Source organism: Taurulus bubalis, assembly GCF_910589615.1.
Source record: "Taurulus bubalis genome assembly, chromosome: 6".
Classification (NCBI taxonomy): domain Eukaryota; kingdom Metazoa; phylum Chordata; class Actinopteri; order Perciformes; family Cottidae; genus Taurulus; species Taurulus bubalis.
In genome coordinates, this window is record NC_136594.1 from 4668504 (window position 1) to 4740592 (window position 72089).

At 43.4% G+C, this 72089-nt stretch overlaps 5 protein-coding genes across 5 annotated transcripts in view; 4 read left to right on the top strand and 1 right to left on the bottom strand.

Annotated features, from left to right (window-relative positions):
• Positions 1-1415, top strand: part of LOC306738107 (piggyBac transposable element-derived protein 4-like) — a gene marked incomplete at both ends in the record, with an annotated part of 2504 nt that extends 1089 nt beyond the window's left edge. Inside the window, one exon of the mRNA XM_079219936.1 lies at positions 1-1415. This exon is cut by the window's left edge and continues 356 nt beyond it. Within this exon, the coding sequence (XP_079076062.1) occupies positions 1-1415 (1415 nt within the window).
• A 6563-nt stretch (positions 1416-7978) lies between these two features.
• LOC306738283 (E3 ubiquitin-protein ligase TRIM39-like) lies at positions 7979-10203 on the top strand (the record flags this gene model as incomplete). The annotated part of the gene is made up of 1 exon (XM_079220112.1): positions 7979-10203. The coding sequence occupies one exon, from the start codon at positions 7979-7981 to the stop codon at positions 9623-9625; it is 1647 nt and encodes a 548-aa protein (XP_079076238.1). The 3' UTR covers positions 9626-10203.
• Positions 10204-11776: 1573 nt separating this feature from the next.
• LOC306738282 (E3 ubiquitin-protein ligase TRIM39-like) lies at positions 11777-13986 on the top strand (the record flags this gene model as incomplete). Its single annotated transcript, XM_079220111.1, has 1 exon — positions 11777-13986. One exon carries the CDS (start codon positions 11777-11779, stop codon positions 13421-13423), a length of 1647 nt encoding a protein of 548 aa, XP_079076237.1. The 3' UTR covers positions 13424-13986.
• Positions 13987-14944: 958 nt separating this feature from the next.
• tomm20b (translocase of outer mitochondrial membrane 20b) lies at positions 14945-22740 on the bottom strand. The gene is made up of 5 exons (XM_079220135.1): positions 22523-22740; positions 16820-16866; positions 16113-16194; positions 15858-16000; positions 14945-15697 (listed from the first exon to the last, which is right to left on the bottom strand). The coding sequence occupies exons 1-5, from the start codon at positions 22644-22646 to the stop codon at positions 15653-15655; spliced, it is 441 nt and encodes a 146-aa protein (XP_079076261.1). The 5' UTR covers positions 22647-22740; the 3' UTR covers positions 14945-15652.
• LOC306738285 (E3 ubiquitin-protein ligase TRIM39-like) lies at positions 17964-21193 on the top strand (the record flags this gene model as incomplete). Its single annotated transcript, XM_079220114.1, has 2 exons — positions 17964-19241; positions 20439-21193. The coding sequence occupies 2 exons, from the start codon at positions 17964-17966 to the stop codon at positions 20802-20804; spliced, it is 1644 nt and encodes a 547-aa protein (XP_079076240.1). The 3' UTR covers positions 20805-21193.
• Positions 22741-72089: the final 49349 nt, after the last annotated feature.

Genomic DNA, 72089 nt, shown 5'->3' on the forward strand with positions numbered 1-72089 from the left:
TCCAGCTTTTCTTCTCAGCATCTGTTGTCCGAAACATCATCGACAACACGAATGCCAACGCTGCCAAAAGGAGGAAAGCTGGGAAGAAATTCAAGTGGAAAGTGCTCACCGTGAAGGACTTTTACACATTCCTATCCATTATCATTTTCACTGGCCTTGTGTCGGTACACACCAGGGCTGATTACTGGAGGAAGAAGTGGCCGTACAACTTCCACTTCCCCAGTGCCAGCATGTCACGGCAACGCTTTGAGGCCATTTTGTGGTCACTTCACCTCAGCAACCCGAAAGAGGACGAGGAAAATAACAAGAAAAATAACACTGCTGGGTTTGATAGGCTTTTCAAGATAAAGCCCCTCTACACGGAGATGGTGAACGCCTGCAAAGCCAATTTCCAGCCGTATCGGAATCTGTCCATTGATGAGCGGATGGTCGCAAGCAAAGCCCGCATCAGCTTCAAACAGTACAGCAAGGACAAGCCCACAACGTTGGGTTACAAACTGTTTGTGCTGGCTGATGCGTCGATAGGCTACACCTGGAATTTCTTTGTCTACTCTGGCAAAAGTGAGTCCGCCACAGGCCACGGTCTGAGTTACTCCTCAGTGATGGACCTTTTGCCTCTTCCTGTCCTCGGTAGGGGCTACACATTGTACACTGACGATTATTACACAAGCCCTGCTCTCTTCACCGATCTGCTCAAAAAAAACATTGGCTGTTGTGGAACCATCAAGAAAAATCGTATGGGCCATCCCAACGACCTGCCCAAGAAGGCTGAGCGGGGGGACATGCGCTGGCTCCAGAGCGGCAAACTCCTCTTCGTGAAGTGGATGGACTCGAGAGAGGTAAATATGTGCTCCACAGTGCATCAGGCCTACAGCGGGCAGACGGTGGCCAGAAAGGTGAAGGAGGCTGGGGTCTGGAAAAACAAGTCCATCCCGGTTCCGGACAGCATTGTGGACTACAATCGCTGCATGGGTGGCGTGGATTTGTCCGACGAACTGATCAAATTTTACAGCGTCCGCCAAAAGACGATGAAGTGGTACAAGACTTTTTTTTACCACTTTGTGGACATCGCCGCCGTGAACAGTTATCTCTTGCACAAGGAGCTTTTCAAGGTGAGGCAGGACCCCACCCAGACCAAGCCCTTCACCCAAAAAGCCTTCAGGGAGCAGTTGGCCAAGGAGATGCTGGAGTTTGCTGGCAGCTCAGCAGAAACCCCAGCACCACTGCACCCCTCCACCACCTGCATGCCCGTGTTCATCGGCAACGAGGATTCAAGGGTCAGAAAGTATTGCAGGAGGTGCCAAGAAGCTGGAATTCCCAGGGTGAAGACATCCGTGACTTGCAGGAAGTGTAAAGTTCCTCTCTGCATGCAACTCAGAAAAAACTGCTTCCAGCAGTGGCACGATGCACAGTGACTTCCTGATGGACGTGTGCAAATAAATGGGCAATAGTGTAAATAGTTGTGTTTTTTTTGTAAAAAAATTACAGAAACTTGTTTCTGGAAGAGGCACAATGGAGAATTGTAAATAGTTGATTGGTTTTATATGGGATTTTTTTTGTACATTTTTACAGGAATGTTTTTCCCAGAAAAGGCACAATGGAAATTTGGTTTTACAATGTAAATAGTTCATTGGTTTTTATGTTTTTACAGTTTGCATTGTGAAGGAAATGTTTTACAGTTTGTTAAAAGTAAATCTGCTCCGTTTGGATTCAACATTCAGTTGATTTATGTGGTTATTTTTCCATCCATCCATCCATTATCAGCCGCTTATCCGGGGTCGGGTCGCGGTGGCAGCAGGTTCAGCAGGCCGACCCAGGCTTCCCTCTCACCCGCAACACTTTCCAGCTCATTCTGGGGGATCCCGAGGCGTTCCAAGGCCAGCCGGGAGATATAATCCCTCCAGCGTGTCCTCGGTCTTCCCCGGGGTCTCCTACCAGTTGGACGTGCCTGGAAAACCTCTAATGGGAGGCGTCCAGGAGGCATCCTGACTAGATGCCCGAACCACCTCAGGTGACTCCTTTCGACACGAAGGAGCAGCGACTCGACTCCAAGCTCCCTCCTGATGTCCGAGCTCCTTACCCTATCTCTAAGGGTGAGCCCGGCCACCCTGCGTAGGAAGCTCATTTCAGCCGCTTGTATTCGAGATCTCGTTCTTTCGGTCACGACCCAGAGTTCGTGACCATAGGTGAGGGTTGGAACATAGACCGACCAGTAAATGGAGAGCTTCGCCTTCCGGCTCAGCTCCCTCTTCACCAGGACGGACCGGTACAGCGCCTGTTTTATTGCTGCAGCCGCACCGATCCGTCTGTCGATCTCCCGCTCCACCTTACCCTCACTCGTGAACAAGACCCCGAGATACTTGAACTCCTTCGCTTGGGGTAGGCAGTTTGTCCCCACCTGGAGGGAGCAATCCACCGGTTTCCGGCAGAGCACCATGGCCTCAGATTTGGAGGCGCTAACTCTCATCCCTGCCGCTTCACACTCGGCTGCAAAACGCCCCAGTGAATGCTGGAGGTCACAATCCGAGGAGGCAAACAGGACCACATCATCCGCGAACAGCAGAGAGGCGATCCCGAGACTCCCGAACCGGATCCTCTCCGCCCCCTGGCTGCGCCTAGATATCCTGTCCATGAAAGTCACGAACAGGACCGGTGATAAAGGGCAGCCCTGGCGGAGGCCAACACCCACCGGGAACGTGTCTGACTTACTACCGAGGATACGAACACAGCTCCTACTGCAGGCGTACAAAGACCGGATAGCCCGTGCCAACGGGTCCGGCACCCCATACTCCCGCAGCACCCCCCACAAAAACCCCCGAGGGACCCGGTCGAAAGCCTTCTCCAAGTCCACAAAGCACATGTAGACTGGTTGGGCAAACTCCCAGGACCCCTCCAGTAGTCTTGCAAGGGTAAAGAGCTGGTCCACTGTTCCACGACCGGGACGGAATCCGCACTGCTCGTCTTGAATCTGAGGTTCGACAAGCGGTCGGAGCCTCCCTTCCAGCACCCTGGCATAAGCTTTTCCCGGGAGACTGAGCAGTGTGATGCCACGATAGTTTGAGCACACTCTCCGGTCCCCCTTCTTGTAGATGGGAACCACCACCCCGGTCTGCCAGTCCATGGGCACTGTTCCCGACCCCCATGCGACACTGAAAAGGCGTGTCAACCAAGACAGCCCAACAATGTCCAGCGCTTTCAGCATCTCAGGGCGGATCTCATCCACCCCTGGCGCCTTGCCACCAAGGAGCTTTTTGACTACCTTAGCGACCTCTGCCAGGGATATGGGAGAAACCACCCCAAAGTCTTCCGGCGCTGCCCCCTCTCCGGGGGACATGTTAGCCGGGTTTAGGAGTTCCTCAAAGTGCTCTTTCCACCGCCCGACGATGTCCCCAGTCCGGGTTAGCAGTTCCCCCCCCTGCTGAGAACAGCCTGGGGTAGGCCCTGCTTTCCCTTCCTGAGCCGTCGGATGGTTTGCCAGAACTTCCTTGAGGCCAACCGAAAGTCCTTCTCCATGGCCTCCCCGAACTCCTCCCATGCCCGAGTTTTAGCATCCGCGACCATCGCAGCTGCAGCCCTTCTGGCCTGCCGGTACCCGTCAGCTGCTTCAGGAGACCCTTGGGCCAGCCAGGCCCGAAAGGCCTCCTTCTTCAGTTTGACGGCTTCCCTCACCCCCGGTGTCCACCACCGGGTTCTCGGGTTGCCGCCACGACAGGCACCGATGACCTTCTGGCCACAGCTCCGAGCAGCCGCGTCCACAATAGAGGCTTTGAACATGGTCCACTCGGGTTCCATGTCCCCAGCCTCCCTCGGGATTTGTGAGAAGTTCTTCCGGAGGTGGGAGTTGAAGACCTCCCGGACAGGGTCCTCCGCCAGACGTTCCCAGTTCACCCTCACTACACGTTTGGGCTTGCCAGGTCTTTCTAGCCGACTCCCCCGCCATCTGATCCAACTCACCACCAGGTGGTGATCAGTTGACAGCTCTGCTCCTCTCTTCACCCGAGTGTCCAAGACAGATCAGATGATACGACTACAAAGTCGATCATTGATCTCCGGCCTAAGGTGTTCTGGTACCAGGTACACTTATGAGCCACCTTATGCTCGAACATGGTGTTCGTTATGGACAAACTGTGGCTAGCACAGAAGTCCAACAACAAAACACCATTCGGGTTCAGATCGGGCAAGCCGTTCCTCCCAATCACGCCCCGCCAGGTTTCTCTGTCATTGCCCACGTGAGCGTTGAAGTCTCCCAGGAGAACTATGGAGTCGGCAGGCGGCGCCCTTTCCAGGACCCCTCCCACTGACTCCAAGAAGGCCGGATACTCCGAACTGCTGTTCGGTGCATAAGCACAGACAACAGTCAGAGCTTTACTCCCTGCAACCCGTAGGCGCAGGGAGGCGACCCTCTCGTTCTCCGGGGAAAACTCCAACATAGCGGCGCTCAGCCGGGGGCTCGTGAGTATCCCCACTCCCGCCCGGCGCCTCTCACCCTGGGCAACTCCAGAAAAGGACAAAGTCCAACCCTTCTCCAGGAGCTTGGTTCCAGAGCCCATGCTGTGCGTGGAGGTGAGCCCAACTAAATCTAGCTGGTACCGCTCCACCTCCTGCACCAGCTCCGGCTCTTTCCCCGCTAGCGAGGTGACGTTCCACCTCCCTAGAGCTAGTCTATGCTGCCGGCGATCGGCTCGCCCAGGTCTCCTGCCTGGCCCGCCGCCCGGTCTGCATAGCACCCGACCCCGATAATTCTCCCCGCGGGTGGTGGGTCCACGGGGTGACTGCTGCTCCATGTTGTTTCTTCGGGCTGAGCCCGACCGGGCCCCATGGGCGAAAGCCCGGCCACCAGACGCTCGCCGACGAGCTCCTCTCCTGGGTCTGGCTCCGGGAGGGTGCCCCGGTTTCCCTTGTCCGGGCGAGGTAACTTTTGTCCGTGGGCTGCAATTCATCAGGGTTTTTTGAATCGCTCTTAGTCTGGGCTCTCCCCCGAGACCTGTTTGCCTTGGGAGACCCTACCAGGGGCTGACGCCCCGGACAACATAGCTCCCAGGATCACTGAGCCACTCAAACTCCTCCACCACGTTAAGGTGGCGATTCATTGGAGGAGTGGTTATTTTTTTGAACGGGAAAATATATTGAGGTCTTGTTGAATTTTCAAAAAGTCCAAAACTGCTGTATTTGGATGCATTGAACACCATTAGTGATGTACAAAGTGAAATATATTACAGTAACTCACTTTAACAGCTTTAACTTCTTTAACTCCAGTAAAGCTCCAGCCATTTTTCTCAAATTTCGAATGGTTTGCATACCCATACTATAGAATATCTCCTCAACCACAAGGGCTATTTGAATAATTTCAAAAGGTATAATATACAGAAAACAGTTGAGAGGTTCATCTATTGGTTGATGATCGAACACAGGAAAAATAAAAAGTAAATAAACATCAGGAGAAAAGAAATCCAGGATGTATTTCCTCTTTATAATTCTGCATATCATCTACTATAAAATAGCACTATGTTAACAGTATCTCTGCAAAATTTGAGTTTGATTAAGTGAAGTTAAATATTTGTAGGAATTAATTTAGTGAGATTTCGTGAACCGTAGGTTTAGGTCGGCTCAAAGCAAAAATGCCCTAACTTTCTTACTGGACCTTGGACGCCTCTGGTTCCACAACAGAGGGCAGAGCGCTCAAGCAGATGCACCAATACATAACAAGCAAGCATCGATTAATCCATAAGTAAGTAATATTTCAGTTTTTGGGCAGGAAAAAAAAGCAATGCGGTTGATATCTTGCTGAGGCTTTGTCTGACAGTGGTTTGGGCGCAATTCGCGGATTCCGTAGGTCGAAAGTTTTTCAGAAAGGTGCGCAAATCCTGTGGCATCAAGCTAGGGATATAAAAAAATATATTTTCATACTCTTTTTTCATGCTCTCTCTCCTTTTTATGGTTTATGTTAATATTTATGGTCAAACGCAACTTAATCTTCATCAAGACAGAAATGCACCAAAGACAAACTGAATGCAGTGCAAAGTTTCCTGTGGGACATCGCAAGGCATTGTGGGTAGATAGCATGCCATTCATTCAGTGAGCATTTATTCTTTCTCAGAAGGCTGAGGGTGAAGCCACAAAATGTAGAGCCGTCCCAACAAAAGTGCATTTTTATCCTTGAATTATTGGCGAGCACAAACCAAACATTTTAACTCGATAACTGACACTAAACGCTCATTTCTATAGTTAAAAAGACTAGGACAGGAAGGAGCCGAGCGTACGTACGTAATACGTAAGCCTACATTTGACTGTCTTTCACAAGATAATTGTTCCCTTTGTGATGTGTTCAGATAAACCAGCAAGATGTCCTACATTTGAATCACATGCAAACTTGTACCCAACTCATGTCTTTGGCAGGCTTTGGTGTGTAGGGAGAGACAACTAGGACAAATGAGATGAGGGTCATGTGACAGATGGAGGTAAAGGTGAGGCGTTCACCCACAGAGCTGCAGGTAAGAGGCGGAGCAACACTGGAGAGGAGAGCTCCTACGTCACACTGCAGAAACCAGAGTTAAGAGTCAGAGTGGCAGAAACACTGCAGTCGAGTTTAGGGATGGGTATCGTTTGGGTTTTTTCCGATACCGGTGCTAAACCGATACTTTTAAAACGATACCGGTGCCTGAACCGATACTTTTTTATTGCCAAGGCAATTTTTTTTCTTCAAATTGAACAATATATTAACTGTTTAAAGTATACTAGAAATATAAATACATACATACAAAATATACTTGACTTCAAACTACAGCTTCAAACCTTTTAACTTCAAACTATAAACAATATATATTTAAAAAAAGAACAAACACAAGCATCATGGCCTGATTTGGACTGGTGCAACAGAACTCAGACACTGTTGGATCCTAAAACTGCTGCTTTACTGGACTACACGTCACCATTAATATCAACTTGAGAGATTTGTTCCAGCAAACCGAGGACGGACGTTCAAAAGCTCGTGCTCGTGTCTGCAGCGATCTCTGTGTGCGCGCGCTGTGTGTGTGTGTGCGCTGGAAGCCCCGCCCCCTCCAGCCCCGCTCTGCATGCAGGCAGACAGAGAGCAGAGCAGCGAGTGAGCTCTGATCCGCGTTTTTAACGAACGGGTACCGCGCTACCTTTTTAGTATCTATATACCGTGCAACTTTACAGAGTAGTGTAAAAAAAAAAGTATTTAAATCGGCTCAGGCACCGGAAGGAAGCACCGAAATCTGCGTTGCTTTTCGGTCCAGTAGGTACCGGACGTGTTGGTTCTCCGTACCCAACCCTAGTCGAGACAAGTCTCTGCTTTTCTCTCAAAGACAATTCAAAGTGACTTCATCAGGTTTTCCTCAACAACACAACAGAGTCTCTTCCAAACACTGGTGAGTACATCTGATCATATTTACACCTTTAATCACCAGGATTAACTCTAAACTTTAGCTTTACTCAGGCAGGAAGTTCCTCTCTTATCACTTCATACCTGATGAATTATTAACAATATAACTATGGCTGTCTGTTCAAAGTCCACTACACAGAAACTCACTTTAACAGCTTTAAAGTGTCTCAGGAGGACTTTAGTAACTTGAAACTGAATCTCTGTGGTTTTAAGTTTAGTCTCACTCCGACTTTCCTGCTATAGTTATTGTTTATTGATCACTTCCTCTATTTCCTCTGGTTGTTTCACAATAAAAGTTTTCTACCAGTGGGAGGCTTTTATTGTGAAGCAGCTGGAGGAAATGTGATGTTTGTCATCACGTGAGCAGAGCTTTATGTCAGTGCTGTTCTTTAATTCACATTGGACTTATTCTGTGCTGCTTTGAAGAGGAGCAAGGTTGAGTCTGTCGGCACGACTTTGATCTTGGTTGCTTAAGTAAAAGTTAAAAGATATAAAAAGAATCACCCTTTTTCGACCAATAATTAAACTCTTTTGAATGAAACGTTCTTCTTTTCTTCCCCAATGAGTGTAGACATGGCTGCTGCAAACTATCTGCCATCTGAAGATCAGTTTCTGTGCTCCGTCTGTCTGGATGTGTTCACTGATCCAGTCACCACACCATGTGGACACAACTTCTGCAAAAAGTGCATCAATGATTACTGGAATACCAGCAACCAGAACATGTGTCCAATGTGTAAAAAGGTTTTCACCTCAAGACCTGAGCTGCTCGTCAACACCTTCATCACTGAGATGGTTTCTCAGTTCAGACAGTCGGCTCAACAGAAAGCCAGCAGCAGCAGCTCAGAGCAACAAGAGTCCAAACCAGGAGAAGTTCCCTGTGACGTCTGCACTGGAACCAAACTGAAGGCCCTAAAGTCCTGCCTGGTGTGTCTGGTCTCCTACTGTGAGACTCACCTGGAGCCTCATCTGACAATGTCAGGCCTGAAGAGACATCAGCTGATGGACCCTGTGGAGAACCTGGAAGGCAGGATGTGTACGAAGCACGATAAACCTCTGGAGCTGTTCTGTCAGACCGACCAGACATGTGTCTGCATGCTCTGCACTGTGTTAGACCACAAGACGCACAATGTTGTTCCTCTGCAAGAAGGATATGAAGGAAAGAAGGTCGAGCTGAAGAAGACAGAGGCTGAAATTCAGAAGATGATCCAGAAGAGACGACTGAAGATTCAGGAGGTCAAACACATAGTGGAGCTCAGTGAGGAAGATGCAGACAGAGAGAAAGCAGAAGGTGTTCAGGTCTTCACTGATCTGAAGGAGTCTGTTGAGAGAAAACTGAACGAGCTCATCAATACGATAGAAGAGAAGCAGAGAACAACAAAGAAACAGGCTGAAGACTCCATCAAAGAGCTGGAACAGGAAATCTCTGAGCTGATGAAGAGGAGCACTGAGGTGGAGAAGCTCTCCCTCTCTGAAGACCACCTCCACCTTCTCCAGAGCTTCCAGTCCCTCAACATCCACCTCCCACCACCCACCAAGGACTGGACAAAGGTCAGTGTTCCTCCAGCGTCATATGAGGGGACTGTGAGAAGAGCTGTGTCTCAGCTGGAGGAGACACTGAGTGGAAAGATGAAGAAGCTGTTAGAAGTTGAGCTGAAGAGGGTGCAGAAGTTTGCAGTGGATGTGACTCTTGATCCTGATACAGCTCATCCTCACCTCATCCTGTCTGATGACGGCAAACAAGTACGTACTGGTAAGGTACAGCAATGTCTCCCCGACAAGCCAGAGAGCTTTTCTCTTGCTCCTTGTGTTTTAGGAACACAGAATTACTCTTCAGAACTCTTTTACTTCGAGGTTCAAGTTAAAAGAAAGTCTGAATGGTTTTTAGGAGTGGCCAGAGAGTCGATCAACAGGAAGGGACAACTCTCACTGGGTCCTCAGAATGGTTACTGGACTATATGGTTGAGAAATGGAAATGAGTACAAAGCTCTTGATGACCCTTCAGTTGTTCTCTCCCTGAAGTCTGGGCCTCAGAAGGTGGGGGTGTTTGTGGACTATGAGGAGGGTCTGGTCTCCTTCTATGACGTAGAAGCTGCAGCTCTTATCTACTCCTTTACTGGCTGCTCCTTCAAGGAGAAACTCTTCCCATTCTTCTGTCCTGGTCTTCATCATGATGATAAAAACTCTGCACCTCTGATCATCACTCCTGTCAGAGTAAACTAATCACTTTATCCCACTTCCTTCAAGGGAACATGCTCAGCCTCAACACTGTCTACTTCTCATCTTCTACATCTTATCTTCTAACTGTAGGGATACACAGACACAGATACTCATGTACACATGCAGCCTCGTTCCCTGTAGGTCTCCTCCACATCAACTACTCTCACAGTGAGGTTGTCAGCTCTGTGTTTCTGTCTGTAATTATCTGTCAGGGTTTCCAGCAGCAACTAAATAGAAATACAACAAAATATCTTGATTCATTCTTTTGTTCTATCTGATGTGCTGCCGCAGAAAACATATTGCTGATTATTTCATTGTGTCATGAAGCTTCATTTAAGAGTCAGGATTATTACATGTTTATTGTGTCTCCAGAATAAATTTGGTTTCATTGTAATACTGGACAAAAAAAGTTAATCAACAAAGTAGAATAGATGCCAACAGCATTTTATTCTTGTTTAAAAAGGGGTTTGATTGATTACTGGTAACTCTTTGTTTTGTGAAAACTGGTGAGATGCTTATGAGTCAAAGAAATCTGTAAATATATGATTGTTGATTAAAAACTGCAAAATAAAGTTGTTGTTGAACACAAGATCAAAAGGTCAAACACTGACGTTCTATTTTATTACAAATGTACTGTGATTCCTGCTTCACAATAAAAGCTTCTTGTTTAAGACTTTTACTGGAAACATTTTAATGATTGACACTAAAAAACATAACTCAACAATTTGAAACTACTAAAAAAAAATAGAGCACTTTAGCAAGTCCAAGTGTTGTGACAGCATGCAACCGTTTAACCTTAGGCATATTTAAAGGAACAGATCTACTTTAACAGTTTTACTTCTTCCTTAAATCTCTCAATAAACTACGCCGTGGACAACAGCAGCAACACAGGTGTGTGGATGCTTGAAAAGGTGAGACTTCAAAAGATAGGATGCCATTCATTCAGTGAGCATTTTAGGTGAAGCCACAAAATGTAGAGCCGTCCCAACAAAAATGCATTTTCATCCTCTAATTATTGGCCAAACATTTTAACTCAAGAACTGACACTAAAGCCTCAAAAGGTAACCAAGGCAAGAATTACTCATTCCACACATTCAACACTCATTTTTATAGTTAAAAAAAAGACTGGGACAGGAAGGAGCCGAGCATTTTTCTTACGTAAGCCTAAGTTTTACTGTCTCTCATAAGATAATTGTTCCCTTTGTGATGCGTTAAGATAAACCAGCAAGACGTCCTACATTTGAATCACATGCATTCATTCAACTTGTCCCTAACTCATGTCTTTGGCAGTTTTTGGTGTGTAGGGAGAGACAACTGGGACAAATGAGATGAGGGTCATGTGACTGATGGAGGTAAAGGTGAGGTGTTCACCCACAGAGCTGCAGGTAAGAGGCGGAGCAACACTGAAGAGGAGAGCTCCTACGTCACACTGCAGAAACGAGAGTTCAGAGTCAGAGTGGCAGAAACACTGCAGTCGAGACAAGTCTCTGCTTTTCTCTCAAAGACAATTCAAAGTGACTTCATCAGGTTTTCCTCAACAACACAACAGAGTCTCTTCCAAACACTGGTGAGTACATCTGATCATATTTACACCTTTAATCACCAGGATTAACTCTGAACTTTACCTTTACTCGGGCAGGAAGTTCCTCTCTGATCACTTCATACCTGATGAATTATTAACAATATAACTATGGCTGTCTGTCCAAAGTCCCACTACACAGAAACTCACTTTAACAGCTTTAAAGTGTCTCAGGAGGACTTTAGTAACTTGAAACTGAATCTCTGTGGTTTTAAGTTTAGTCTCACTTTGACTTTCCTGCTATTGTTACTGTTCATTGATCACTTCCTCTATTTCCTCTGGTTGTTTCAAAATAAAAGTTTTCTACCAGTGAACTAGCAAGAGGCTTTTATTGTGAAGCATTTGGAGGAAATGAGCAGAGCTTTATGTCAGTGCTGTTCTTTAATTCACATTGGACTTATTCTGTGCTGCTTTGAAGAGGAGCAAGGTTGAGTCTGTCGGCACGACTTTGATCTTGGTTGCTTACGTAAAACTTAAAAGATATGAAAAGAAACACACTGGTTTCCTTTTTCAACTAATAATTAAACTCTATTTTGAATAAAACGTTCTTCTTTTCTTCCACAATGAGTGTAGACATGGCTGCTGCAAACTATCTGCCATCTGAAGATCAGTTTCTGTGCTCCATCTGTCTGGATGTGTTCACTGATCCAGTCAGCACACCATGTGGACACAACTTCTGCAAAAACTGCATCACTGAACACTGGAATACCAGTGACAGGTGCCAGTGTCCCTTGTGTAATGAGGTGTTCACCACAAGACCAGATTTGAGGATCAACACTTTGTTCTCTCAGATGGTTTCTCAGTTCAGACAGTCGGCTCAACAGAAAGCCAGCAGCAGCAGCTCAGAGCAACAAGAGTCCAAACCAGGAGAAGTTCCCTGTGACGTCTGCACTGGAACCAAACTGAAGGCCCTGAAGTCCTGCCTGGTGTGTCTGTTCTCCTACTGTGAGACTCACCTGGAGCCTCATCTGACAGCTTCACGCCTGAAGAGACATCAGCTGATGGACCATGTGGAGAACCTGGAAGGCAGGATGTGTACGAAGCACGATAAACCTCTGGAGCTGTTCTGTCAGACCGACCAGACATGTGTCTGCATGCTCTGCACTGTGTTAGACCACAAGATGCACAATGTTGTTCCTCTGAAAGAAGAATGTGAAGGAAAGAAGGTAAAGCTGGAGAAGACAGAGGCTGAAATTCAGGAGATGATCCAGAAGAGACGACTGAAGATTCAGGAGGTCAAACACATAGTGGAGCTCAGTGAGGAAGATGCAGACAGAGAGAAAGCAGAAGGTGTTCAGGTCTTCACTGATCTGAAGGAGTCTGTTGAGAGAAAACTGAACGAGCTCATCAATACGATAGAAGAGAAGCAGAGAACAACAAAGAAACAGGCTGAAGACTCCATCAAAGAGCTGGAACAGGAAATCTCTGAGCTGATGAAGAGGAGCACTGAGGTGGAGAAGCTCTCCCTCTCTGAAGACCACCTCCACCTTCTCCAGAGCTTCCAGTCCCTAAACATCCACCTCCCACCACCCACCAAGGACTGGACAAAGGTCAGTGTTCCTCCAGCTTCATATGAGGGGACTGTGAGGAGAGCTGTGTCTCAGCTGGAGGAGACTCTCAGTGAAAAGATGAAGAAGCTGGTTGGAGCTGAACTGAAGAGGGTCCAGAAGTTTGCAGTGGATGTGACTCTTGATCCTGATACAGCTCATCCTGAACTCGTCCTGTCTGATGACGGGAAACAAGTACATATTGGTACGGTACAGCAATGTCTCCCCAACAAGCCAGAGAGGTTTTCTCTTGCTCCCTGTGTTTTAGGAACACAGAATTTCTCTTCAGAAATCTTTTACTTCGAGGTTCAAGTTAAAAGAAAGTATGAATGGTTTTTAGGAGTGGCCAGAGAGTCGATCAACAAGAAAGAAAACGTTCCACTGAGTCCTCAGAATGGTTACTGGACTTTATATTTGAGAAATGGAAATGAGTACAAATCTGCCGATTATCCTCCAGTTGTTCTCTCCCTGAAGTCTCAGCCTCAGAAGGTGGGGGTGTTTGTGGACTATGAGGAGGGTCTGGTCTCCTTCTATGACGTAGAAGCTGCAGCTCTTATCTACTCCTTTACTGGCTGCTCCTTCAAGAAGAAACTCTTCCCATACTTCTGTCCTGGTCTTCATCATGATGATAAAAACTCTGCACCTCTGATCATCTCTCCTGTCAGAGTAAACTAATCACTTCTCCCACTTCCTTCAAGGGAACATACTCAGCTCAACCCTGCATGGTCTACATCTCATCTTCTACATCTTATCTTCTAACTGTAGGGATACACAGATACAGATACTCGTACACATGCAGCCTCGTTCCCTGTAGGTCTCCTCCACATCAACTACTCTCACAGTGAGGTTGTCAGCTGTTTGTCTGTCTGAAATTACCTGTGAGGGTTTCAGCAACTGAACAGAAATACAACAAAATATCTTGATTTGTTTTTCTATCTGATGTGCAGCCACAAAAAACATATTGCTGATTATTTCATTGCGTCATGAAGATTCATTTAAGAGTAAGAATTATTAAAGGTTTATAGTGTCTACAGAATAAAGTTGGTTTCATTGTAATACTGGACATAAAAAGTTAAACAAAGTAAAATAGATGCCAATGACATTTTATACTCTGTTAAAAAAGGGGTTTGATTGAATACTGGTCACTTTGGACATTTTTGTGAAAACTGGCGAGATGCTTATGAGTCAAATAAATCTGTAAATATGATTGTTGATTAAAAACAGCATAATAAAGTAGTTTGAGGTCAAAACACTGACGTTGTATTTTATTACAAATGTACTGTGATTCCTGCTTCACAATAAAAGTTTATTCTTTTTAATTACTTAAAAACATAAATCTACGAATCAAAAAATAATTAACCAGTCAGAAACTTGAAGTTCTAAATAAATTAATAGACCGTGTTAACAGTAAGTTTGACTTTGATTAAGTGAAGTTAAATATTTTTTGTAATTTAGTGAGATTTCGTGAACCGTAGGTTTAGGTCCGCAAAAATGCCCTAACTTTCTTCCTGGACCTTGAACGCCTCTGGTTCCACAACAGAGGTGCTCTGCTCAAGCAGATGCACCAAACATACCAAGCAAGTATCGTTTCATCCATAAGTAAGTCATATTTCAGTTTTTGGGCTGGAAAAAAATGCAATGTGGTTGGTATCTTGCTGACAGTGGTTTTGGCGCAATTAGTGGATCCCGTAGGTCGTACGCTTTCCAGAAAGGTGCGCCAATCATTTGTGGCATCAAGCTTAGGATATACAAATGTATATTTTCATAACTTGGGGAACTCTCTCGAGTCATATTTATGGTTGAATTGTGTTACAATCATGTACAGTGGACTTATATGCTCTTCTAAGGCCTTGCAGTTTTATTTGCTATGTCACATCAGTGGCTTTGGTATCGATTCATGGGAGTACGAGGACTTGGAGAGTGAGGAAGACCTCCTGATGAAGAATTCTGACGAGTCGTCTGATGTGAACGCTCCAAAGTCAAAAGCCATTTAATCTTCATCAATAAGACAGAAATGCACCAAAGACAAACTGAATGCAGCGCAAAGTTTGACCGTTTATTTCCTGTGGCACATCGCAAGGCATTGTGGGTATCCAGGCAATGCAGGACAGAAACTTGAAGGGTTGAAAGTGGCAACATGTTTACTTAACGTTATTTTGCCTGAACATGTTTCAAAGAGAAAGTGAAGCAGCAGGACAAGGAGTTTAGTCGTTGCGGTGAAGATCTTTACTGGAGTTTCTAGGATGTCTCTTTTGTTCGTCAGGTACAGAAATAAAGACACATAGTGTATTCACATTTTTTTATTTTCCTAAAGAGCGTCGTCCTCTTTTAAAAACGACAAAACAAAACATTTCACCACTTTATTAAAAAGTGTTTGCAAGTCGAGAACGAACAGAAAGACGACTGATAACAAAAAAACAAACAAACAATAAATACTTTGTGGAGCTTCTGAGCGGAGAGAAGATTCCTGTTTCTGGAACTTTCCACGACTGATGAAGGAACCATGGAGACGGTTGGTACACACACGTCAGGCGGTGTAACCCTGGTGCAGGATGCTGTCGGGACGCGTGCTGCACCACCCTGAAGGAAGGAGCGGATCCACGTCAACACCCGGTCCACTCAGTGAGCACACGCCTCATGACGGAGGAGTGGGGACGGGTTCTTGCATTCCTCTGGCCGTTAGGATCCAGATACGCTTAATACCCCAAAACGGGTAATTTAAGTAAAAAAAAAAAAACACACTACTGTCATGGATAAACCTGGAATAAAAAACTAATTCCACTTCAGGAAGTGATGGACGTCGGCCGGAGTGATGGAGGCCGAGGCGTTGGAGGGGTCGTCATGGAAGGTCCACATGAGGAAGAGGGGAGGAAGAAGAGGGTGAGGGGTTGTCTCCTCCTGTCCTCATTCTATATCGTCCTCGCTCAGACTCTGTGCGCTCACAATACGCTGCAGGACAGGAGCACAAAACACACCGGCTGGTTTTTATTTCTTCCTTTTCTTGTTACATTGATAATTATTCTAAACAGTTTTTATTGTTTCTGTGTGGAGAACGGCCGGACTCATGGAGATCCAAGAGGAGAGTGAAGAGAAGCGTTGCGCGGCCTACCTGGCTGATGCTGGGCAGCTTGGTGAGCAGCATCTGGAAGACGGGCGGAGGCAGAGTCTGCTGCAGCACCTGCAGCAGCTGCTGAGGCTGACCACACACGGCGATGGCGTTGGTCAGGTGGTCCACACCTTTCTCATAGTCTCCTGAGGAGCGAAGCACACACACACACACACAAGGCGTAAAGACACAAATACTCAGGCACACGGACGACTATCAAACTGACTGTAAAGCAGCATCAGTGTGAGGAGGCGTTACCCTGAGCCAGCAGCTCCTCCCCCAGCTGGATCTCCTCCAGGAAGAACTTCTGCACCGCCTCAGCGTCCTTCAGGTCTGGGAGCTGCAGGACAAACAACGGTCAGCCACGGGACCCAAAACTCTGCGCTCTGGTTTTCACCGATTCCTTTTGGGTCTCTGTGGTCAGACCTCACAGGAGGTCATCATCCCATGAGCAGTAAGGAGCTCTGGTCTGTGAGCCAGTTGAACTCCAGCTGCATGCTGGGAGCAACCCTCCTTCAATCCCCATCATCCAATAAGGAGCCAGATACAAGCAACCAGCTGATCACTGAAGTCCTCTTTAAAATAAAAGCATATCGTGACTGACTGTTGAACTAGATTCATCATCATATTCTTTCATTTCTATGTTTACATGCTACATTTTAAAGTCCGTTGCCATCAAGCTGTCAGAATAAAACAGGAAGTGAAGATGTGCTGACTTCAGAATAAAAGCTTAGAAATGATGCTTACTGCTTCTAGAAATATTTTGTAAAAAAAATAATAAAATACATCAATGATAATACTTATAATTATAACAATAATATTTGTTTATTTCATCAAGTAAGAGTCACTGAGTAATATTTGACTATTTCAAAATGTAGTCAGTTTCCTCCCCACACAGCTCACTAATCTGCTCTGAGTTGATTGACAGGTGACATCAGGAAGTGTTCCAACAGGTTTGAGCTCACCTTTGCCATGCCCGCCCTCTCTTTGACTGCATTCTGCTTTCTCCGCCCTGCGACACAAAAACAAACACCACATACAGTCAGAGTCCAACCTATCACCGTTTTACGACATTAAAAACCAAAAGAGACAGTTGAAGAACAGACTTAGTTTCTTTGGTCATGTTTTTAACTATTCCTTTAAGTTAAAGTAACTTTTGTTTAAGTGGTTCAATCACTGACAGCTGACACGTCTCTATTGTCTCTCTGTAAACTGCAGAGATGTAATTAATCAGGTTAAATACATTAAATAACTATTTCTGTCCATAAATGAAAAATGTTTTGGCTCCATGAAAGTCTTCAGAGTTAAACCTGAACTGCAGGTAAGAGGCGGAGCAACACTGAAGAGGAGAGCTCCTACGTCACACTGCAGAAACGAGAGTTAAGAGTCAGAGTGGCAGAAACACTGCAGTCGAGACAAGTCTCTGCTTTTCTCTCAAAGACAATTCAAAGTGACTTCATCAGGTTTTCCTCAACAACACAACAGAGTCTCTTCCAAACACTGGTGAGTACATCTGATCATATTTACACCTTTAATCACCAGGATTAACACTAAACTTTAGCTTTACTCAGGCAGGAAGTTCCTCTCTTATCACTTCATACCTGATTAATTATTAACAATATAACTATGGCTGTCTGTCCAAAGTCCACTACACAGAAACTCACTTTAACAGCTTTAAAGTGTCTCAGGAGGACTTTAGTAACTTGTAACTGAATCTCTGTGGTTTTAAGTTTAGTCTCACTCCGACTTTCCTGCTATTGTTATTGTTTATTGATCACTTCCTCTATTTCCTCTAGTTGTTTCACAATAAAGGTTTTCTACCAGTGAACCAGCGGGAGGCTTTTATTGTGAAGCAGCTGGAGGAAATGTGATGTTTGTCATCACGTGAGCAGAGCTTTGTTGTCAGTGCTGTTCTTTAATTCACATTGGACTTATTCTGTGCTGCTTTGAAGAGGAACAAGGTTGAGTCTGTTGGCACGACTTTGATCTTGGTTGCTTACGTAAAACTTAAAAGATATAAAAAGAATCACACTGGTTTCCTTTTTCAACAAATAATTAAACTCTATTTTAATTCAAATGTTTTTATTTTCTTCCCCAATGAGTGTAGATATGGCTGCTGCAAACTATCTGCCATCTGAAGATCAGTTTCTGTGCTCCGTCTGTCTGGATGTGTTCACTGATCCAGTCACCACACCATGTGGACACAACTTCTGCAAAAACTGCATCAATGATTACTGGAATACCAGTGACAGGTGCCAGTGTCCCTTGTGTAAAGAGGTTTTCACCACAAGACCTGATATGAAGATCAACACTTTCATCACTGAGATGGTTTCTCAGTTCAGACAGTCGGCTCAACAGGAAGCCAGCAGCAGCAGCTCAGAGCAACAAGAGTCCAAACCAGGAGAAGTTCCCTGTGACGTCTGCACTGGAACCAAACTGAAGGCCCTGAAGTCCTGCCTGGTGTGTCTGGCCTCCTACTGTGAGACTCACCTGGAGCCTCATCTGACAGCTTCACGCCTGAAGAGACATCAGCTGATGGACCCTGTGGAGAACCTGGAAGGCAGGATGTGTACGAAGCACGATAAACCTCTGGAGCTGTTCTGTCAGACCGACCAGACATATGTCTGCATGCTCTGCACTGTGTTAGACCACAAGATGCACAATGTTGTTCCTCTGAAAGAAGGATTTGAAGGAAAGAAGGTTGAGCTGAAGAAGACAGAGGCTGAAATCCAGAAGATGATCCAGAAGAGACGACTGAAGATTCAGGAGGTCAAACACATAGTGGAGCTCAGTGAGGAAGATGCAGACAGAGAGAAAGCAGAAGGTGTTCAGGTCTTCACTGATCTGAAGGAGTCTGTTGAGAGAAAACTGATCAAGCTCATCAATACGATAGAAGAGAAGCAGAGAACAACAAAGAAACAGGCTGAAGACTCCATCAAAGAGCTGGAACAGGAAATCTCTGAGCTGATGAAGAGGAGCACTGAGGTGGAGAAGCTCTCCCTCTCTGAAGACCACCTCCACCTTCTCCAGAGCTTCCAGTCCCTAAACATCCACCTCCCACCACCCACCAAGGACTGGACAAAGGTCAGTGTTCCTCCAGCTTCATATGAGGGGACTGTGAGGAGAGCTGTGTCTCAACTGGAGGAGACTCTCAGTGGAAAGATGAAGAAGATGGTTAAAGTTGAGCTGAAGAGGGTCCAGAAGTTTGCAGTGGATGTGACTCTTGATCCTGATACAGCAAATCCTAAACTCATCCTGTCTGATGACGGGAAACAAGTACGTCATGGTGATGTGAAGAAGAATCTCCCAAACAACCCAGAGAGATTTTCTTACTATATGTTTGTCCTGGGAAAGCAGAGTTTCTCTTCACGCAGATTTTACTTTGAGGTTCAAGTTAAAAGAAAGACTGACTGGACTTTAGGAGTGGCCAGAAAGTCGATCAACAGAAAGGGATCAGTCAAACTGAGACCTCAGAATGGTTACTGGACTATAGGATTGATAAATGCAAATGAGTACAAAGCTCTTAATGATCCTTCAGTTGTTCTCTCCCTGAAGTCTCAGCCTCAGAAGGTGGGGGTGTTTGTGGACTATGAGGAGGGTCTGGTCTCCTTCTATGACGTAGAAGCTGCAGCTCTTATCTACTCCTTTACTGGCTGCTCCTTCAAGGAGAAACTCTTCCCATTCTTCTGTCCTTGTCTGAATCATCGTGGAACAGACTTCACACCTCTGATCATCTCTCCTGTCAATCAAACTGCCTGATTCTTTTTGTATGATCAGAAATTCCCTGAACAATAATGCAATACTAACAATACATATTCACATTAAAGTAGTCTTTATACATCCAGTGTATTTATACTTTTAATACTACAATACTACAATACTACAATACTGACACAGCAGTCAAAATTGGACGGCAATGAATTAGAGACATAAAAACAAACCAAACAATGACATCAATTTTGAAATAAAAAGACTTAATATCATTTATGGTAATAAATGTACATATTTAGTGATAAACTCTTTTTCATCTGAATATGATTTGTCAGTAATCATTCGTGTCACTCAAACAGCTTCAGGATTAAAACATGAGCATAAAAAGTATCTTTAAGTATGTGTCAGTCTTATAAAGGTGGATTGTTTTCTACTGTGAGGCTTCTTAAAGAGACTTGAGAGCTCTGTCTGTTACGCTCAGCGATGCAGAGAGAAGTTGAAATTGCCTTCAGAATGTAAATTACTGGACAAAGGTTGCAACTGTACTGATTTATATTTAATTTAGTTTTAAATAAGATCTTACTTGTGGACTGTGGGTGTAACTCTGTTGATCTCTACAGATGTTAACAGGGAGGATGACTTTCCTCAAATTATATTATGTTAAAGGAACAGTGTGTGACATTTAGGGGGATTAATTAGCAGCAATGTAATATAACGTTTACAGCTCATCCTCAACTCGTCCTGTCTGATGATGGGAAACAAGTGCATCATGGTGCTGTGAGGAAGAATCTCCCAAACAACCCAGAGAGGTTTTCTCTGAATCCTTGTGTTTTAGGAACACCGAATTTCTCTTCAGAATTTTTTTACTTTGAGGTTCAAGTTAAAGGAAAGTCTGAATGTTTTTTAGGAGTGGCCAGAGAGTCGATCAAAAGGAAGGGAGACATCACAGCGAGCCCTCAGAATGGTTGCTGCATTATAGGATTGATAAATGGAATTGAGTATGAAGCTCTTGATGACCCTTCAGTTGTTCTCTCCCTGAAGTCTCAGCCTCAGAAGGTGGGGGTGTTTGTGGACTATGAGGAGGGTCTGGTCTCCTTCTATGACGTAGAAGCTGCAGCTCTTATCTACTCCTTTACTGGCTGCTCCTTCAAGGAGAAACTCTTCCCATACTTCTGTCCTGGTCTTCATCATTGTGTTACAAACTCTGTACCTCTGATCACTCCTGTCAGAGTAAACTAATCAATTCTCCCACTTCACTCAAGGGAACATACTCAGCCTCAACCCTGTGTGGTCTACATCTTATCGTCTACATCTTATCGTCTACATCTTATCTTCTAACTGTAGGGATACACAGACACAGATACTCATGTACACATGCAGCCTCGTTCCCTGTAGGTCTCCTCCACATCAACTACTCTCACAGTGAGGTTGTCAGCTCTGTGTCTGTCTGGAATTATCTGTCAGGGTTTCCAGCAGCAACTAAACAGAAATACAAATAAATATCTTGATTATTTTTTCATTTGTTTTTCTATCTGATGTGCAACCGCAGAAAACATATTGCTGAATATTTAATTGTGTCATAAATCTTCATTTAAGAGTCAGGATTATTATTTTTATTCTTGTTTAAAAAGGGCTTTGATTGTTTACTGGTCACTTTGGACATTTTTGTTTTGTGAAAAATGGTGAGATCAAAGAAATCTGTAAATATATGATTGTTGATTAAAAACTGCAAAATAAAGTAGTTGTTGAACACAAGGTCAGAGGTCAAACATATTTCATTGCAAATGTACTGTGATTCCTGCTTCACAATGAAAGCTTCTTGTTTAAGACTTTGACTGGAAACGTTTTAATGATTGACACTAACAAAAACATAACTCAACAAATGGAAACTGGAGGTTCTGAATCAATTAATAGACTTCACGATACTCGGCGTTTCAGGAGTTTGTTGGTCCACCGCCCAGAGGGATAAAAGGCCAACATGTCACCGTTCCCTGAGTGACACCATAATCTCCTCTTGTAGGAGATCCCAGCTGGCAGGACTTGATGAATGAGTCTGTGTTGCCGGCTTGCTGAGGAGCTCTTTAGCAAGGCCACGTGTTGTGCCAGCATGCAACCGTTTAACCTTTGGCATAGTTAAAATAAATAAATAACCAGTCACACCAAACTCCACCGAAATATTTGTCAGTTTAACATGACCTTGAATCTATCCACACGGTGCATACCAGGTAGAATATGACATGAGGTACTTTACCAACGTATAGGAGCAGATCTACTTTAACAGTTCTACTTCTTCACTAAATCTCTAAAGAAAGAAACACAAGTGTGTGGATGCTAGAAAAGGTGAGACTTCAAAAGATAGGATGCCATTCATTCAGTGAGCATTTTAGGTGAAGCCACAAAATGTAGAGCCGTCCCAACAAAAGTGCATTTTTATCCTCTAATTATTGGCGAGCACAGACCAAACCTTGTAACTCAATAACTGACACTAAAACCTCAAAAGGTAAAAAAGGTAATAAGTACTCATTCAAAGCTCAACAAGACAGGACAGGAAGGAGCCGCGCATTCCTCTTCCGGCGCGTAGGGATACGTAAGCCTATAAAAAGGGTAATTCTCCTTTAATTGGTGTTGCTTGGTTAGTCAACTATAAGCCGAATTAACCCGAAGACCTTGTGGACTTGTGTGCGGCCTTAAGTATGCACTGTAACGGATCCCAACGGCTCAGTTCACGTGAGGAAACCTAACGGTCTCATAACTGAACCGGGCTTCGGCTCGCAGCGCTTCCTCCTCAAAAAACGAGCCCAAAGCTGGTTGTTACCCGGCAGGTGTCAGCCTTAACCTGCGGGCACAAACCGACCAGAACCGAACAATACACACACACACACACACACACAGGACCGGATCCGAGCTCCTGGGCCCGATGAAGAGGATGGGTGGAAGGAGAAGAGGTCAACACTCACGGTCTCGCAGCCTGTTCTTGAAGTTGGGGTCACTCCGCCTCTTCTTGTCGAAATAGATGCAGTAACCGACGAGCAGAGCGCCGCAAACCCCCGCAGCTAGCGCGCTGGTCCGGCCGCCCATCATGACTCCCGGGACCCGGTCGGTTCGAGGAGGATTTCGGGGGTTAATTTACCGTTTTTACCTCCGGTGGTGGGTTTACGTCAGGAGGCTTGGCGGAGCGGCTCGGGGCAGGAAGGACCCCGGAAGGACCCCGTCCCTCAGTTTGACCGTTTGTAGCCGGCTGTAAGAATGCCTGACTGGAAATGTTGAATTAAAAAAAAAAAATACGATTGAAGGAGCTGTGAATGAGTTAATGGTGGCAGTGTTTTTGAAAATTCAACAATACCAGCTATGCTTTTTAAATATTAACGTGATTTATGATTAGAAGTTACGTACAAAGATTGAGACATTTCAGATACACACAGGCGGAAACAATGCATTCTCTCTGCTGGCCAGCAGAGGGCGACTCCTCTGGTACAAATGTATGGAAGTCTATGTGAAAATGACCCTCACTTGAATTATGACCATAAACTCATGATAACAATGTTTACTGTTTTTTAAATTCCATGTGGTTGTAGCATTTTATCGTATTTATTTCCTATATTCTTACTGTACATGTTTATTTCGGCTGTATGCGTTTTAAATGTGCTATTTAAATACATAGCACATGTAAATAAAAGTGACTAGCATATTGTTTAGCCAGGGCATGCAAAGAGCTCAAGAGACTATCCTGATACAATAAAGGGTAATCAAAAAAACACTTTAAACGTAAAGGAACGGTGTGTAAGATGTATTGGCGTCTACAATGTGTTATAGTTTCTAACCAACATATATAGAATTGAAGAAAATAAAACCTGAACAGGATTAGAATTTATTTGTACATTAATATATATATATATAGATCTTGTTTCTAGCGCAACAACACATGTAGATGAATGGAATACATATATTTTTCTAATGTAAATAAAACACTGATTATTAGTTTCAGGTGATTATACACTGATTAAAACATAGTTGTAAATATTATATTAAATTTCTGTCAATTAATCCCAGTAAATGTTACACACTGTTCCTTTAAACACAAGCCAGTGAGAAAATGTTTATAATTTGGGTGAAATAAAAAAATGGATTCATTAGATGTATAATCCTGTCCCACAGACACAAGCAGACTGAACCAAACGTCATGCCCTGTGGCATTATGGGTACAGCAGGCTGCACAGCACACCAGCAGTGACGCCTGTCTGTCTGCAGGGGTAGCTGTTGATCCATCACAGCTCCCAAAAAACACACACACTGAGAATACACTCAGTCTGTCACAGTCCAACACACACCCACAGTCCAGGGAGTGTGTGCGTGTGTGTGTGTGTGTGTGTGTGTGTGTGTGCGTGTGTATGTGTGTGTGTGCAGAGTCTGCATCCTTGGATATCTTGATATTCAGAGACTTAATGGTGTTTAGGACTTAAACAGACAGTAAGCAGCTCGTATGGCAGCATGAATGAGCAACACGCAACTGTGGAATGTTTGGGTGTGCAGGACACACACACACACACACACACACGCACACGTCTGAATGTTTTGTCCTGCGGCATCATGGGAGAGCGGGTGAGCCGCTGTTTATAGTCAGTGTGAACAGATCGACCCCGCTGGCGATCGGGTTTGAGAGGACTGTGTATCCACGTTACTGCGAGAGAAAGAACAGAGGTTACTATTAGTAACTAAGGGGTCACCTCGTGTGTTTAACCCCCGTGTTGTCTTGGGGTCAAAATGACCCATCAACACACATACATATACACTCGTACACGGGTCATTTTGACCCCCAAGACAACACAAGGGTTAACATGAAATATGTGTTTGACATTGACATTTTTTATGTTTTTAGGGCCTTACTATGCTTCAAATGAAAAATTAAACAGTGACTCCTAAACGTGACTCCTAAACGTGACTCCTAAACGTGACTCCTAAACCGTGACTCCTAAACGTGACTCCTAAACCGTGACTCCTAAACGTGACTCCTAAACCGTGACTCCTAAACGTGACTCCTAAACCGTGACTCCTAAACGTGACTCCTAAAGCATGACTCCTAAAGCCTGACTCCTAAACGTGACTCCTAAACCGTGACTCCTAAAACTAAACCGTGACTCCTCAACCGTGACTCCTAAACCCTGACTCCTAAACTGTGACTCCTAAACGTGACTTCTAAATGTGACTCCTAAACCGTGACTCTTAAATTGTGACTCTTAAACCGTGACTCCTAAACATCACTCCTAAATTGTGACTCCTAAGCATGCCTCCTAAACGTGACTCCTAAATTGTGACTCCTAAACGTGACTCCTAAACCGTGACTCCTAAGTTGTGACTCCCTAAACGTGACTCCTAAACCTGGCTGTGAACTGAATCAGACGTCTGCGTATCAAAGTTACCTTTCCGACATGTTTGAACAAAGGGTTGACCAACAAAATAATCATGATAAGAATAAATAATCTTTATATGTTTCACACTTTTTTTCAAGAACAATGGTTACAGTGTTTTACATACAAGAAAACCACCAAAAGTAGCAACAATAAAGAATAGAAATAAAAGGTAAAATAAGGGGTAAAAAAGAGACAATTAAACACACCAACAAGCAGAGATACAATTAGGAACAGATCAAAACTTCACGAAGCTAAACCCACATAAAACCTGTTTATAACAGTGTGCTTTTAGAAGGGATTTAAAGATAAAACTGATTGAGCTAGACTAATGTCCCCAGGCGCTCTAATAGCTTTAGTCTCTCTTAGTCTTGAGCTCGTGGATCAAAAGGAGGACTTACCTGAGGATCCAAAGGCGGCGTTCTGACTCATAAAGAGTTAATGAGTCACAATATAGCAAAAGGCCTCTCTTTTCTCTCAAAATAATCGGGAAAATCTTAAATACAACTCTGACTCTTTCTGGTATCGCCTGCTACCACCGGGGGCAGTGTGGTCTCCTCGTTTAGCGCCTCTAAAAAGTCCAGGCGCAGCATTTTGAACAAGCTGGAGACGAGAGAGTTGCTTTTTCGGCTCAGGCAGATATAGAGAGAGTATAATAGTATGGAATAAATGCATGAATGACCTTTTCTAAACGTCCTTGATACCTCTTTTCACAATCCAGGAACAGCACTCAGGACTAGCCTATGTTTTACTGTTATTTAACGTTTTTTTAAAACTGTATCTAATACCTTTCTTGTACATACAACCACCTTTTGTACATATACCACCTTATGTATCGTGTTTTCACATTTTATATATTTTTCTCTTCTTATTATAGTGTGTTTTTATTTCCAAAACTGTTGACTCCAATGTGTCTGGACTGCTGGTCCCTATTAGAGACGGTTTGTCTTTGTATTGAAGCATCATTTTGTTAGAATGGTTGAAGATGCAGAGCTGCAACAACAATGTGTGTGATTGTTTCAGAAAAGTCGCACAAGTTGTCGCCTGCCCTCTCGTCAAGGCAGTGGAGTCAGGGACGAGATGATCTTTACGCTTGGCCCCAGTTGGGCATCTGCATGTCTGATTGTTATCACCCAGTTCAAACAGTTTTGGCCGTGTGTGTGTGTGTGTGTGTGTGTGTGTTGAAGGTGTCTTTCAGTCTGTGTGTGTGTGTGTGTTTGCCTTGGCAGCGCCCTGCTCTCCACAGATGGCATCTCTCTGCGTGAAGCCTCCACTGAGGACCGTCAGCGAGGCCGAGACAAAGAGGACCGGAGCTGTGTGTGATCCCACAGCACGGAGCGAATCAATGGGAAGACTTAATACCAGTAAGCAAACCCAGTAAAGCGCCGTGTGGCGTTCCTCTGGCCGGCAGACTCCCGCCCATAAAATGTGGATTCGCGGTCAGCGTTTTTCTCTCGGGCCGCTTCCTTTTACTAGACCAGAGGACGTGAAGAAATAGCGACAATAAGTAAAGTTTACTGTGTGATATTGGTGAGATTATTGTAATGCGACGGTTTATTCAGCCTCTTTTGCGCCTTTAGTTTTTGTCGATTGATATGAAAGTCTTAAAATTGTCTTTTTCAAGGTGTTTCCTAGTTTATCGCCAGTGATCCTAAACATTTTATTCAATGTGACGTATTTTATACCGTAGGCAAAAATGTAAGAATCTCGTAAGCTTGTGTTAACCCCAGATCTTATTTCAGGCATCTAACGAAAACCCCTTTTTAAAATCCACTGAGCATGAGAAGAGCAAAACGGAAGTGCAAAATATTAACTAATTTCTCATTATTATTGTTATACGCAACAATTACAGTGGATTACAAGATTCATCAAAGACAAACACGTACATACAAATTGAGAACCCAAATATAAAACATATGTTTTCATGTTAGCACCAAGCAAGAACTCCCATTGAGTACAACTGAGAAAAACAGGCCCCTTTGCACTGTGGGAAACGTAGGCTTCCTGGGTCATGTGACCGCTCGGTCACGAGGACGACGAGGTCTGGGCGAGCGAGCAGAACAAGAAAACATGACATATGGGTGGGCTGACTGCAGAGTGTGGGACCCTCACACACACACACACACACACACACACACACACACACACACACACACACACACACACACACACACACACTCTTGAGCTGTGGGAGACTCTGGGGGATTAGCGAAGGGGTTGGCTGAGCTTCACTGGAGTTTCCCACACACACACACACACACAAACATATTTTCCTCGGCTTTAGTTTCCAGGGGAGTTGTGTGTGTGTGTGTGTGTGTGTGTGTGTGTGTGTGTGTGTGTGAAGCAGAGAGGGAGCAGGGGGTCTGAGGTTTTTTAATATTTATTTTTTTTGATCAGGAAGGGATGGCGCTCCTCCAAACAGGCTGTTGTTTGGCTTTCCAGCGTGTTGGTGGGATCCCGTGTGAGAGGTAAACAGAACCATGTGGAGCTGCAGGCTGAACGTGTTATCTCATGTTGTTCTGCTCAGGTTAAAGAACGGATGAGGACTTTTCTTTCCTTCCCCCTCTCCCGTCGACTCTCGGAGGGGATCAGACATCGTCGTGACTCACTGACGTCCAATCACACGCAATGTTTCATGGATTTGTGCATTTTTTTATGAATTATAAATGTGTTTTTTAAATGAGGCCAGTTTTTAAAACATTTTTTTTTATCCTAGAGTTTTTTTTTTTCACTAACAAGATTATAGCCGTAACGCACGGTCTGTGCATTCGAGCAGAACCGTCACGATCCGGTGCTCGTAGGATGCGGCGATAGCAAAGTTCACATGCTGGAGTTCCCTCCGGAGGAAAGCGGTTTGAATTACTGCACGCATTGTTTCTGTGAGTCATTCGTAGCTTCGCTCGGGAAGATACTACGCCTCCTTTTTCTGAACGCGGTCGCCTAAACTGCTGAGCTTTGCCCGAACCCGTCGGTATATTTACGGTGACCTTGAATCGTCTTTGAACAGAAGAACAATAGTATGATTAACACATTATTTGTCTGGTATCGAGTGATGGGGGAAAAATGAAAATGTAAAAAGACACAATAGTAAATAAAGCAAAACAGGACCGGTAAACTCTGCAGAAGTTGAACTGCACCAATACTTTATATGAAAATGATATATATAATTGTATATAATATAATTATACATTCCTTTTTTATAACCTTTACCACTCATATATGGAATAACATACACGATACATACTCTCGTCTGATCTATTTTTAGTGAGTTCATGTTTCTAATGATGGAGTTCAACCTTCATCCACATCACCAGCGCTGAGATGTGACGGCAAATTATTCCTGCCAGCCCCAGTGTGTGTGTGTGTGTGTGTGTGTGTGTGTGTGTGTGTGTGTGTGTGTGTGTGTGTGTCTAAACCACACTCTGCTGCTGAGCAATGCAGTTTGACCTCGTAACCTCCCACTCGGATTTACCCCGAGGAAAGGATTTGTGTGCGTGTGTGTGTGTGTGTGTGTGCACTTGTGTACTTATCCAACAGGGGACCTCAGCCTCGTTACAGATTTAGTGGACCGGTGAGCCATCGGGGGACGTACTGGAGGTTAACTGCTTCGGTTAAAATCAGGTCTGGTAATTGTCCTTAAACTTTCGCCAAGAGAGGATCTGGATTGAGGATTTTAAAGACTCACATCCACAAGTTATTTCCCCCTCTATAGTGTAAATGGATTAAAAGCTTTCAGACTTTTCAGACAGACACAATGCCAATGTTTGTGTCTCAAAGTGTGTCTGTAAAGTAAATAAATGTAGGTACATAAATATATCTATGGTAGTTTCGTTGCGTCAACGTTCGCTTGAAACTGTGAAAAAAAAGAAAGAAAACATGAAACGTGTGTTGATGTACACAAATCAGTGCATTCAATTTGAGAGTTATTGATATTAGTGCGAGTAGCTAAGCCAAGATAAACATGATTTCAAAATAACAGTTTCTGAATATTTGTGTCACAGGAAGATGTTTACATGTAAAAAGAGAAAAATCAATAAAGTTACATTTGAATATCTTTGAAAAAATATCAAGAAAGTCTGCAGATTCTTTGCCCTGCAGGCGATCAAGCTCCTCTCTTCGATCGGTAGACATCAACCAAGAAAGATACTAACACATTTTGCAATTGTATGATTAAAAAAAGACAGAAATAGATATGAAATATATTGTAGTTAACATTTGTTTTTCCAAAATGATGTTGGAAAGTATCTGTATCTGTGTGAGATGCTCCTGCAGGATGAGCGTTGACCTTTTATCGGCAACTTAAAAAAGAAAGAAAGAAGATTCAGTTGAATTCTGTCCAGTTCTCCCACCGTCACTGTCGGACTCTTGTTTCTCCTTTTTACCCACAATCCTCCAGGAACAAAACAGACCTTCTCTCCCACACGGCTGAGCTGACCTTTCTGGCTAATGAGAACCTGCAAGCGTAGCGTGCTCACATCTCTGTGACCTCTGACCTCTGTCCAGCACATGGCAGTGATTAAACAGGATAGGGAGAAACAGCGTTGGGAGGGAGGTTTTGTGTGTTTTGTCTTTTTTTTCTATCTGATAAAACCAGTCGTCCTCTCACCTGTATCGTCAGACACGCAGATCTCAGTTGTGTTGAGAGGCTGCAGATGATGACGGATGTGTATCTGCCCCCCGATGCCCCTGAACACGTTTGATGAGGCGGTATGTTTAAGAATTTACATTCTAAAAACAGGATCCAAGTTGCACCAAAAGAACAAAAACTACACTATCCCAAAACTCCAGAGTTCATGAGAGTATTTAAACAGCTTTTACAGCCACGAGACTCGGCTCTGAGGACGGAAATGTTGGTCTATTAGATATTTATCAATTTGATAGATTGCTGTTAAAATGTGTGCAGACATTCATGGCCCCCAGACGATCCTAAAAGTTTCCTTTGATCCTCTAACTTTTAATATAGCGCTACCCGCAAATTAGGTTTCCTCTTCTTGACACTCCATCCATCTATCCATTTCCTTTGGCTCATCCGGAGCCGGGTCACGGGCCTCGATGAGATATATCATGATCCCTGAGGTCTCCTAACAGTTGGACGTGCAAGGGAAGGAGTCTAGGAAGCATCCTAATCAGATGCCGATCCACCTCAGCTGGCCTTTTCGAGGAGTTAACAGTAAACGTTACACACTAGACTTCAGCATTTAGCTATGAAGGTAATTGTTACATGTTAAACTTCAGCATGTTAATTGTATCCATTTATCTTCATAAATTCATGGTGGAAACGCTATATTTTTAAGGTTTTGGCTACTTTTTCAACAGGATGTTCTTTTAAAAAAATGTATTGACACCAAAGATCACAAAGAATCTAAACTAACACTACTCCATGTTAAAATGTGATTTTACATTTGAATAGTGCTGGTTAATTAAGATGCTATTTTTTTGCGAAAGTTACTTAAAACTTTAATTATCTCTCCTGACCACCAGTGGGCGACGCCTCTTGTTGTATAGAAGTCTATGCTTCATGTGTTAAAGCTGCATTCTCTCTCCTGACCACCAGGGGGCGACTCCTCTGGTTGTATAGAAGTCTATGCTTCATGTGTTAAAGCTGCATTCTCTCTCCTGACCACCAGGGGGCGACTCCTCTGGTTGTATAGAAGTCTATGCTTCATGTGTTAAAGCTGCATTTTCTTTTCTGACCACCAGGGGTGACTCCTCTGGTTGTATAGAAGGAGATGCTTCATGTGTTAAAGCTGCATTCTCTCTCCTGACCACAAGGGGAAGACTCCTCTGGTTGTATAGAAGTCTATATAAATGACTCTACTTCTCTTGATGTATTCCCTCAGTAAACATTGTAAACATGAGTTCATGTCTCAATCTCTAATTTCAAGTCTTCTTCAATACAGCATGATGTTCATTTAGTAAATTATGGTCATTTAGAGTCAAACAGACCATAAAGGAGGGTATGCTTTAGGGCGGGGCTTACTGTGATTGACAGGTCGCTGCCGCTTTAAAAGACGTATACGCCGTCTCTACGTCACTCCTCCACATTCCATGATGTCCGTTCATTGGTTGTGACGGCGGTAAATCAAGATGGCGGAATCGCTGAACTCAAGGCTTTAAAACATCAGTCCGCAAACGTCACGATGAATACGTCCACTTCTTCTAGACACTATCTTGTGTCCTGATACGACCTTTACATCTTTATGATTTTCTCGGTCGCATTTATTTTCCCAAGTAGTGGTAAAAATCTAATAATAAAAAAGATGTTCCCCCATTTTTAATCATGCATCAATGTTACTTAGTTGAGTACCGTAAAAGTCGGATTACGAGCCGCTACTACCTTCGGTTAGTGTCCCTGTTAGCTCCCCGCTGTAGCCAGCTGGGGCTCCTGCTAGCGCTCCGTCACTTCCCCGCTAGCTCTCCGCTAACTTCCGCTAGCTCTCCGCTAGCTCTCCGCTAACTTCCGCTAGCTTCCCGAAAACCACCGAAGGTAGCGGGACCAGGCTCGACACCCGACTTGGGCAGAGGGGTCGCGGGCAATAGCAGCAGCAGCGGCCGGTAGCAACAGCAGCGCTAGCTAGCAGAAGCGCTAGCTAGCTTGCGACAGCGGGGGACACTGTCCGGAGGTAGGAGCGGCTTGTAACTCGACTTTTACGGTACCATTATCTCATCAGCAGCAGGAACCTGAGCAGCAACAAAGCAATACCTCATCAAACGCCACAAAAAATCACACAGAATGAAAGCTCCAAAGCGATGGCCGATGCTGTGGTGCAGCAGGCCGTGGGCTGAGGACAACGCGCGTGCGGATACACACATGCTGCGCCCACTCTCTCTCTCCGATGGTGTCACTGCCCGGAGCGGCCAGCGGAGGGATTCAGCTGCCAGATCACATGCAACACGAGAGGATCCTCTCTCCGCCGAGGGCTTCATGTCGATAACGCACAACAGACGCAATCGTCTGATCGGACGTGCAGAGCGGCTGGCGGGCTTCCTGCAGAGCGCCGGGCCTGGATCTGTGTTTGTTTGTTTTTTTGGGTTTCTTTCTCGAGGGCGGAGGTCAGGTCAGGAGAAAGTGAGCGGACAAACAAGGACAAGATGATTTGGTTGAGTTGAGTTCCCCAAATTACCCAACACGCTACGGTGATTGTCACTTTCTAACCTGTTAAAATGCTCAGTATTCATTTTAACCAGACATTTTGTATTTGTTTGTGATTCTGCGTCTCGTCTCATCAGGAGAGAACATTTCAAGAGCCAAACATTTGGGAATGTATATGTTTATTCTTGTGTGTTTATGGTTAACCAAACACAACTCTGATGAGGTTTCATGGTGCAGCGATAGCTAAGACTCATGGGAACTGTAGTTATGTATTAATGCTAACAAAATAACCCCAGTTATAGCTCTGTTAAAATGACAAAAGACACTTAATGATGTCAGAATGAGGACAGATGACCAAGCTAGCTAGCTAGCTAACAGAAGCTAGCAGGAAGTTGGGAATTCATTCTCTCTAAAAGAGAAGATTGTGACTTTTGTTTACAAACACACTGGCTGCCCTCTGATTGGTCAGTCTCAGTGAAGGTACACAAACAATCAGCAGACGGCTAATACACTCAAAGTGGCTGCTGTGGCTTCTGTAGGACACACACACACACACACACACACACACACACACACACACACCGTTTCAGTAAATTACCCTTTAAATCAAGGCTGAGTAAGATTACAAAGATTACACAGGATTAGTTGGGATTTATACTACGAAGTATTCAAACCCTGATGACCCCACTGCTGTACAGTAAAAACACACACACACACACACACACACACACACACACACACACACACACACACACACACACACACACACACACAAGGATTCCAGAAATTACACGTTTCTGGTTTGTTTTGCTTTTTTTCTGCTTCCAGCTTCTCAAACGAGAGGACTCACTTTTATTCTGTTTTCAGTGCTCAGTACTGAAGTTGGTCAGACAAAACAGGACCTGGGGCTTCTGGGTAATTATGATGATCATTTCCTTATTTTATGAGGTTTTACAGACTAAACAGTTGATAAATAGTTGAGAGACATTGTGTGGAGAGTCTCTGCTGAGCCACCATCTGCTTCTTTTCATATTTCTTTCCCCCCTCTCACATGATCCCTAACTGGCTTCCCACTTTGACATGAAACAAGCTTAAAGCTTCACTGAACTGGGATCTGTGGTGAATAGCAAGTGGTTTTACCCAATGTGCCATCTGTGGAGTTAAAAAAAGGTCTGGTCCTGTTCTGACACAGGTGGAAAAACTTTATATTTAATACTATTTCCAAAACTTCTTTACTTATTAGCTAGATTCATGAAGCTGCCCAGTACAACCAGTTGTTATTGGCTCTGGAATGTAGAGCCTTGCTCAAGGGCAAAAGTTTATATTGGAAACATTTTCCACCAAAAGTTCCAAATAGTGGAACTACGCGTAAAACCACAGAAATATTAGAAAAAGGTTGAGCAGGAGAAAGCTCTCCGTTGCTCCCCGACAGAGTGAGTCTCTTCCTCTTCTCGTTAGGAGTCGGATCAGACTTCTCGAGGGAGTCTGATCCGATTGGTTCACAGCAGCGAACCCGCAACGTTAATCCTACGCCTGCATGCGATGTTTCCCAGCAGGCCGCTGGCCAAACCCTACAGCTCTGTGAGCCCCCAGAGTCAGTATCATCATCAGTATCATCATCATTATCATCATCATCATCAGTGTCCTCTGGAGGCTTGGACACATTCTTTCATTTTAAAAGAGGAATCACACTCACGTCTTTTTCCTCTCGTCGCAAAACCAGCCGCGGTCGGGAGGACAGGAAGTAGAAAGAATGTTCTGAGTCCGACGCTCAGCGACAGCAACAGACTTCACAACACAGCGAGGTTTCCTGCAGTCAAAGGGCAAACATTCGGTATGCAGTTACATGTTGTTGCCTTCAAAGGGGACATTCTGGCCTGGATGGTATCGGAACTTTGTCCATCATTCAGAAATAAGTCTTACAGGGCCAGAAGCAGGTGCTTCAGGATCTTCTCCTCAATCAGAGGCCATCTTTAGCATAATAACCCAACTTTTGGGGCAACAAAATTCAGATGGCGGCTTGCATTACCGCAGTTTCACATGCGTGTCGGGGAACTACGGTGGCCTTCAAGGAACGAGAAAGGCTTTCTCTTTGGTTTGTCCCTTCTGGGCTTCCGTAGACACATCCATTAAGATGCTCTGCTCTTTATGTAGATACGAAGGGCTCATTCTAAATTAACAAAAAACACAACAATTCTTAGTTTAAGGTGATTAATACACCAATTAAAACATATATATATATATATATATATATATATATATATATATATATATGGATATTATATGCAATTTCTGCTAATAGATCCCCCGAATCCCTACACACTGGACCTTTAAACCATCATCACCAAAAACTGGACTGGTTACATTACTGTTTTTGCCGAGCTCTGACCCAAACAACTGGATCAAGACCACCCGGCTCAGCTGTTGTGTGTTTGAGGTGGGAAAACAAACTGCAGCACTGTGAGATAGTAGATTTGTAAATCTATTCCAGTCAAGGTTTCACAAACTCACTAATTTTGGAGCGTTAAAAAAAAAAATCGGAAATCGGCAACGGCCAAGAAAATTGCAATCGGGGCATCTATAAAAAAAAAAAACAGGTGGTTGGAAACACACCCAGTGACTGTCGGTTGGTGAGGAGCCGCTTGGCTCAGTTACTGAAGCAATAATAGAACTATGAATAGAGCCCAGAGGAACGTAAGCACCTTTACATCTCTGTTTACCAGCCTGCTGTCGAGGGATTCCTGTCTTCGAAGGGTCAAAGTTCGCGAAGGCTCTTAGCGAGAGTACAGAGGCTCTGTGTTCCCTCCTCCCACCGGCGTCTTAAAACACACCGCCGAAGTAGGTCAGGTAATCTTGGGTGATGGAAACTCCCGTGGAGCGATAAACCCCGCTGGCCCTCGCTGAGGCGCCTCACCCCTGGACTCCTCCCACGCCGACCGGTTTCCAATGAAATGAGAACATTGGGCTGTGATGTTGCTGCCAGAAAAAAAAAGCACATGAAACGAACGCGGCCGCATGGCTCGAGTCTCTTATCTGCCGGAGTTGGGAGCGCTTCATTCGGAGGAAAAGGAGGCCAGGAAAAACTGAGAGTAGCACTTGCATGAACCGCCGTCTCCTCGTGACTCTGAGGGCACTTCCTGTCCCTTCAAAGGTTTTATTGTTTGAGTATCCTGCAACAAAAGCACATTTCTCCTATGTTGAATGACTTATTTCGTCTGGTTGACGAAGGGAAAGCTTAGAGTTCCTCAAATCCTGTTGTCCATGTCGTAATCAGTCACGCGAGGTGACCTCTGACCCTTTGAGATCCAGCAGACGGCACCTGCAGCCTCGCAAATCAGCTTTCGTCCTCAGTCTGCCAACATCGTAATAAGCCCTCTGGTCAGACCTGATCGTCTCTCGTCTCTGTGAGGGAACCGAACTGAGCCGGGAGTCGACCGCCTGGCACCTCAAGTACAAAACCTGTGTGTATTTTAGCGCCTGATATTAAAATGTACTCATTTGATCGTTCACGGGCTGGAATTCTGACTTTTCATCAAAAACCTGCAGACGTGGCTAACTTTTCCCATCAGCCTTTAGTGTTTTCTGCTAATTCTCAAATGTTGGCATACTAACAACCCTTAGATGGTGAACAAGGTAAACATTATAGCATGTTAGCATTGTTATTGTGAGCATGTTAGCATGTTCACATTAGCATGTAGGTCACATTACAGCCTCACAGAGCCACCAGCATGGCTGCAGACTCTCCTTCTTTTATTGTCGTCTCTTGTCTCATTTTCTGTGGCATTGTAAGATTGATTCAGGTCATAAATCTGTTGCTTTTATCTTGAGAAGAACTGGTTTTATTAGCTCACATTATTGTCCGAGACATCCTTGAAGCTGCTTATCAGTGCTAACAGGTCGGATCAAAGAGATCTGTGTGATTCAGCAGATGAATGCAGGTCGTTAACAGTGTTGGGGTAACGAGTTACAAAGTAACGGATTACAGTAACGTAATTACTTTTATAGGTAACGAAGTAAAGTAATGCATTACACTCAAAATATTGGTAACTACACTACTTTACTAGACCTCAGTAACGCGCGTTCCTACGTTACTCAAGACAACAAGCACGTATCACTGTACTTTCTGCCTTCAAAGTAAAAGCACTTCCTGTTTACATGCTCTTCACAATAAGAGTAAATCATGTAATAAAACAAGTTACAACACTGGAAAGGCTTTCAGCCTGGGCAGTATTGTTCTGACCCCAAGGAGGAACAGGCTGTCGGGTAAAAGATTCAAGAGACTTTTACTCATGCGATACAATCGCTATTTTGAAGAATAGAGAAAAATGATAAACTTCATAGGATATAGTGCACTTTCTGTTTATTTAGGCAATGATGAAGTGGATTTTCTGTTTATTTAATTGCATTTTCTGTTTCTATTTTTTGGGTTAAGTGCATTTCTGTTTCTATTTTATGGGAAAAAGTGCCATTAATTTTTCTATTTTTCTTAAACCACTACAATGATTCCTATAACAAGCTGGTTTTGTTCTTAGGAGTCGGCCCCCATTTGGTTTAGTGGGGTCTCATGTTTCCAAAAGCCTGTTTTCAATGTGTTATGCTGTTTGACCTGAATGTCCCCACCATGCACAGCCTCTTGTATCCTGTTGGTTGTGGATTTTAAAGTGAGGCATATTTCTTTGGTCAGACAGTGTGAACAGGGTTAATGTTCGCTCAAGTTAATGGCTGAGTTTTATATGCCATTTTGTTTTACATGTTTACAATACACTATGTGGAAAGGCTAAGAGATGCCCTTTATTGAAGATAAAGTGATAAAGTTATGATGTTTGTCCATCTATCTTTGCGGTTAATTTGTACATTTGCTTAAAAAAAATGGAAAGTAAAGTAACTAGTAGTGAAGTTACTTTTCAAATGCAGTAACTAGTAAAGTAATCTAGTTTTCAGAAGTAACTAGTAACGTGTAACTAGTTACTTTTTCTGAGTAACTACCCCAACACTAGTCGTTAAATCAAACTGTTTTTAAAACTGTGAAAAGGGAATTTGTCCAATCTACCATATTAAAGCCTTAACACAGTTTTTTTTTATGCAATTCATTTTTACATTAATATACATGAATAGGATACTTTCAGAAAGAACGCGGCGAATAAGTATGCATTTTTTCAGAACAAAGTACATTTTTAGGAGCATTCAAACCACGACTAAAGGCACCAGGCAATCACGTTGAGTTGCAGCTATATATATATATATATATATATATATATATATATATATATATATATATATATATATATATATATATATTCCTTCATTTTTCCTTTCAACCTTGTCAAAGGCAGCGCAGACCAAATCCACTCTTTCCGTTCTTATCTTTCACAATAAAAGCCAGCAGTGTCTAAAGGCCTTTATTCTTTTATAATTTGGGGTGTGAAGACGTGCCGTTATAGTTTTCGTATACTTTTGATTTGTTTCAATTTCGTCACAGTTTTCTTGTGATAAAACTGGTCCAAAGGTCCAAAAACAGACAGTTAGACGTCCTGGTTCATATTTTAAAACGACTCCCTACTTCGTCCTGAGAGGACCTGAAGGCGATGAGGTCGGTTCTATACCTGGTAGGTTGACCGTGTGATGCGATACCTTGTGAACGTTATGAGTACTTTCTGCTGTTCTTGCTGATGCAGGTTTTCTTTTCTCGTTTTTATATTGTTGAAGTGAACAGACGCCAGCCTCCAGAGATCGAGGAGTTCGGGACGCCAGCCAGCAGCGACGGCTAACGGAGAAGCAGCCATTTGTTTCTCATTTTGGCCTCGCGGAGAAGCTTCAATGACCGCAAACTCTCTTTTCTCCGGTTACACGGCTCCGTCCTGTTTTTGTTCCGTTGCCAGAAAGATGAATGCTTTGAGCTCCAGCACACAGAAAAACTCAAAACCCAGGAGTTAACGTTCCTCAAGAGTGTGAGGGGGAGCATTGGGGGAGGGGGAAGCTGAGATTTGGGTGATTTGGGAGGTCTGTCACATTGACTGAAAGCTTACGGTTTTCGGCTGAAGCCTTTCCAGCACGTCTCGTATGTGCCAAGTGTAAGTCTTGGACTCTGTTTGGTCCGCAGAGATTTGTTAAAGAAAAAAAGGAGAATCTGATTTCTGCATCGACTGTTCGTTTGGGTTGCTGGCAGGCTGGACGTGAGGTTTATTTCCTTCATCGCTGGGACGCTCTCCAATCTCCAGTCTTTGGCGTGCCGGTTAAAACTCATCTGAATATGAATGTGTGCTGATCCCCCGGCAGGCTAATGAGGACCACACATCAGACTATCTGTGAGACTGCAGGTTAGTCGGGACTACAGTCTTCAGTTCAGCATTCACTGCATTCACTGAATCATGCAGGTGTGAAATGAACCATCAGTCAAAAGAGAGATGCTTCCGAGGAATGGGACGTCAGTCAGGAAATATCCCGCTGTGACAGGAGACAGTATGAAGTGGTGACTGGGTTCATTCGGATCAGAGTGACACTACTTTCACTTTCATTGAAGAAAGTGAAACTTTGGAATACGAATAATACGTCATTTGGAAGAATGCAAGTGCATACATATGACAAAACTGTACTTGAGTACCCATCAAAGCTTCGCCAGAGAAAACACTCACCTCCTCAAAAACGTGACTGCACAGGTCGGCATTACTCTTCTTTATCAAACAGTATAGCAAACAGTTGTAAACACTGTGGGGGAGTATATAACACCAGCATGACACAGCAGGAATCGGCTTTATTTTAGAGAAAATAGTCCTCCTTCTTGGGGCCTTTTCTCTTGTAAAAGTGAAACATGGGATATTTAATGGTGCTGTGTAGCCGGTGTGGGAGTTTTCTCAGGCTGTTAGCTTTCCTTTGGTCATTCCGATATTGTGCAATCCGTCGGTCTTGGCTGCTGAACAGACATCACGTAAAGTCGTAGAGACGTCCGGAGATGATTTCGACTCGTTTTCACTCAGGAATTCGTTTCCTCTGCGGTGGCAAAACATCCAAAACTCCACAAACTGGGCAACGGGAACACTTTTAAAGGCTGAGTAATTTGATCAGACAAAGAAACGTATCAGCCTTTAGTACGATGACGGATACCATAGGACACAATGCAGCTCTCTCTCCGTGTACTTGAAAGAGTGAATGGATGTATTTTCGGTCCTCTAGTGGCCAATAATTATTACATATGCAGGTATGCAGGATCTGAATCAAAGGGACTCGGCGCCGAGTGCGTCTCCGAAGAGTCACCGTCACTTGTTCAGCCACCGTCCCTTTGAAGGCTCTCTGGTGAAAGACAAGACGAAGAGATGACGACTGAAGAACTTCTGAGGAGCTCTCGACGGTCGCCTGCTGAGCTTCAGTCAGAATAAAGTCACTCCTCCCACTGATGTGGCAGCGCCGCCTCACGTTGTGGATGCGAGACGGACGAAGGCGGATCCGTCCTGGGGCCAAAATTCTGGCACTTCGAAAAAGGAGAATATTTACGGCTATATTGCCTATTTGACTAAGTAGTAGTAGCAAAGACCAGCTACCAGCACCTGAAAAGCCCACTGATTAACAACATATTCCCTTTTTTTAATACAATGCAAATGTTTAGTCTGTCAGGAGTTGAACTAGAAATGCTGCAATGAAAATTTGACAAAGCGCCTCGTTTTGAGTTAGAATTGCATCTGGACAGCAACAACAACAACCACAACTAAACAAACAAACAAACAAAACAATATGAAATGCTAGTTTTGTAAATCCAAACCACGTTCGGAGGTGATTTGAAATCCGATTTAAATCTGATTTCTACAGAAATCAGCCTAGTAGTTACCTATATCGTTAGCTACATAGTTAGGTACATCGCTACCTACATCGTTCCCTACATTGTTTCCTACATTGTTCTCTACATTGTCACCTACATCGTTACCTACATTGTTCCCTACATTGTTATCTGCATCATTACCTACATTGTTCCCTACATCGTTCCCTACCTCGTTCCCTACATTGTTATCTACATCGTTCCCTACATTGTTCCCTACATCGTTCCCTACCTCGTTCCCTACATTGTTATCTACATCGTTCCCTACATCGTTCCATGCATCGTTCCCTGCATCGTTCCCTACATCGTTATCTACATCGTTCCCTACATCGTTCCATACATCGTTCCCTACATTGTTATCTGCATCATTACCTACATCGTTCCATACATTGTTATCTACATCGTTCCCTACATCATTCCCTACCTCGTTCCCTACATTGTTATCTGCATCATTACCTACATCGTTCCCTACATTGTTATCTGCATCATTTCCAACATCGTTCCCTACATTGTTATCTACATCGTTCCCTACATCGTTCCATACATCGTTACCTACATCGTTCCCTACATTGTTATCTACATCGTTACCTACATCGTTCCCTACATTGTTATCTACATCGTTACCTACATCGTTCCCTACATCGTTACCTACATCGTTCCCTACATTGTTGTCTACATCGTTACCTACATCGTTCCCTACATTGTTATCTACATCGTTCCCTACATCGTTCCATACATCGTTACCTACATCGTTCCCTGCATTGTTATCTACATCATTCCCTACATCGTTCCCTACATCATTACCTACATCGTTCCCTACATTGTTGTCTACATCGTTCCCTACATCGTTCCCGACCTCATTCCCTACATTGTTATCTGCATCATTACCTACATCGTTCCATACATCGTAACCTACATCGTTCCCTACATTGTTATCTACATCGTTCCCTACATTGTTATCTACATCGTTCCCTACATTGTTGCGTACATTGTTATCTACATCGTCACGTACATCGTTACCTACATCGTTCCCTACATTGTTATCTACATCGTTCCCTACATCGTTACCTACATCGTTCCCTACATTGTTCCATACATTGTTACCTACATGGTTACCCCATTGTTTCCTACATTGTTCTCTACATTGTCACCTACATCACTACCTACCTCGTTCCCTACCTCGTTCCATACATCGTTACCTACCTCGTTCCCTACATCGTTACCTACCTCACTCCCTACATTGTTCCCTACATTGTTACCTACATCATTCCCGACATCGTTCCCTACATCGTTCCCTACCTCGTTCTCTACATTGTTCCCTACATCGTTCCCGACATCGTTCCCTACATCGTTCCCTACCTCGTTCTCTACATTGTTCCCTACATCGTTCCCTACATCATTCCCTACATTGTTACCTACATTGTTCCCTACATTGTTACCACAGCATCCCAGGCCTGTCTGGACACACAGATGCCATCTGATAACTTGTAAATAACGGTGCGTACAGCCTGTCTTTAAAGATTTGATTTGAGAAGCCTTTGGGAACATGTGCACATCTGTGTGTGCGTGTGTGTGTGTGTGTGTTCAGGTCTCAGCTTTCGAAGAAAACTTCGGTCCACATCTCGTGCTCGTTATAAAAAACACTGAAACCACTTATTCATCCGGGTTGACTTTCAATCACAGAGGAAGAGCCGCCAACTGCGCCACACATCTGACTTCAATCCGGAGCGCCGCGGCGTCTTATCGAAGGAGCCAGCGCTGGGTTCAAAGCGATGTCTTCCAAAAGGGAAAAAAAAGCGTATACAAAATAAATAATACACCACGACCATCCGCTCCTTTCCCAAAGCAACATGAGGTTCAGATGTAAACTACAGGCCTCTTTGTGCTGGAGGAGGACCGAGTCATGTATCCTCCCTCATTCTGCCCGGCTATTTTTATCCAACGCTCTCTGATCCATTATGTATTCTCATCTACCCACCAACAGAGACGGAGAGAATGAAATTATGGCTCTCTGGCAGTAATTGTATAAAATGCTCCCCTGGTCATCGCTGGAGGACACTGCAGAGGAGGAGGAAGAGGAGGAGGAGGAAGGTAGCGAGGGACAGCAACATGAGCAGGGCAAAAGGACACATGAGAGAAAAGAGAGAGAGTAAGACGCCGAGTTAAACAAGAAAAATAAGTTGTGCGTTCAACGTGTTGTAGTGACAGAAATGATCATGAATTATCGCTTCTGCAAAGCCGACCTAATCACGGCGTGAGGTGGCTGCAAATGTCAGATAGCTGCGGTCAGAAAGACCCGACATCGGGAAAGTCAAAGCCGTCCGACAAATGTCATCTTCCATTTTGTTGTCCGTTGAAGATAAGAGAGAAAACGAGCTGACGGAGAGACACCGAAGCGTAATATGTCATTATTAGTGTAATTAGAAAATGTCTGAATTTGGCGCCCTCTAGTGGTAGCATCAAAAAAAGAGATTAGCGTTTTGTCGTTTAATTTGCGATTTTCGATAAACAAAAAACGCAATCTGTAGTGATTTGTAATCACGTGGATTTTACACATGCAGCGGATGGACTGACAGAAGTATATACAGCTAAATGAATCTTCTGTGCAGAATCTGTTCGCGCAGTCGAAGTTGCGGTCGGACGAAATATCAGAAATATCTGACGTTGAAGTGCAAACCATTTCGTCCATTTGTTTCAGTTTGTTCATACTTTTTTTTCAATGAGCCAGAAACAGGGAGCTGTTGCGTGGTTCACCTCCTCGATGGGGTTCCTCCGTCTGACAGAAGACACCAAGCAGACCTCGAGCTGCGGCTCTCCACCAATCACGGCGCAGGTGTCTTTTCCATGACGACGGGTTACCGAGCAGAATCTCCTCACCTGCTGCCTCCAGACACAGAAAAACCCTGCTGTCTGCACACACACACACACACACACACACACACACACACACACACACACACACACACACACACACACACACACACACACACACACACACACACACACACACACACACGAGGAAGATGACGTCTGAAAACAGTGTTTACAGCTTTCTGACCTGCAGATGCTCTGAGAGAAAGATTGGTAGGTGGATGTAACTAAAGACCTGTAGGACTAGGATCTACACAGGTTTTGCTTTTGTGTGTGTGTGTGTGTGTGTGTGTGTGTGTGTGTGTTCGGGATTATAAGGGACAGGAACTACCATTTCTCATTAATGCTTTATTTACAGAGATTCTTTTCCCATTCATCAGAGAAGACATTTACATAAACTATCATCAAGCTTCGTATCCTCATAAACAGTTGGCTTGTTACATGAATACAGTTTATTTAGTGCTAACTACTGAGTTAGGTTTAGGAAAAGATAGTAAAATACTGACTTAGGTTTAGCAAAAAATCGTGAAATACTTAGTTAGGTTTAAGAAAAGATCGTAAAATACGTAGGTTCAGGAAAATATTATAAAAATACGTAGTTCTTGAAGTGATCATAAAATACTTGAAATACTTCCCGGATCTCTTCCCATCAGTCCTGTGAGAGCTTTTTGTGGCACTCTGAGTTTCTTTTAAAAGAAAAGTGTGTTGAAAGAAAAAATGAAATATATTATTATTATTATTTATTATTTTCCAGTCTTTACACTTCCTGTTCCAGGATTACGTGAATTAAATACAAATTGATTATGTGGGAGCTCTAAGAATTAAAGCTCATAAAGGGTTGGTAGGTATACGGACACTGTATGAGAACAGCCTGCATCAAGGTACAAACATGAGGGTAAAATATAAAGAAACTGACAAAAAAAAACAGGAACCCAACCCAACATCTTCTGAACATGACAGATGAAGATAATCATTGATCATAAATAGGAAAGACCAAACCAGGTCATGAGTGTGCATCTGATTTTCTCTTCTTTATGTTTGGGTTTGGCGTCACAACTTCCATTAATATATACTATATACTATATATATATATATATATATATATATATATATATATATATATATATATATATATATATATATATATATATTGAGGTGTAGCACCTACATTGTCACTACTGCTGTTGCATAGCAACCTGCTGAGGTCACAGCTGCTTGAGATTTGGGTGAATGAGAGTCAGTCTGTCAAACGCAGTCAACAGGAAAGTGTGTGTGTGTGTGTGTGTGTGTGTGTGTGTGTGTGTGTGTGTGTGTGTGTGTGTGTGTGTGCTTTGTCCAACACTAACAACCCTCCTCCTGAGATAAACCGGACTGATGTCACGAAATAAATAAATAAATAAAAAGAAAAAAGGCCATTATTAAGGGCCTGATTATCAATAAATACTTGATGTCACTGATGATTTTGTTTCTGTCTGGTAACTGTGTGGTGACAGTTTGAGCCTGTTTGTTAATTTCACTAATAGTAAGATAAGATACATTTTCATAAACCTTAAAAATGTAACTTGCCATGCAGCAGTTGCTGCACAACGTGTGAATGAAAAAATATAAACAAGTAAGAATATCAATGAACAAGTTGCAAAAAACTGAAATGCACAATGAAATAAACAGGTCACCATCCTGTGCATTAAAAATATACAAAATAAACCGTTAATGGGGAGGAGGATAAAAGAACAAACTATAATGATATTTAAAACTATCATGCGAGGGCTCTGAGTTATGCTATGGTTTAGGGGGGGAGGAGTCAATTCCTCTTTGGATAAAAACAAGTATTTTGTAGTCAGTGCACTTATTTCCAATACCAGTAAGTGAAGTCGGGCCGACGTGTTCTTCTTCTGCTGCTGTTGTTGTTCTCCTGAACAGACAGAAACATTCGGCGCCGCCGCCCCGCTCATTACCGACCGCTGGCAGGCGGCTCTCTGGAGGTCATGAGGGCCGTCTGAACTGCACTTATCATCATTGTGGTAATGCCCCCCCACTAAAAACACACAACTACACACACATAAACACACAGTGACTGGACTGCAGCTCCCACAGGGAATCTGATTCCACGACAACAACGCGCAGGCAAGTAGAACATGTTTCATTCAGCCGGGATGTCTGGTGCATGAACAGCCCGGTTTCAGGTGTCGCGTCTTTATTCATCACATGCACAACAATAACAGCGGAGCGTCCTTTTGTTCTCAACAGTGATCGGACAAATATGTGTAATACGAGGACGGTAAACATCATGCAGTGTGAGAATACAGTGCAGGAAACACAAAATAGTGCAGATGCTAAAACATAAAAGATGAAGGAGGAGGAGAAGAACAACAAAGGATGAATTAAGGATGACGTAGCGATCATATCGATCACAACGTCTCCGGTCTGAGCTACAGTTGAGTAGAAATCGACATTTCCAAATGCAATATTTTCCAGTATTATCTCATAATAATTTATTAACTAATTAAAACGTCTGTCTGGTTACTTACAGCAGCTCTCTGTCAGTTAGTAAGCTAGTTATCCAATGGGACAATAACATCAACACATTATTTATTCCAGAAGATTTTCACTCTTGAAGTTAAAGTTACATTCTTTAATTGTCCATAAAACAAACTAAATATAGTACTCATGCAAGGTCGGCATGTTGTGCAGTAATACATCTACAGATGTAAGCAGGAAGTAACATTTAAGATAAAGTTTAAGTTTCTTTCCTGTCTTCCTCACCAGTCTTCCGTATATTTGAGCATATAGGAGAATAAAGTCCATGCAACATGAGGAGGTGGTCACAGAGTTAACTGTGTTTGTGCCCCGCGCCGCGGCTCCAGATCAAATAACCTGCAACCAGCTGACAGCTGAATGGAGACGGTGACCTGAGGGACCGCAAAGTCACACAGGAGAAACTTTGTTCAGCTAGCATGCAGCCGATCGCGGTATGGATGATTTATTGACGCGTATAGTGTTTGTAACCAAAACTCAAATATCGCCACGAGCTTCTGGACCCTGCAGCGCTCTTCACATTCGATTATATGAAAAGTGCTAGACGACGTGTTGTCCCTTTATTCCCCCCTTTTTTTTTTTTTTTTACATGAGATCAATGTTGACATTTTTTTGAGGACCTGCAAGTAGATGTTTAAAGTGCAAAATAAATGTAAAAAATAAATGTGTTTTTCTTGGAATTTGTCTGTGGGATAAATGTGAGAAGAAAAATCATTTCAGCGTTCAAAAAAGATTCAGAAGCACAACATGTAAAAGAGGTTGTCCTGCTGCTTTTCACAGCGCCAACAGACATTTCTCTTTTTATTAATCCTCGCTAATAAAGTCTTCGTTCTCTTGCACAACCCTGAACACATGCATGTTCAGTGTTTGCACAGCTGATGAACACATGCGTGTAATGAATCAGTCGTCGCCGCAGTGAAAACGCACATTGAGCGTGGGTGGTTCCGTGATTTATAAACTCTGCTGCAATCAAATGATTCACAGTTTATGTGTATGTACATTACTGATCAACACGCTGCGGCGTGGTATCAAAGACCAACAGACATTTTTCACCGGCTGTAAACAAACGCGACCGCGAAAAAACGATCCCAGATGTCTGCGGGGAGTCGGCCATCGGCAGTCTGCGTGTCACTGCAGTGCGCTGAAAAGTCACGTCTGCACAGCATGTCATGTCAAATGTTGTATTATTAAACCATCAAGCTGATGTTGAAACAGCCAGCTCTCAAAAAAAACGGGAGACACACTAAATCACAAAGTAATTAACGCACAACAAAAACAAGTATTCAGGAGAAATCTTTAGTGAAGTCAGTAGAGGGCAAGGTTTGAGTGAAAATGATGTGGCTTACATGCATGAGACACACATAGGTGTGTCTCATGTTGCTGATCAATCCTCCGACCGGAAAACAGAGCAACAGCAGGGGCGAAACCAACCAATCCGCCATCTCGTGAGCCCTCAGACAGGCTTGTTAAAGGTTACAGAAAGACGGTGGTCATGGGTAAAAGAATCCAGTGTTGGACTGTTTTGTAGGAAAACAAGATGCAAACAGAAAAAAACAAAAAATCGGAGAGATTTGAAACTCGGATAGTCCTAAAAACCAACATTCAGTAGCTGAAAACGGTGGGAATGCAGAGTAAAGTAGCTCACGGTACTACAGTCTCAAGATATTTATAGTAAATGGGCTCAAACCATATAAAAAGAATAGGAGTAGAACAAACATTCCCTTTCAAATCAAGTAGCAGTATGGTCAGAGAGATTTACCGCTGCCATGCTACCGTCGCAGCAGGCTAACGTCTGTACAACCTGAGCTAACAAGTCGCACACTCACTGAGTAGTAACGTTAAGTGTAGAGAGTAAACTAATAAAAGGGAACGACTTAATTCACTTAATTCAGATGAATGACAACTTTGTTTGGCTCATTTTCCGTGTAGCGTTACAGCATGGTGGAATTAAGCAAGCTAGCTAGCTAACTAGTGGACATCTGGCTAATTCCACCATGCTGTAAATGCTACACCGGTGACAGAAAATGAGCCAAACAGCTCAGTGTAACAGTCCTCCTCTCCGGAGACGCACAAGCTACCAAGTGAGCGCTAGCCAGCCGTCCGTTTCCAGATCTGCTTCCAATCTGGCGAGATCACTTAACTGACGCGCGTTGTCAACATAACGGCTAACACCAGTCGGACATTTTCTTTTGTACAAGTCAAATGGCCACGGAAAAAAAGTTCAATGTCCGTTATTCTTTTGTCCTCCAGTGTTGAATATAAAAGACTGATGTTGAAGACAAACGTCCTTCAAAAAGGTGTCAGGAGGCATTCATCTATCCAAGCAGCCAAATTAGCCAATACATGGAACATTGGTTATCACATTCTCTCACTGAAACAACATCCTCTCATCAGTTTAAACTCTTTTTTTCTTCTTTTTCAATAAAAAGCTGCTCCAGCTGTGTCCCCTTGGATGTCTTTTATTCTCTTTACTTCATAGGAAGATTCATTTTCAGAACTAAAGAGCTTTTAACTCCCTTTTTATCTTCTTCTGTCAGTCTGTCGCAACACATCAGGCCTGCTGAGGAAACGCAGATTCATCCTGATGTTTTCAGATCAGTTTTAGAGTCGAGTTGTGATAAAAGTGACATTTGTCCTTGACTTCACCGACAAATTCTGGAGTCTGCCTGCAGCCGCTGGAGGTAACCAGTGGGGAAATATAATCACATGCTTTCTTTAAGCACCTATTTGAGGTGCTCACACTTTACTTGAATATTATATGTATTTTTATACTTCTACTCCACCACATCTCAGAGGTGAACATTGTACTTTTTACTCCACTCCATTTGTCTGGCAGCTTTAGTTACTTTACACATCACAGTCGTTCATCTCCTTCCTGTCCAGGTAAAACCTTGTATGTTTGTTCAATGTTCATCTGAAGAATCAAGGGTTCCTTTGAGTGTTTAGACATTTCTACTTCTTCATCTAAATAAACTATTCATAAAGCTTCTTGGAAAGTTGACTTTCTAGAGATATACGCTACAACCATACGATGATCTTATAGAATATGATGCATTGCTGTAGATGGAACTAGCCAACAGTGTATGAAGGTGTTAACAACAAGTACAGCAGTAAAATGCAACATACACATTAATGCAGCTGTGATTTTAATCCAGAACAGGCGGCAAGAGCGGAAAGCTGCATTCTCCATACTGACCAGCAGGTGGCGACTCCTACGGTTCCAAAAATATGTCCAATTGTATGGAAGTCTATGAGAAAATTACTCTACTACTCTCTTGATATATTCCCTCAGTAAACATTGTAAACATGAGTTTATGTCTCAATCTCTAGTTTTAAGTCTTCTTCAATACAGCATGATGTTCATTTAGTAAATTATGGTCATTTAGAGTCAAACAGACCATAAAGCAGGGTATGCTTGAGGGCGGGGCTTATTGTGATTGACAGACGTTGCCACGTCACTTCTCCACAGTCCAAAAATGATTAACTTCTGTTCATCGGTTACAAAAAGCCAAGATGGCGACGGCCAAATGGTCAAACTTGAGGATTCAAAACGAATAACTGGTGACGTCACGGACAGGGAACATTTGACTTGTAGTAGAGTATTTTTACAGTGTGCTATTAGTACTTTAAGTGAAGTAAAGGATCTGAATGCTTTGAGTATTGACAAGCTACAAACACACAAAACAACATTGCCAGTAGTTTTAAAGCTGAATTATCTTCCTGGCTTTGGGTCTCCGTCCCCTTGAGTTTGGAGGTTCCGCTTCTTTTAAGATAGGAAGCCGATAGCTTTGGGAAACTGAGATTAACTGTGGAAGGTGTGTCTTTCTTAAAAACCGGCGCGGCGTTTGAGTTACAGGCAGCTCATCCTCCCGGACAATACAGTAAAGTAATACATGCTATCGCCTAGCGGCACCAGATCGGATCGCACCGTTTACACTTCAGCCTCGAGGGGTTTCTGTCTCGAGGAACCTCCACGTGTACGTGTCAAACCGCAAAGAATAAAGAGCACACGCACTGAAGCGGCAGCTGAAACACAAAGGTGAGACAAAAGGTGACGACACACGTGTGCCACGCCCTTCCAACGAGCCGGGAGAGACGAGACGACGAGGGGAAGCGAACACCTGATCCCTGACAGGTGACGGACTCCACGTCGGCGCCGCCGCTCGCCGCTTTAACCCCTCGGTCGGAGACTCGGGCGCTCGATGAATAAGTCAGGAGCCGAGCCGTCCCCGTTTTCCACTGTGAATGTTTAATCTGGGACGTGGCGGAGGACTCCGAGCCGTCGGTGTGATTCCCAAAGCGGCAGACAGCAAATTACCCACCGAGTCATACTTGAGTTTCTTCTTGTTTGATTGTTTTGACTTTTTTCAACATTTAAGTCAGTTAAATAATTTGTTTGTGCAGCTTAACGAGTACGCCGCCGCGACATGCAGAGCTAAATAAAGTAAAAAAAATAGCACCAAATCAAAAGTAGGTTTGCAGACATACTGGATTAACATTTTACATTGTATAAAAAATATAGGCTAAAATGTTAAAACCGAGCAACCGAAAGCAAACTCAGCGGTGTGGCATCGGTAGCCGTGACACGGAATGAGAAAACCAGATGATCGTTTATACGTTTCTATAAATGTTCCGGTTGGAACCAGAACACCAAACTGGAGGTGGAGCAGAAACCTCAGCGGGTCTTTTTTTATAGACGTTTACAAATGGACTCCCACACAAGCGGAGAGCTTTTACAGTCGAATTGGGAACACAGTGTTCAGTTTGACTTGTAAATGTAGGCGTGTGTGTGAATATATATATTTATATTTATATGTGCATGTGGGAGCAGGGCCCTGTACGACGAAGCGAGTTCATCATACCCAGGGTATCTTCTCTTTAACGGGCGCTAACCCGAACAACCCAGAGCTTCTCAATCTGGTTCACGTGAAATGCTCCGCTTGGTATTTGCAGCATGTTGTCGAGTCTTTCAGCTGCAGAGCGAACTATAATGTTAGACAACGAAGAAGTTAAACACATAATTCAGGCTAAAAGTAACACACAGCTGCCAAATGCAGAAAGAACAAACTATAATCACACTTACTACCATTGAAGTAATGTGCTGCTTGGATGTATTCTTATAGAATGAAACAGAAAAAACAACTTTATTCACCTCTTGGGGAAATTATTGTCTGTATGACAATTTTAGCCCTTTAGCTGCAAAAACAATATTCAAAGGGGTGAGAAGGCTCTATATATATATATATATATATATATATATATATATATATATATATATATATGCATTTACATATACATATACACATATATCCAAATATATATATATATATATATATATATATATATATGCATATATACAAATACATACATATATACACATATATACTGTACACATATATATATATATATATATATATATATATATATATATATACATATATACTGTACACATATATACCTTCCATATACTATATACATATATCTAAATATATGTATATATACATATATATAAATATATATATACATATATTTATATACATGTATATATATATGTATATATGTACATATATATAAATATATATACATATATTTACATATCTTCTTCATTTCATACACTCATACTTAATTAATTTGTTTGTCCAATACAATTTAGTTTTTATGACAAATACCTGCAAAATGTATTAAACTCCCATCAGCCTCAGCTGTACTTATTAGCTAATTGGCTAATAATCAGCAAAGGCTGGCCGACAGCATGCTACAATACTTCCCAGGGAACACTGCTGTGCCGTCGGCGTGAACACAGATTTGACCCCGGGGTTGTCATGGTTACACAGCGGGCATCGAACACACGAGCCCAGCAGGAGGCTGAGCTGCCGGCTTCTGACGCCGACAGAAGATGTCTTCCCCGATACCGTCAGGAAGCGTCAAAGCCGAAGCTGCTGGAGAGTTTTTAAAGAAGAGATTATCGTGCTGCCTTCAAACACCGCCGTCTCCACGGGAAACGTCGGTTATTGACCACGAGCTGCCAGCCCCGAGGGTGAAGACAGATCTTCTTTGATTTTTATTATCGTATTAAGGCCTCGCTTCATCGACGGCCGCTTGTCAGAGCGTGATGTGGAGTCGGAGAGGCATTTATCTCAGTGGACAGTTTGACAGTTTAAAGTCTGATTTTTAAGAAGCCGTTTCACTTGTTCTTTTTCGTTCTTTTTTTTTTATTCATAAAAGCTGTCCTGGAACATGTCTGGTACCCTGAGCATGCCAACTCACATTTATCAAAAACACTCTGTAGAAACTGAGCAAAATTAGTATTTCCACATTAATTGTTGTTAATTTGAGTTTTAATTTGTTTTTCATCCATTTTATTTAACAAATAAAGAACTTTCAACTTGTTGTGATGGATAGATGGATGGTTGGATGATTAGATATATACTTTATTCATCCCCAGGGGGACATTTGTTTGTAGCAGCAACAAGCAAAGTTACAGAGTAAACATACAAATATTAAGTATGAAAACACTCAATATATACAATACAATAGTGGAGCAGAACATATTACATTTAAGAAAATGAAATATTAAAGAAAATGCATAAATGCAAAAAATACAGTGTATATAAAGTATATACAGTGAATAGGTATTCCATTAATTAGCGAACTAAACGACTAAAGCGGCGCTGGGGTTATTGATATTGATTCAAATGAAGGAGGATCTGGCCAGAGGTGGTTTATTATAAAGTCTTATTGGCAGGAATGTTCTCCTGTAACGGTCCTTGTGATCTTGAATTCTTTAACGATCACAACATCTTCAACTGGAGCGCCTCGATGCATCTCTGCCTCGTTTGCAGCAAAGATTCTTCTTTAAATATGACATCTTCTAATAATGTAAACTCTGCAATTTGTTTGCAGGCAAAGAGATAAAAAACAAACAAAGAGGGATCAGTAGCAGAAGTGTGTTACCTCCATGTGGATTACCTCATTTATTTCACCCACACACACACCTGTGGCCCGCCTCCGAGGACACAGCTGCTGTCTTCACCTCCTACTTCCTCCCTCCCTCCATCCTCACCCTCTCCCTCACCACACACACTTACCCCCTAAAGACTCCCCACCAATGATCCCCGCTCCTCCTCCCACTGTCCTTCAGCAGTCCTCACGTCGTTGGAGTTCCTTCCGCCGCCGGCCGGCCCCAGCAACCGATGGCTACCAGCCGGGATCACACCCAATCGCAAGACAGATGCGGCGCCCGAGGAGGAGGAGGAGAGAGAGAGCGAGAGAGAGAATGGGGTGAGGAAGAGGAGGATGAGGAGGAGGGAGGCAGGCGGTGGTGACAAGGACGAATCAGCAGTCGGCGTCTCTCTGCGCTCGATGAGGTCGTTCAGAGGTCAGGAGACGAGACGGACGCCACCTGCCGACCACGCTGACCTTCAATGACCTTCGCTGACCTTCAGATGTCGCGGCAGGCGTGAACACACTGTTTCGGTCCCAGTTTAGTCGGCGCGTCATGTTGGTACTCATCCAAATAATATAATGAATAAAATAAATATCGTAAAAATAAATCAAGGTCGGAAAGATGTTTTATTTTGAAAAATCAGCGGATACATCCGTCTGTGCGTCTAAGCCACTTGACACATGGACCCCAAAAATGAAACTTAAAAGTCTCTTTCTACTATTAAAATCAAGTATTAGCCCCGCCCCATTCTCAGGCTCCGCCCCCTCATCGTCTCAGGTGAGAACACCTCTTGTAAATCTCACCGGATCGATCGGCTCACATTTATGGATTCTTCCGTGCGGCCGGCCTGCACAGTGTCAGAGGCCCAGAAACAGAGTCGGTATTGACGTCTTTCCAGCCGCTGAACAAACAAGGATCTCCACCAAAGAAAATAAAGCGGACCCCCCTCTTCGCGGTGAAGAATCAATGTCGTCCCCATGACAACGGCGCTGCAAAAATGGGTATTTTTTTGGGGGGGCCGCGTCCTCGACAGACCGGCTGATTCTAAATATCGAAGCTGAGCAGTCGGCCTCCTCCATCCTCACGTCAAGTCATCAGCAGGAGTCTGACGCTGGACACGACCTCTGACCTCTGGTGCTCTCAGCTCCTCGCTTTAGGTCTTCTTCACAAAATTATTTTTAATATATCAAATTATATCTGATCTGTGTCTCTGCTATTTATGATGAACATAAATTACCATATTTGGAATGCACGGTAATCACAGTAAGCCCCGCCCCTAAAGCGTCTCCTGCATTATGGTCTGTTTGACTCTAAATTACCATAATTTACTAAATGAACATCATGCTGTATTGAAGAAGACTTGAAACTAGAGATTGATACATAAACTCATGTTTACAATGTTTACTGAGGGAATAAATCAAGAGAGAAGTAGAGTCATTTATATAGACTTCTATACAACCAGAGGAGTCGTCCTCTGGTGGTCAGGAGAGAGAATGCAGCTTTAACACATGAAGCATAGACTTCTATACAACCAGAGATATCTTGAATGAGTGCTCCATGTGACTCCCTGTATTTCGAACCCTGCACACAACAATGTCAATGGTAGTAACATAATGAAGACATAAACCTCTTATGTATGTGCTACATAATAACAGAAGTTACGGTATTATTCTATAATCTGGCTGTTAAATTTAGCCGCACCAATTGCTGGCTCAAACCTAAATGTGAAACATCCATCAGTCTCCATCTTTCTGTTTGTCTTGGCGATCAGAGACGTTGAAAGTGACGAGGAATAACCGGCGCATGGTTCACACATGACTCACAGTCTGTGACGGAGTCTCCTCTATCAGTCACTGTTCGCCGGTCCGAGTTCAGTTCCCACCGTTCTCCCGTTGGCTCTGCTGAGAAATTATTTGACATTTTTCTCTGTGCACGCAGCGTCCAGTATTAACAGTAATAACTGTAATAACAGTTATATTTATAGTCGCGCCGATGGAGGGCAGTTGGGAAAAATAGTCCGGCTCCTGAGAAAAAGAAAGAAAAAAGGATCTCCATCCGTCTCATGTTCGTGTTTGTGAAAAAGAAAGCGCTGTTATCTTGACAGCTGACCTTTGACCCCGGCCTGTAGGCTGAGCGCTCTTCACTTTCTCTCCATAAAACAAAAACAAAATGGCAGCTGCGTGGCGCCTCTGAGCCCCCCCCCACCCGCAGAGAGAAAGCGTCTCTCCCGGCGAGCGGCGTGGATCACGTCCAAACTGCTGGAGATCTCCCATGAGCCTCTGCTCTTCTCACAGTGCAGAAACAGTGGAGACGTGGACAACTCGCAAAAACATTTGCAAAGTCAATTAGTTAATTTGTTTTCATCCATGTTTGTTCATCCCTTTCTTGCCCGTCTGTTCGGCTACGATAAAAAAAATAAAAAAAAATTCTTCTCGTGGGATTCTTAAAGAGAAGCTCCTCACAAAATACGTGTTTTTACTCTCTACACGTCATCTGTTGACCAGACACTGAGGGCCGTTTTGCATGTTGTGTTTTGGGTTGTTTCCTCGGCACAATATGTGAATATCAAGTGACACTTGCTTGGAAATCAATGTTTAACTGTTTAATACTTCTTATTGTCTGCAAGTCACGAGTCAGACTCGAGTTACAAATGTTATGACTTTCAACTTGACTAAATCGAAAAAAACATGAAACTCGACTTTGACTTTAACACCAGCAGTGTTGGGGTAGTTACTCAGAAAAAGTAACTAGTTACACGTTACTAGTTACTTCTGAAAATTGTAACTAGATTACTTTACTAGTTACTGGTATTTGAAAAGTAACTTCACTACTAGTTACTTTACTTTCCATTTTTTTAAGCAAATGTCCAAATTAACTGCAAAGATACATGGACAAACATCATGGCCCTTTCATTACTTTATTTTCAATTTTCAATAATAATTTATTATTATTAATTAATATAATTTCCAATAATAATAATCGCGCGAGTCACACAACACTTCCTGCATGAACAATCTACCGTAAACGTCGGGTTACGAGCCGCAACTACCTTCAGTCAGAGTCCCCGTTAGCTCCCCGCTGTAGCCGGCTGGGGCTCCTGCTAGCACTCCGTCACTTCCCCGCTAACTTCCGCTAGCTCTCCGTTAACTTCCGCTAGCTCCCCGAAAACCAACGAAGGTATTGGGACCAGGCTCGACACCCGACTTGAGCAGAGGGGACGTGGGCAGTAGCAGCAGCAGCGCTAGCTAGCAGCTTGTTGCTATTGTTCATGCAGGAAGTGTCGTGTGACTCGCGCCACTAAAAGAAAACTTTTCGGACTGGTAAAAATGTCTTGGGTAACGCAGGAAAGCGCGTTCCTGAGGTCTAGTAAAGTAGTGTAGTTACCAATATTTTGAGTGTAATGCGTTACTTTACTTCGTTACCTATAATAGTAATATCGTTACTGTAATCCGTTACTTTGTAACTCAACACTGAAAACCAAAGACTTGTGATTTCACTTGGACTTGAGCTTTTTGACTTGGAAATACTGGATACATTCCCAGTATTTACAAGTGCAAATATTTAATAGGATTTTATTTAAAAAGTGTGCCACCAATCATTTCATTTCCCTTCATTTCCGGAATCAAAGTTAACAAACTTTAATGTTAGCTCCCTACTTAATTCCCCAGATCTACTTTGTTTGAAGTGTTCCAGCATTCAATCAAGTTGCAGGAAGAGTGCAATCATAAAATAAAAATATAAACAATAAAGGTTATCAATAAGGTGAAAAAAACAAATGAACAAAAAATCCAGAAGAGTGAACACTAAACGGTGAGCTGTCATCTCAATAAGTTATTGATCGTATCACCAGGTCACGACAGGAAGTGAATGCTAGATGACTTAAATGACTCCGTGTGCACACGCATGTTCACAGGCGACACAGGAAGTGCCGCTCTGCCTCGGCGTGCCGTCCTCACCGCGACCCTCCTGAAGGTGAACCTCGGCCACTTTAAACTCCCGGAGCATCAATCTCACTGATAATTGGCTCTCGGCCGGTCCAGACCTCCAACAGAAGGCTGCAGCCGGCCCGCGGGTCGTAAAACCTGCCAGCCGCTGAGGAAGCTCCCACAACGCCGACCGATCACGCTCCTCGCTTAAATCCCTCCCTCGGCGTTTAAACTCCAGTTGTTTGAGCCCCGGGACGCGGCTGGGCCACTTCCTGCAGCGGCGGCGCGTCGTTGGGATTTATGAGCTTGTTTCATTTTTGATGAACAGCAGGACGGCCAGAGGACGCCGCACACAAACCCCCCCTCGCCCCTCGCTCCTCGCTCCTCGCCTCCGCCCGTCACGCCGCGCTGCTCCAGCTGCCGCCATTAATGACCGAACATGACGACCACGTTTTCCAAAGCGCTCGCCGTCATTTAAGGGCCAGAGGAAGACGGACAGTTAACTTCTAGTAACGTCTGACGAGAAACTAAATTAAACAAACGCATCATTAAAGTCACGTTATTAGTTATGCAAAAAATCACTCAATCAACCCAATGAATCAATATTATTTCCAGAATTGATCAATAATTTAGGGCGGCTGTTGTGGAAGCAACGAACAGCAGCTGGATCGAGCTTCCTCCGTGTTTCACATCGTCGTAGTTTAGCTGCCTTCTGCTGAGAAATAACGTCTTTTTTCTTTTTTTTTTAGATGACACGATTGATTTATGAATAAATAATGAAATGAATGAATGAATATATACTTTATTAATCCCCAAGGGGAAATTTTGAGTCGTGTAGCAGCCATTTACACACAAATAAGATAAGATATAAAAACAACGGGGATGAAAGATATATGCAATAATAATACTAATAGAATAAAGATAAAAATAACAACAACAATAAAATAGCTGGATGAAAGAAAGAATAACAGAGTATTATTTTAGGAATTAAATTAACTTCAACTTAAACAGTAGAAGTGCAAGAGTGCAAGTATGTATGTGCATATTAAGGTGTAAATAAAAATAACAACAACAAACAATAGGAGAGTGCAAAAATGAAAATAATGTGTGTAATATGATAAGTGTCAAAAACATACAGGTGACTGCACATACATGCACTCCTCCCACAGCTACGGGAGCAATTTGGGGTAAAGTGTCTTGCCCAAGGACACACTGACATGGGATCGAACCCGCGGCCCTCGGATTGAAGGATGACCCTGCTCTACCGCTGAGCCACAGTCGCCCCAATCACTATTATCTAGCTCAGGAATCCAAATGCAGGAGAAGATACATTTTTACAAAATAGAAGAAAAAACACGGCACCAAAAACAACGATATTTTAGAGCTCCGCCTCTTATCAAACGAGGCTTCTGGAGCTCCGCTATAGATCCCCGTATTTTGAACCCTGTTCACGCCGACGCTCTGAAAGCCAACCGTGAAACAACAAAACGCTGTCGTTCAATTCTGCAAAATCCAGGATTACGAGGCTTTTAAAAATGGCTGTCAACGACAAAAAAACGAGTTTATGAAATAGTCGCAATGTCTTGGCTTTGTGTACGGGGGACACAAATTGGAACAAAAGTTACGTTAAGGCAACAAAACCAGTTAGAACCAGTTACATCAGGGTTTAGGCAACAAAACACAACACAACACTTTGGGACACGCGGCACCGAACACCCGTCTCGTGGTTAAAAAGTCTGCTCACCATAAGTCATATTGAACACTTCTTCACTCCTACGTTAATATTACTGACCCTCACCTGGCCTCATGGTTTAATTTGTGTGTCAACCACAAACAATTTGGCTTTCCGACAATTTGTGTCCATGTACACAAAAACCAACAGATTGCATTTCGGGACTATTTCCTGTCGCATTACTGCTCTGGATCTGAGTTTAGCTAACGGTTTAGATCAGGGGACTCAAAGACATTTTATCCCATTAGGTCAATTTTCTTAAGGAGCACTAGCATTAACGTCCACTGTATTTGTCAACGATATATTTTATAGTTGAAGCACACGTGTATTCACGTTGCGTTTAGATTTTTGACCGTTCTACTTTACGCTTATGGAAGTGCACTAAAGTCCCCGTCGTACCTTTTAATAAACGCGTCGTGATGATTTTGGCTTTTTAACTCTCGCAAACTAAAACTAATTGAGCAGATCCCCCCCGCAGCTGTTCACCTTCACTGACCGCTCGTTCATTAGCCGTCTGCTCTGACCTGCTGTTCCGCCGTCCTCTGTGTGCGGCATCTTTCATTTTTACTGCCCCGCGTCTGCAGGGGCTGTCGATTAATCAGCGATAACAATAATGAGTCCGTGATTACAGCTGCTGAGCGGTCTGCCTTTCAAAAGTCAACTTTGCCATATTTATCACGGAATTACTGCGGAGTTGCTCTTGGATTTGATTTGTTTGTTTGTTCTTTGGCTTATCGTCTATTTATCATTCAAACTTCCACCTGAGCAGACACTTCCTGCGGCGCGACCCTGAACGCACCACGTCAGGATTTAAAAAACACAAACCACCAAAACCTCACACGGAAATGTGAGAGGCTTTTTTCTTTCTTTGGGAATGTGACCCACATACCACCTGTTGTTACACACACACACACACACACACACACACACACACACACACACACACACACACACACACACACACACACACACAGCTGGGTGTCAGAAGGTGATGCTCGCAGGTCGGTGTTGCGGGTTCAACGAGGCGTCCAGTCGGCCTTTCATGTCCGCTGTCACCCTGCATCTGAACAAACACACAGCTCCATTAAACACACACACACACACACACACACACACACACACACACACACACACACACACACACACACACACACACACACACACACACACACACACACACACACACACAGGCCTTTGAAGAAATAAGGAGCAGCCAAAATGTCCTCATTTTAAGGATGGCGGGAGGGAGGAATGAGGGAGCAATAAGGAAGCAAGGAACTGGAGGAAGTGGACAAAACATAAAGGAAGGAAAGAGGGAAAGCAAGGATTAAAGGATTCTCTCTCTCCTTCATTGGAGTCTTTTTTCTGGAGGAGTAAACGTCTTGTTGCTTCGCTGCAGAAAAGAAGAAACCGAGGGACGTGTAGAGGACGGTCACGTCCTCCACAAGGAATAAAACGCTTTTTAATGGCTTCCTCCGGTGAAGCGGCTCGTCTCTACCGGATGACATCACTCCTTCGTCACCGCACACACACACACACACACGCACACACACACACACACACACGGCAGGCGGTTCTCAAACAGCGTTCGTAGCTGTACGTACGAAAATGATCGCGCTCTAATCGCATGAAATTCGATTCAAATGAACCTCGTAAACGTGAACCAGGAAGTATAAACACACACACACACACACACACACACACACACACACACACACACACACACACACACACACACACACACACATTTCCATTCACATATTCTTTTTTACAAATTTTGAAGAATCGCGTTAAAAAAGCTGTTTGGAAAAATGTGATACATTTGAGCTGCTTTCACTTAATTTGACAATATTTACTGCGTTTCCCCTGATCAGTTGTTTTTAACGTGTCCGGCTTCGACACATTTAAAACATTACAAACCTTCCTCTCCGCCCTGGTTTTAACTTTCAGCAGACTTTCTGTCAACGCTGTGATGCAACTCGGTGTCTCACATGATGGGCTGCAGACTGTGTTCCTCTTTGTTTCTGACTGGAACTGACTGGGAGCGAATGAGTCCCGGAGGTTTGACTAAACTGATTAAAATGAGCTTTAGTCAGAGGAAACATTAAAGGGGGCGGAAAATACATCCAACGCGAAAACACCCGAGTCACACTGGATTTGTCCCGTGAAGCATGTCGGCATCAAACGGCGTTTTATTTTGGTGGAACATGTCGGCTGAGACGTTCTGCCAGAAGAGCCTCCGGCGGCCGGCGAGCAGAACGTTTGCATCAGAGTTTCATCAGGTGTTTCCAATTCAATCCATCTGAAGGGAAACATAAGAGACGCACGTGAAACCCGAGAGCGCCGAGGCCCTCGGGGTGATGTCATCAAAACGTCCTGGGTGGACCAATCGGCTTTCTCGGTTTTATTATTACTGTATTTATATCCGCACCTGAAACGCAGCAGGTGGAGCAGAAAAAAACAAGCCGTAGGTGAGAAGAAAGATTCTCGGAGTGTAAACCAACACGGATCAAGATTTGCATTAAAATAAACACAGTATATTTATGCCGAGCCGATCTCATCATTGGCGACCGCTATCTGTCCAATTCTCATGATAATACAACGCTGACATGTCTATTTGAGCCGTAAAAACTATTTTTCTTTCCAATTACCTAATTTTGTATTCTTTTTTATATGTATGAAACAAATTACATGTAACAGAGTTTTATGAATTAGTTTTTCATTACACGACTCATATTGCATCCTATTATCCCCAAATAAATGAGTTTAAGTAGACACCCTTTATAAAACCCCAACTCAATGAAGACGCTAACACATTGTGTGTGTGTGTGTGTGTGTGTGTGTGTGCGTGTGTGTGTGTGTGTGTGTGTGTGTGTGTGTGTGTGTGTGTGTGTGTGTGTGTGTGTGTGTGTGCGTATGTGTGTGTACACTATCGTGCTCATTTGCATTAAAAAGCCAATTCTGTGCACAATATCTGCTTATAACCTCATTTAAATGCGATGAAATAGCATAAGGAGCATTGAGACGCTGTTGTTTTGGCGTCATTTCACTTTATTATTGCACGCTTTCGTTTTGTCTCCATTGTGCAGGTTTAGCTTCGTAGGTATACGATGCTAGAGCTACGGACAATGCTAAAGCTACAGATGATGCTAGTGCTATGGACGCTGCTAGAGCTACAGATGATGCTAATACTACGGGGACAATGATAGAGCTACAGATGATGCTAATACTACAGACAATGGTAGAGCTAAGCTACAGATGATGCTAGTGCTACAGATGCTAGTGTTATGGACGTTGCTAGAGCTACAGATGATGCTAATGCTACAGACAATGGTAGAGCTAAGCTACAGATGATGCTAGTTTTACAGATGCTAGTGCTACGGACGTTGCTAGAGCTACAGATGATGCTAATGCTACGGACGTTGCTAGAGCTACAGATGATGCTAATGCTACGGACATTGCTAGAGCTACAGATGATGCTAATGCTGCAGACAATGTTCGAGCTACAGATGAATCCTTGAGAATTATTAGTTATTTTAAAGAGAACTGTCCCGTGAAGTCCATTGCTCACTGTCTGCACTTTAACTAAGATGAACAACATCTTCTCTTGTTCCCGCACTGTGTTTTCAGGGTATGCTTGTTTTCCTCACCCTAATGGCCACAAAACAAAAGTGTCCCCTGTTCAGAATTTCACCCATTTTCCTTTTTGTTTTGCAAAAATAGTCCGCAAATGAAAGCGTGAGCCATTAAGTGCAGCTTCACTATAGCCAGCTGCTATAACGGGAGCCTCTTTTACCATTATATGCGTGTAGTTGGTCAAATTATTTGAATTTCTAGAATATTAATAAGCAAAAGAGCTAACTCTAGGTTCAGTAGTGTGTATTAAACAGTGTGCATAACACGTTCAGTTGTGTTGTGTGTTACTTATGTGTTTGATGAAGATGTTTTGCTTCATTTGCTGTGTGTTGAACTCTCAGGGCCACCGTAGTATCCACAGGTAAACACAGCACTTCTTTGTGGATCTGCGTTCAAACTTTCCACTGAATCATTTAAATCTGTGAAGTACTTCTGAGGTTTTACCAACAACAACACAAAAAAAGAAAAGAGCAGAACCTCCAGCTCTCCCAGATGTTCTCCACATCACATCCATTAAACAATCCGCTGCAGCGCTTCACACGCTGATGTCACCAGGAAGTGGAGTGCAGCTGATTTATTTAGGGTGAGAGCGTCTGAGCGCGGAAATCCATCAACTCCCATCATGAGCTCAGCTTCATTAAGTCAACGCCGTGATGTCATCTCTGCCCCAGTGTCAGCTTTCACCACACACACACACACACACACACACACACACACACTGGCTGATGGATGAGTCCGGTGTTTGTGTTTTTTAAGAAAAGGCCGGTTTCATCCAGCATTCGTAGCTATTATAATGTGCTTTTCTATGTTACGCAATCATGACAGAGGAAATATTCGGACCACTAGAGCTCACACATGGCGGGGAGGGGAGGTGGGCGGGGCCAACAAACAAACTGCGATCTTTCTTGTTCGTTCCCCGTGTGGAACCATTAAACAATGCTGATTTATTTCGTCACATGTTTTACGTACTCCTGTGACGGCACATAGTAGTTTATTTTAAACAAGGATCTTGTTTTAGTATTGTTCTTTTAATTTCCTGTTTTATTTTGAAATCCTTGTCTCTTGTGTCCAATCGCCTGCACCTTCTCCGTGTATTTAAACCCTGTTTGTCTCCTGCCCCAGTGTCAGATCATGCCTGTTAGTACCTCTGCTTTTTGATCCGGTCTTTTGGAAACCTTGCCTTGTTTTTGATTAAGACATGTGCTTTGCACTTTGCTCTCTGAAGCCACCTCTGTGACAATCTGTTTTAGTTTTTTTTTGTTTTGTTGCCTCAATCTAACTTTTTTTCCCCGTAAGGATGGAACTTTATTTCGACAAGACCGTAACGAGCGCACGTTGCTCGCTTCAAGTAGGATGACGGGCGAAAAATGATTACTTTACTATTACTATCTTACTTTTCGTAAGATATAATAAGAAAATCTTTGCACGTGTTATTGAGTTTCGCTTCTGGCGTTCGTGTTTTACTCACTTTCAGTAGTTTCACCTTTTTCTGTGGCATCACCTTGATTAACAATTACCCGACGTTTTAAAACCCGGAGCAGGTTCCATGCGGAGCTCCAGGAGGGTCTCGGCTCGCCTCTCGAAACTCTGCAGAGATTTATTTGCAGTTTATTTATCGACCCTTCCATCCGAAACAGGAGCCCAGCCCCCGAACACAAAGGGCTTAAATTAACTAATATCTACTTTATTAGTTCTCACTGGAACTGGATATCTGGTTCATTTCCTGAGCACTGCTATATTAACCACATACATGTAATAAAAACAAATTACAGCTCCATAACAAAAAGAGGAAAAGTCTGAGGCAATACTTCCTGCTAATATTTCTAACCCATAACTGAACACCTTGCTCTTCCGTGCTGTTTGTTTACAGCTTTTTAAACCGCTCCTGAATGTTGCCGCGTCATGGCAAACAAACCCCCGGGGGTCCAAAACAAACACACTGCAGTTCTAGAAAAACGCCCTTAGTCATGCAGCTCAGACTGGAATACTCTTACTCCAGCTTTATGTGCCACAGACGGTAAAACAGGCTGGGGTTTTATAGCCTGCGCAGTCTGTAAAAACTATTAACACGGCAGATTTACTCAACACTAAAATTACAGACATGCTCCGGTGGCGATTACAGTTCCCCCGCCTCCCCGCTGTAACACTAATCCCGTCCGAATAGGGCTCATGAGAAGGCAGAGGCATGTCCTAACATGGATTAGTAAGGTTGCAAAAGAGAAGAAGAAAAAAAGAAATCACTTATTCCGCAGAGTAAAGCTATCGCGGAGCCGCGGGTGACGGCGTGCCGCCCCGCTGCTGTCATCGGGCCGTGGGAAGTTGCGGCGGGTTGGGATTGCAGACGAGTGAGTCACGGCCGCGGGCCTCCGGCTTTGTTTTGGCGGGGAGGACGGTGACTGTGCACGGAGGTTAAGACGGTTCAGATGTTAACAAGGATCAAGACGATAAAGCTCACAGCAGCTGGAGAGGGGGAGCGACAAGTTCACTTCCTGTTACAAACATTTCATGCACAGGGCTCTTTTTTTTCTTAAAGTGAGTTCCTAGTTTCACATTTGTTGCAGATTTAGTCGTTAAATATTGTACTTTTTACTTCACTTCATTAATCTGAGAGCTTTAGTTTACAAACCATATTTAGAGTTGATGTTTTGTGATGAATTAAACTCCCCAACAGTTTAAGTGCAGCTGAAACGATTACCGTAAGAGTCGGGTTACAAGCCGCTTCTACCTCCGGTGGGTGTCCCCGCTGTAGCAAGCTAGCAGCAGCGCTAGCTAGCCAGCGGAGAGCTAGCAGGAGCGTTAGCTGGCTATAGTGGGGAGCTAACGGGGACACTGACCGAAGGTAGTAGCGGCTTGTAACCTGACTTTTACGGTAGTTGATTAATCAATTAGCCAATTGACAAAACATTAATCGGCGACCGCTTTTATGATCATTTTTCATCTAAAAACATTTATGGTTGCAGTTTCTCAAATGTGAAAATTTCCTGATTTCTTTCCTTTTAAGAATTTGTGGATATCAATAATATTAGTAATACAATTCCTCACTGTTTTTTTTACAAACCAAACAATCAATCGAATAATGGAGAAAATAATCAGCAGATTCATCCAGAATGGAAAAATGTGTCAGCGGTGGGAACTCCAGTCACATGACTTGGACTCAAGTCAAACTCGAGTCACAAATTAGAAAAGTAAAATTAAAATAAAGACTTGCAACTTGATTAGGACTTGGACCAAAGACTCGTGACTTCACTTTGACTCGAGCCGTTTGACTTGAAAAAGATTGCAGGAGAGAACCATGAAGAATTAACATCACGTTACTGAGCGCCAGCTGGAAAAAATGATATCAAAGATCACTTTGTTGTCTGTCGTGGTCAACAGAAAAGTATTTCAGTATGTACAAAGATGGCTTTACATTTGCTGGAAAGCACATTATGATTTATTTAGGATTCGGACTTGGGACTTGAGTGCAAAGACTTGAGACTTACAATGACTTGGCTCCAACTGTCATTAGTTAATAATTCAAAAGCTCAGCCAAACCTCAGCCAAATCCAGCAGTAAAATCCTGCTTCTACATGAATGCATGAGTAATAATACTCAAATCATGTAATACACAACAGCCTAAAAGGGACATTTTTCCACTTTAAATACTTTAAAGTAACATTTTCTTGTAAAGTGTGGTATTAGTACTTTAAGGATCTGAATACTTCCTCCACCACTGCTGAAATCCAACTCCCATAGTGCAACTTTCTTAAGACAACTGGGCACATCGGCCATCACCGTACAGTACAAATGCTGTGACGCTGATCCGGATCCCTCTCGTTGGCTATAGGATTACCCACAACCCCTCACTCCATCACACGTCGGCCCCTCTCTGGCCGACGCCGAGGCTCCAGGAGCCGCAGGAGAGAGATCGGGTTGTTCCTCCTCTCGACTCTGGAGCCGATCTGACCGCAGACGTCATCACCACCACCCGAGCGAAGGTCACAGAGGTGGGGTGAGGTGACTCCCGGCAGCAGAGAGACGTCTCCGAGCGTCGACAGAAACTTCGGCTAAACCAGAAGTGCTGTCATGTTGCGTCAGTGGAGTTAATGTGCTGTTTTTTTGAGGGAATAAAACACTTTTACACGATGTGGAGCAGTGAAAATGTCCAGGTTTTCATCACAAAGTAAACACCATCCAAAGGAATGTAGAGTCCGATGTAGAGCGATACAACACTGATTTATTTCACCATCGAGAGGGTGAAGCGAGGTTTGAGGTCAAATGCATCCTGACCACAGACTGTTTGTGAACACGTCACACATTGGTTTGTTGACTTCTGTTTTGAAGCGTCAAATTTCGCCATTAAGTCCACAGGAAGAGCGCCGGGCTTTGATGCAAACTTTACATTGTGGCCAAACGATGGAATTACCTCTCTCGGTGTCCGTCACATGACGTACATCTGTAACTCAGTGGGTCTTAGGTAAATGAACTGACAAGTGCGAACACTTTGCAGCCTTTATTTAAATCATCATGTCCTAAAAGTGGAAGTAAAATGCACTATTAGCCAAAGGGTTAAAGTTGTGGACAACTCCAAGACTGGGTACCAAGAGTGGTAGCAAAATATCCTCACCTTGTAGCCCCGCCCCTAAAGCGTCCCCTGCTATATGGTCTGTTTGACTCTATATGACCATAATTTACTAAATGAACATCATGTTGTATTGAAGAAGACTTGAAACTAGAGATTGAGACATAAACTCATGTTTACAATGTTTACTGAGGGAATAAATCAAGAGAGAAGTAGAGTCATTTATATAGACTTCTATACAACCAGAGGAGTCGCCCCCTGGTGGACAGGAGACAGAATGCAGCTTTAACACATGAAGCATATACTTCTATACAACCAGAGGAGTCGCCCCCTGGTGGACAGGAGAGAGAATGCAGCTTTAACACATGAAGCATAGACTTCTATACAACCAAAGGAGTCGCCCCCTGGTGGACAGGAGAGAGAATGCAGCTTTAAGACATGTAGCATAGACTTCTATACAACCAAAGGAGTCGCCCACTGGTGGTCAGGAGAGATAATGCAGCTTTAACACATGAAGCAAAGACTTCTATACAACCAGAGGAGTCGCCTCCTGGTAGTCAGGAGAGAGAATGCAGCTTTAAGACATGTAGCATAGACTTCTATACAACCAAAGGAGTCGCCCACTGGTGGTCAGGAGAGATAATGCAGCTTTAACACATGAAGCATAGACTTCTATACAACCAGAGGAGTCGCTCACTGGTAGTCAGGAGAGAGAATGCAGCTTTAACACATGAAGCATAGACTTCTATACAACCAGAGGAGTCGCCTCCTGGTAGTCAGGAGAGATACTACTTTTAAGGCTCTTCCTCATTGGTTCATATTTCAGAACTGGAGGTTGCCCCTTGATCCTGACCTTTCCTGTCACGCAACAAGACAAGTAAATGTTCAGATTTCAATGAAAATCCCTGAATCCATTCCTGCTTCTCAGAGGATGAACCTTTTCAATAATAACAACCTCGTGGCTTTTTACTCCGATGACCTGAGGACAAAATGGTTGCTGCTACTAGTTAACGTTACTGGTTAGAACCATCAGGATGTTGTTTGTTCTGTCCAACACTTTAAGAAACATGATAGCCTCTGGAGAACAAAAGCATGAGGACATACAGTTTTTTTCTTCTCATTTATAATGAAACAAAACGACACGAGACAACGTGTTGATCGTGTTTCACCTCGTTCGGTGTGCGAGGGTTTGCTGTTGCCAGTTGACGGTGGGAACTTTCGACACGCTGAGTCTTTGTTATTCATGTTGAACTTCCTCTTCCTTGTCATTGAGGAGGTTGAAGCGGAGCTGTTGTCGTTGTGTAAGTCAGCCGTGTCCTCTGTGGTTTGACTGTGCAGGAGGCGGCAGAGAGTGTGTAACGTAACGGTCATATCTGCACACAAAGAGAAGACCCTCTGGGTCACCGAGGCGGGAAAATCCTGCAACCGTCGCCTCAGAAACACTCTCACTTCTTTACTACGACTCTCACTTCCTCTGTGCGACGGGTCTGAAAGCCCTGCCTGTCACTCCGATGGCAGAGGTGTGAGGTTTATCTCCATACATGAGCAAAATCAGCAATAAAATACAAATAAAAACGTTATTCATGATCTAAACTATTGGGATGAAGAAACACTAGAATTACCCCCTTACCGTACGGTTGAGTAGCAGTTTACATCCATGCCCATCCAAAGTACATCTGATTAGACATTTGTGTGAATTGTCATAAATAGCATGATAGTTATCTCAATAACATTTGACCACAACATCGTCATCAGTTTATCCTCGAATCCAAACAGATTTTTTTTGTGCCAAATTTTAAGATATTCCCTCAAGGTGGTGCATCAAGTCCCAGAGACTTACATTGGGGGAAGACTTGTCTCTAACTCAGCGCCTCATTTTTTTTAGGAGCACAACTTCTCAAGCAGAACCATTTTAAAATCTTTAGGTCCTAAAAGTTGTAAAATGCACGAAACATCAAACTTATTTTCCTTTCGTCCGCTCATGTGAAGGAAACTGAGGCCGAGGGCTGGGAGGCGGAGTTAAAGGAAGCTACATGCAAATGAACGTGCCTTTCGAACGCTGCATCCAGTTATATTTCTACCTTCCACACTCGTCTGATCACGTAAAACAGAGACATGAAAACAGTTTGGCTGCCGGTGACCTCTGACCTGTACTCACATTTAATTTTTTACCCGTTAGCACTCAGAGGAGACTGATCAGTGCTCCACCCTGACCTCACGGTGACCTTTCCAGGTAATCCAGGCTGGTTTCTGGAGGATAATACGGAGCAAAGACGCTGGTGGAGATAATCCATCCAGCAGACCTCAGACCGTGTGGCCGGACCAGCTGAGGATTCACAACCACAACATTAACTTCTCCCACATAGAACATTGCTCGGTCCATTTATCTGCCGGGTTTTTTCTGGTTGGCGTCCAGAGCACAGCGGCCAAGTCAAAACATTTCAACGGAATCCCTTCAATAGGTGGATTTGTTCGTGGATTTGCAAGTTGACGTCATTCACAGATCAATTTTGGGGAACTTTCGCACGTTTGACCAGACATGTTCGCTCAGTGTCTCCATCCGGTTTTAGCTAACGCTGCTCAGAAATCCATCGCTTAGTTTGTGTCCAAACTCCTTCCTACGTTCTTAGTACCTTGCAGCAACTTTAAAACTGAGATTTGAAATGGGCTGCACCAATACAACCTCCCCAAAATACCAATTTGAAGTGCCGAAGAAGAAAAGGAAGAAGTGAGAACGTCACAAGAATAATGATAACAGACCCAACGGACGCTTCCTCCTCGGCCGCGGTGAACTCAGCTTTCTGTCACGCTGCGGTTTCATAAAAAAACACACAAAACAAACGACACAAACCAACTCTTTTCTCACTTCCTGTAGTAAAACGGTCGTCTGCTCAGCCGAGCAACAGCAAACAAAACAGGAAGAGCGGAGTGAGAGCAGAGTGAGCTGCAGTGTGACAAAGCACATTGATAAACACAACAACATGTGACATGTGGACGCTGCAGGTTTATGTCGTTTATTCTCTCAAAATGTTCATAATCAATATACGTTTTTTATTTATTTATTTAGAGATATGGCTCAAACCCGAAAGGCCTTTTCCCTCGCAGACATTTTGACAAGTCGGAAAATCAAAACAACTTTCCCTGCATGTTAGTGTGAAAGTGAGCCAACGTGAAACTGAAGCAGCTAAATGGAACTCAGCCATCGTTGGTTTCATGATTTACAACCGGAGCTCTTCCCTTTGTGACCTGTGCTTAAAAAGGCCTATTTTACAAATATTGTTTCACCACTGATCTCTTGCTTAAGTAAAAATACTAATAACACAAAGTAAAAGTCCTGCAAAATGTTACTTAAAAGTTACATTAAAGTATTCTAGTCAAATCAAGAAAAGTAACTTAAAGCACTGATCTTCTGATTTATATCTGACTGATTGTTTGGTTTGTAAAAATGAGAAATGTCGTCACAATTACCCAGAACCCAAAGCGGCACCCTCAGAATATTTGTTTTATCCAGCTAACGGTCCAAACCTCAACATTGCTCCTGTGAAGACGGGTCGATTTTAATCAGTGTAAACAGCCTCTGCTCTTGTAATTCATAGTGGGTTTTTTCATCATAAAAACTGAGTTCTTCACCTTTTGTCCGTTTCGAGGAGTAAAATATTTTTCATTACAGGTCTTTCAGACGTGGAATCAAAGACCGGTTCCGTTTCCTTGAGAGTCGGACTCGCTGCTCTTTAAGCAGTCAGCAGGTCGCTCGGCTCATTGGTTTGCCGTCTGACTTATTGATGGATTGATTAATTGGCTGATTGATTTTTTGGGTGGCTGTGTCAGCATGTTAGGACGTCGCTGGGATGTTGTGAAACGTGAACGGGGAGCGCGTCTGCCAACATGGAGCTAATGAGGCGAAAGATTTACACGTCTGCCTCCACTCTGCTGAGGCAGCAGCCTAATGGGCTCTAACTGACCTTTGTAACCTCTCTAACACACACACACACACACATGCATCATGACTACACATTTACATCATGTCCACTGTACTGTAAACGCAGGCCACTGGAGACTACACCAGCTTTCCACTCAGGACTAATGCATTTCTTGGAAACTCTTTACAATATACAGCTGGTGATTTACAGGTGCAATTTCCTTGTATGAATCAGACACCAATAGAGTAATATAAGAGAGAACTTTATTTATCCCGAGGGGAATTATTGTGCAGCAGTTGCAGTTTAAAGTAGCAAAGAGTGCAAATGTATGGAAGCAACAGTACGGGGAAGAAGGGAGAAACAACATTTGGGGGGAAAGGAGAAGAAAATATACTTTTTTGTATAGATATTTGAAGTATTGTTGTGTATATATGATAACATCCGTAATTTGAGACAAAAGCAGCTTCCCATCTCTAAGCGGTGACCAACTATTTCACGTGGAAGAGCTGACTAGCAGATTTTATGCGCTTTAGCGAGCTAACTAATTAGCGTGCTAACTAATTAGCGTTAACTCCATGTTGATTGAAAATTTGCTTTGATATGCTTTTAATGGCTTCATACAAAAATGATCATGCTAACAGACGGAGGTTAGAGCTATATTTTGATGATCCAAGTAGAAGACGTGGAAATAAAGGAGCAGCTTGTCCTTGTATTGAAGTGTGGCGTTCACTTGACATCAGACCTGTCAGTTCCACCTGCACAACAATACAGCAACACCAGATGGATTTAGCGGACATCGGCGAGAAAGTTGGTGCTTGTCCTTTTATTTTTTTGAGGTCTCAAGCATGGCATTGCACTGCGTGTTATTATACAGCGATGATGAGGAAAGATATAAGATCAGAGATGTAATATTGTCCTATAACCCTGTTTGGAAGCATTTTATAGTGAAACATGAAGACAAGCAACACATGGATTGGCTTTATGCTTTGTTGTTTGTATTTAATGTTTTACTCGTGCAAAAGGCTTTTAGGATGAAGAAGTTTGGCAAACGCAACTAGCAAAAGTTAGCTTCAGCTATAATATAAAAAACAATCCAGAAACGTCAATATGCTGATCTCAAGGCTTCAAAACGTCACTCTACGAACCAATGAATACTTTATCACACTAATATATATACAGTCTGTGGTTCCAGCCCAGAGCTACACAATAATGTAGTCGGCTAATGATGCGCTAACTAATGTGATGCTAGGTACGACTGTAGTTAGTAAGCTAGTTTTACAGTATATAGCTTAGTCCTTCATATTTTCTCTTTTGAGTTTTGGCTGGTGATACAAACACTTTTATACAGTTATAGGTTTGATAGTCACCGCTCAGGCTGCGTTCAAGATGCGTTTCACCCACGTGACAAAGAAATTTTATCAGGTTTCTGGTAAACTTCCCCAAATCCAATAATGAGCAGAATAGAGCTACTACCGATAGCCTACATTTGAATATAGTGGCATCCATGACCTGCTTCCACAAAGAGGGGAGAATACTACACTGTCAATAGTGAACAGGGCTTTTTTTAACCCGTTGACCTAGAAATGTAGCCTAGTTAAATGTAGATAAACAGAGGAGTTTATCCGCTCGTTAGTAACAGTCGGCTACACACTCTTAAATACCTCGTGAACTATTTAAAATTTAATTTTTGTGTCTCTGAAAAATCCACCACGAGTTCTGAAATAACATCAAAGAGACTGTTTGTGTTTCATCACATTTTCAGAGCAGTCTGTCACATACAAAAAAAAAAGATTTCTTTTTTTTTTTTATTCTAGATGCAAGAATTTGAGTCGATGAGTAATCTCACAACATGAGAGAAGGAGAGAGGAAAAGAGAGAAACAGGGAGGGAGAGTCAGACATGATGGAGGTCTGGGCAGGAAGATAAAGGGGCAAGCCTTCACTCGTTTCCTCTGCCCAGCCCCCCACCAGCCCCCCGACAACTTTCATCCAACCCTCGCCAAAGACAATTTTTCAAAGCGCTGAAAAAGTAGGCCACAAAGTTTGGAGAGAGACAGAGAAGGAAAAAGAGAGAGAGAGAAAATGAAGTGACTC

Excerpts from the sequence above, each read along its gene's own strand:
- tomm20b (XM_079220135.1), bottom strand. The coding sequence starts at position 22,646 with ATGATGGGCGGCCGGACCAGCGCGCTAGCTGCGGGGGTTTGCGGCGCT. Across the intron at positions 16,867-22,522 it reads CAAGAACAGGCTGCGAGACC|GGCGGAGAAAGCAGAATGCA; the intron begins GTGAGTGTTGAC and ends TTTGTGTCGCAG. Across the intron at positions 16,195-16,819 it reads AGAGGGCGGGCATGGCAAAG|CTCCCAGACCTGAAGGACGC; the intron begins GTGAGCTCAAAC and ends TTTGTCCTGCAG.